Source organism: Trichosurus vulpecula, chromosome 4 (genome assembly GCF_011100635.1).
Source record: "Trichosurus vulpecula isolate mTriVul1 chromosome 4, mTriVul1.pri, whole genome shotgun sequence".
Lineage (NCBI taxonomy): Eukaryota > Metazoa > Chordata > Mammalia > Diprotodontia > Phalangeridae > Trichosurus > Trichosurus vulpecula.
In genome coordinates, this window is record NC_050576.1 from 59,791,048 (window position 1) to 59,863,136 (window position 72,089).

Consider the following 72,089-nt stretch of genomic DNA (forward strand, 5'->3'; position numbering starts at 1 on the left):
TAAGAGTTGCCCAGAGTTCAGCTTAAGCTTGACACCAGGAAAAGTTTCTAAATATTTAGAGTGGTCCTAAAGTATAATTGGTTGCCTTGGGAAGGAGTGGATTCCCTTTCCCTAAAACTTTCTAAGTGAAGACTAAATGGCTACTTGTCAGACAACATTATGGAGTGGATATTGTTCGGCTACAGATTGAAGGTCTTATGATAACTTATGTGTAGTAAGCAGTCTCATTGCTTTATAATCATACCTCTTAAGAGAGTTTTTATCGTTTCATTTAAAGGATGAAAAAGTATCTCAGTTTCTCACCTTTGCCCATGCTCTTTTCCTTTTCTTTCTCTTAGCAGGCATCTCGTCTTTAGGGTCCTAGAGTCCTTTTGGGCATTATTAGTGATGTGGATTAGTGCTGAGAGCAGGAGGAATTATACCCCAAGCCAATTTCCTCATCTCTAAAATGGGATTAATCATATTCATACTAGCTACTTCAAAGGGTTACGAAGAAAACCAAATGAGATAATATATGAAAACCACTTTGTAAACTTCAAAGTGCTATCTCAAATCAAGCTATAACTGTTCATATTCAGTTCAACAATAACACTTCTTTTTATCAAACATCTATAATGCCTAAAGTCACATGCCTAAGTCCATGGCAATTCATATACCTGGTGTTGACACAACCTCAGATTAAATTCTGCTTGACCATGTTTAGTAAAAAGCTGACATGCCAGTATCTACTCACCCATACCCCATTTCCTGAAGCAAAGGGAAGAGGAGAGAGGCACAGGGAGCAGTTTTTGCAGACTAACTACCATACAAAGGTAAACTTAGTTGGTTGACTCAGAAGGGAGAAAGCAAACAAGATAACAACACACCCACCCCTCACACAGTAGGAATTCAGAAGTTCAGAACTTTGTCTCATCACCTGGGCACAGTATGGTCAAATCTGAATTTTATTTTTGTCACAAGTTGTTTTTGGAAATGAAAGGTCATAAAACTATTTGGGGTATTAATGTTAAATATTGAGTATATTTGTATGTGTATGGATACACATACACATATATACATGTATATATACAGAGACATAAACCCATGAATATAAGTATATATGTGTAAATATATGCATGTATAAATAAGTGAGCATTTTATATTTGTATAATTAAACATTGAGAAAAATGCTTGCTTTTCTTATCTCTATCTCTAATTATCCATAACAAAGAGAAAAATGGTTTATCCACATTGTATGAAAATTCATAAATAAGAGATAATTCAGTATCTTTTTATAATTAGGATTTTTTTATTTTTAGTTTACAACACTCAGTTCCACATGATTTTGAGCTCCAGATTTTCTTTCCCCCCTCCCCTCTCCCTCCATAAGATGGAATGGAATCCGATATATCTTCTATATGTAACTTCGCATTGAACTTATTTACACAATAGTCAAGTTGTAAAGAATTATGACCAATGGAATGAATCAGGAAAAAGAAGAAACAAAAACAAAAACAAACAAAAGAGAAAAAAACAAAGGTAAAAATGGAGAGCGAACACTGTGCCTCAATCTACATTCATATTTCATAGTTTTTTCTCTGGATATAGATAGCTCTCTCCATCATGAGTCCTTTGGAGTTGTCTTTGCACCTTGTGTTGCTGAGAAGAGCCAAGTCTATCAAAGTTAGTCATCACAGAATCATACATCTATGGTTGTGTATAATGTTCTCCTGGTTCTGCTCTGCTCACTCAGCATTATATCGTGTAGGTTTTTCCATGCTATTATGAAGTCCGTATCATCCCCATTTCTTATCCCACAATAGTAATCCATTATCTTCATATACCACAACTTGTTCAGCCATTGCCCAATTGATGGGCATCCCCTTGATTTCCAATTCTTTGCTACTACAGAAAGAGCCGCTATAAATCAAGAGAAGCATGGAAAGTTAAACAAGAAAGAGAAATCATAAGGGACTTACTAAAGTTGAACTGTGTTGTTTACCTTACATTACATTTACATTACATGGAAAGATGATGTGTGTAATTCATGAGACCTCAGTATTAGGGTAGCTGAAGGGAATATATATATATATATACATATGTATATATATATATATATATATAGAGAGAGAGAGAGAGAGAGAGAGAGAGAGAGAGCGCACAGGGTGAGTTGAATATGAAGGGATGATATCTAAAAAAATAAAATCAGTTTAATGGATGAGAGAGGAACATATTGAGAGAGGGAGAAAGGGAGCGATAGAATGGGGTAAATTATCTCACATAAACGTGGCAAGAAAAAGCAGTATTGTGGAAGGGTTTTACACAATGATACACGTGTGACCTATGTTGAATTGCTTGCCTTCTTAGGGAAGATGGATGGGGAGGAAAGAGGGGAGAGAATTTGGAACTCAATGTTTTAAAAGCAAATGTTAAAAAAAAAAGTGGTTTATGCTTGCAACTGGGAAGTAAGATATACAGGCAATTGGGCATAGAAATCTATCTTGCCCTACAAGAAAGTAAGGGAAAAGGGGATGGGGGGAGTGGTGTGACAGAAGAGAGGGATGATTGGGGAATGGGGTAATCAGAATATCTGCCATCTTGGAGTGGGGGGGTGGGTAGAAATGGGGAGAAAATTTGTAATTCAAACTCCTGTGAAAATCAATGCTGAAAACTAAAAAATATTAAATGAATAAATAGAATAGAATAGTTTGTCATTTCATTCTCCAGCTCATTTCACAGATGAGGAAACTGAGGCAAACAGTCTAAAGTGACTTGCCAGGGTCACGCAGCTAATAAGTGTCTGAGGTCAGATTTTAGCTAAGGAAGATGCGTTTTCCTGACTTCAGGCCCAACACTCTATCCACTGTACTACTTAGCTGATCATACAACTACAGAGTACCTTCAGAAAAAAGCACACTAGAGGGCAGATGAAAGGAAAGACAGAAGGAGGTTGGAAAAGAGATAAGTGAGTACCTCATGCTCAACCCTGACTAGCACCCCAATCAAATATAGCATGCCAATTTCCCTTACTTACTATACTTATGATTAAACAGAATTGAAAAAGTGTCATTTTGACCATGATGATTTTTGCCCTTCATCCTGACTTCAGAACCTAACTTCTGTGTAATATGTCGTAACATCAAGAAATAACTGGTTAACTGTGTACAGTCTCACTGCCTGCTAACTGGAGGAAAGATTTTTTTAAAGAAACCACCGAATTAGAAGCATAAAGATAAGGAGATATTGCTTGCAATTATAACAGCTCTAATATGACTACTTGAATAAGTTATTAGGGAATAAGCATTTATTAAGCACCTACTATATGCCAGGCACTGTGCTAGTGCTTTATAAATATTGTCTAATTTTGTTATTAGTTTTGAAAATTTAAAAACAGAGAAAGGAAAATATATTGATTCAGATTGTCAATATTTCCCATAGACATTCCACAATATGAAGCAATAACCAATGAATAGGGCAAAAGAATTCAGACCATCTCAGCCAGTAAATATGATCTTGCCAAACAGAGAAACCTGTTAGGCAAGGGAAATAATAATTTACAAAATTACTTTATTTACAAACTATTAAGGAAAAGTATAGTGGAGGATGACAAGCCACATTGCGTTGTAAAATGATGGAAGAATGGGCTAGAGGAAAAGGAGTTTGAAGAAAGCTAGGCATGACATGCAATTAAGCCAGATCATCTCAAGAAAATGTGTAAATGAAAGCAGAAAGAGGAAAACAAATTAGTAAAATGGAACCAATCTGGTGGTGTTTCTACGGCCTAATCATCATTGATCATCAGTGACAGTAGATCCAATGCATTTGGATTCAGACAGGCTTTCTCAGTTTTCCATTGTAGATAATATCTTCTCAGTTTTGCAATTGCCTGAAATATATGAAGTAGTTATTTTGTTGATTATTTTAAAAGCACTAGACTGAGTAGAAAGAAAAAACAACCTTACAATTTTTCTTCCAACAAAGTATCTCCAAGGAATGTAATTTTATGTAAGATTCCTTGACAGATATAAACATACAATTTACCCTGTTTTATGATCTTCTAATTATCAATATTATGTAATGCCTTAAACAAGGAGAAATATATTTACCAAAGATTATTGTCAGTGTCCTAGGGATTGTTAATACAGTGTTCATATTGAAGCCAACTTCCCTGTAAATGATAAGGTGATCCATATGCTTCTTTTGGGGGGATAACATTGTATGGATTTTATCAAACTCAAATACTGCAGGGGCTTCTCTTTTTAAAATTTATTTTTATTTTTTTTATTTTTGGAGGGGGAGAAGGCAGGGCAATTGGGGTCATGTGACTTGCCCAAGGTCACACAGCTAGTGAATGTGTCAAGTGTTTAAGGCTGGATTTGAACTCAGGTCCTCCTGGCTTCAGGGCCAGTTATCTACTTACTGTGCCACCTAGCTGCCCCAATTTATTTTTATTCTTAATAAGCATCAAATAAAATGAGTATTTCCAAATAATCAATAGAAAAGAAAAAGAAGACTGTACATGAAACTGTAGACCTATATTATGTACAACTTGATTTTCTTTTTTTAGAGTATTTAAAATAACTTGTAGTTTTCAAAGTTGTCCTGCTTGTCTGTCCTTCTTTTTGGCCTTCCTTCTGCTTTCTTATATGCATTTTTAAAAGCTATTTCATTTACTTTTTTCTTTCTTAATAAAATTCATAGATACCTATCATAGAGTGGCTGGATAATACTTATAGGCGAAAAAAAACAAATGGACAAAGAATATCTGTTGTCCAGGCTTTATGTCTTTGGTTAGGCATCCCACTGAGTTAGTCCATCGGCACACGTGTCTTGGACAGGCGACAGCAAGGGACAATGAACTAGACCCAGAACTGAAAGTATGAGATTAGGTTGGATCTTTCTGAAGAATTATGAATGATCCCAAAGTACCTCTTTGAATCCCAAATCCATCCCTTTAAACACCAATCTTCTCCAAGTAATACTATATGGCTCTGAAGCATAAAACACTACTATGTTTGAACAGTCAAAGTTTCATGTGTCCCAAAAGGCAAAGGAGATAGATGCATGGTGGGCATAATGGACTGTCACATATCTGATAAATGTGTGCTACTATATATGTATGCATATGTGTATATATAAGCATATGTATATATACTTATACATATAGTATATATATATATCATATAATATCATATAATCACATAACATATAGATGTGTGTATATGATGTAACATCATATAATTATATAACAATATATAACATTATAAAATCATATAACCCATTATTCAGCAATGATGATTTATATGCTAGAAGTAACATAAAAAGATATAATTCATCAAATATATGTTCAAAAGGAGGAAGTAGTCTCCTTATTTAAAGAGAGCCAATGCTAATGGATGGACATGCCAAGGGATGCACTGGCTTGCATGGAATGTTAAGGACCTAGAGGAAGGCATCCTGTGCATTAGGTAGATCCTCAATGACGGATCCACTGAAGGTCAAGGACAGGGATTGCACAGGATGAGAAAAGGCAGATGGGTTGTAATTTGCCCCTCATTGAAGGGAAATCCCCACAACAATTAGATCAAGGATCCATTAAAGTACCTGCAAACCTTTCCACTAGAGGGGCTGGGAATTCAAAAAGAAATAAAAATCCTTCTTCTCAAGAAGTTTCCGACCTAACAGGGATACTCACTGAGTAGTGTCACACATTATGATGTCTCTTAGACTGTGGGAATAAAGTTTTCCAATCATCCTCTAACTCTTGTTGGAGTTACCCCTAATGGCAGTTAGGTAGCCCGATATTTAGAGAGTGCTGAATCTGGAGTCAGAAATTTTACTGATTTTCAATCATGTCCTACTCTTTTTGACCCTTTTTGGGGTTTTCTTGGCAAAGATATCGGAGTGATTTACCATTTCTTTCTTCAGCTCATTTTTACAGATGAGGAAACTGAGGCAAACAGGGTTAAGTGACTTTCCCAGGTTGACATAGCTAATAAAAGTCTGTGGCCAGATTTGAACCCAGGTCTTCCTGACCCCAGGCCCAGCCCTCAATCTACTGTGCCACCTAGTTGACCCTAGGAGTGAGGAATACCTAAGTTCAAATCCAGCCTTATATACTTACCAGCCATGTGAACCTAGGCAAGTTACTTAACCTCTACCTCAGTTTCTTCATCTCTAAAATGGGAATAAAAATAGCACCTCCCTACCAGAGTTGTTGTGAGGATAAAATGAGATAATATTTGTAAACGCTAGCTATCATCACTATTATTATTATTTTTATTGTTATTATTAAAATTGGGGAAAGGGACAAGCTAAGGAGATATATAGAGTTTAAATAAATTTTTCTGAAAGGAGCTGGTGGGAGACTTGAGAATGAAGAGGTGAGATAAGAATTATGGGTCTCCATCAGCTGAATAAAATGTCTGAAATGATGATATAACATTGAAACAAAAACATTTTCTGACCACATCTCTGTCTTCCAGGTTTTCCTCAGTACAAGGAAAGGTGTATGGATATGGAACCATGTTTGGGATAATGGAAATCCCATGGACACTGTACTCCTCACTCATTTTCACAGAATGCTAACAAGTTCCATGATCAACAAGTGGGCAGATTATGGTCTACAGCCTCAACATAGGTTATGATTGAAAAGCTGGTTTGGTTTGGTTTTTTAAAAGATTTCCCTTTCATTACTGGAGTCAGCAAGTCCATTAACAACCTTAGAGGTGGATTAAAGCTACACAATCTACCAGAGACCATGGAGTAAGAACATTTTGCTAATTTTACAAATAGTCTTTAACGACATAGGAAACCTATATTGTCTGGGGATGCACACCATATGTTCTCCCCTCATGAGTCCCTAGGCTGCCACGCTTAATTGCTGCCAAAGAAAAAGAAATTAATTTTCTGCCTATTGCCTAGGTGACATATGTTCTCTCCATGTTATCAAATAACTGAGAAGCATGTTTAGGAGAAGTAAAAATAACTGCTCTTTTACACTTAGGAAAGTTGATTCTCAGGAAAAAAAATGGCGTAGGCTAGAAATAGTCATTTAATTAATTGAAGAATCACAGAAGCTCAAAGTTAGAGGGAAGATACAGTAGATACATCTATTATCAATTGATACTAGAAACTATTGGTAGATATAATAAATTTAACCAGTATCCAGTAACCCAAACTTGTAACAGAATGCCCTGTAACATACAACAAAGTAGATAGTCTCTAAAGTGCTCTAGTGAGAAAGAAGCCAGTACTTCCTAAGTCAAACCATTCCATTTTTGGATATCTTTAAGTTTAAGAAGTTTTCCCTTCTACTTAGCCTAAATCTGTTTCTAACTTCCAACTACGGCTTTCAGTTTTTCCCTTTGGGGCCTACTTTTTGACTTTTTTAATTTAAAAAAAAAAAGCTTTTTCAAATCCATAAATATTATATTTATAATGGAAACTATAAAATAACTAGATCTCAATTAGTATAAAGAGGATACACAGGAGTGGGGAGAAACTTGAAACTGGAAGGCCAATCAGTAGACTATTGAAAATAGTCTAAACATGAAGTAAGGAGAACCTAAACTGATGTGATGGCAGTGTCAGAGGAGAGAAGGAGGCTTGGATGAGAGATGTTACAAAGGTAGAATCACTAGGATTTTGTAACAGATCAGGTCCTGGGGTTGTGTGAGGGAAGAATTGGGGATGGTGCCTATGTTGCCAACCCTGGGTGACTGAGAAAATGGTTGTGTCCTCAACAGTAATAGGAAAATTAGGGAAAGGGAAGTTTTGGGGAGGGCAATATATGTTTAGTTTGGACATAGTGAGTTTAAGATATCTGGGAAATGTCTGATTTGAGATATCTAAAAGGCAGGTGGAGATGTGATACTGGAGGCAAGGAGAGAGGTTAGGACTGGATTATTTTTCTTTTTTGCTACCATTTATATAGTATTTTAAGGTTCGCAAAGCACTTTACAAATATTACCTCGTTGAATCTCCACAATATCCCTGGGAGGTGTTCTTATCATCCTCCTTTTATAGATGAGAAAACTGAGGTTGAGGGAGGGTAAATACCCAGGGTGGCATAACCAGCAAATTTCTGAGGCTGGACTCGATCCGCTTTCTTGACTCCAAATCCAGCACCCTTATCTAGTGCCCCACCTAGCTTCCTCCAGCTAAGCAGATTTGGGAATCATTTGGGGAATCATCAGCATGAAGATGATGACTGAATACATAGAAGCTGATGAGATCACCAAGCAAAAACATGCAGAGTACAAAAAAGGTACAAAGTCTTGGGGGACACCCACAGTAAGGCGGTATAACCTGGATAAAGATTCAGCAAAATACTGAGGAGAAGTCAGGCAGGTTGGAGGAAAAGCACAGTTTCAAGATTAGAAAATTCTTCTGACTGAACAAATTGTCAAAATGAAACTGGAATGAGAGTATAGATGATTCTTCTTGATTCCCATTGGATACTATCACTACCAATCGTTTTCATGTATTGAAAGATATTATCATAGAGCTAGCAAATAACCATGTGCCACTGAGTACACCATTGTACTATGTAGTTCAAACCTATGGAATCTATTCTCTGTGTATGATATAAGGCGAGGAAATGAATTGACTGATCTTTACATAGTATTACGTAAAGTGTAGTTATTGCATGTAGTTATTCTAAGACAAGTCACCTCAACTCTCTGAACCTATTTCCTACCCTATTAAAACAGAGATAACACATTCATGACCTAATTCCACAGAGATATCTAGAGGGAAGTGCTTTTGCAAACCTTAAAGGACTGAAAATTGCTAAACAGAATGTGACAAACTATATTTTTTCCTTGAAATTTGTAATTAACTCACCCTCAAAAAAATGTTTATACTTACTCATTTGGATTTCCTTCTTTATCCCAAAGGTTTCTGAGCCATCGAGCTACCCTGAGTGATGAACTGCCCAATCGCATCATTACTGGAAGGCTACAAGTAAAACCGAATGTGAAGGAATTCACTGAAAATGCTGTCATCTTTGAAGATGGTTCTCAAGAACGTATTGATGTTATCTTTGCCACAGGATACAATTTCAATTTCTCTTTCTTAGAAGGCAGCTCAGAAGTTCTTGACAGCCAGTGTTCAATGTTTAAATTTGTATTTTCTCCTCAACTTGAGAAGCCAACTCTAGCTTTCATTGGCATTGTCCAACCAATCGGAGCCACCCTTCTTGTATCAGAACTCCAGAGCCAGTGGCCTACACATGTATTCAAGGGTATGTAAAGGGTTGGTTTTTACATATAGACAAAATGGTGAGCCAAATATGTGATGCGATATGAGGGGAGAATAGCCATGTCCAAAACATCTTTGATCTCAGTTTATCAAAGTGCCCCAAGTTATACCATTAGAAAAATTATTCTAAGGATTCTCACTCTCTAAGATCCCTAAATTAAAAGTGAATATCCCTTGGAGAGAAAACATTATCAGGTTACTCAATAGTGTCGCTGCATCTCTCTTGAAGAGATAAAGTGAGTATGGGAGTATTGCTTGAATTGTCCTAAGGACTGTGGAAAGTTGTTCATGTTTGGAGTTTATCTGGTTATTTGGGGGAAAGGCTGGTTTGGTTTTTTTTTCAAAGTGAAGCCAGTGGCGGGCCTCATGACATCACACGATCTATTAGATTCGATTAGAAGTAGATTGTACGGGAGGGTCGCAAGCTCCTGAGCGAGGGGCGGGCCTGGCGGGGGCGGGGCGGGTTTAGCGAGAAAGGAGGCGGTGAGGCCGGGGACATGTGGGCAGGGCGGGGTCTACGTGCTGGACTCTGAAGTTGACAGCGGTTCCCTCTCTCCACGTGACCGGCCGAGGGGCTGAGGGGGGCGCGGAGGGTGCCGCCGGGCGCATGGAGAAGGGCCGGAGGGGCCCGGCCCAGGCTCGGCGTCCTAACGCGGCCGCTTCCCGGCCGCTCGAGCGCTAAGCGCCTTTGTTCTGCGCCGGCCCGCGACTCCCCGCCGAGCCTCGCGCCCCGGCCTGCTCGCGGCTCCTCGCGCCCATGCGGCTGCAGGGGCCAGGGCCGCGTCCCGGGAGCGCGCGCGACAGGGGGCCACTCGGCCTTGAGGTCAGGGGCGCAACGAGCGAGCGGCACGCCATGGGGCCCTGCTGCTGGACCCAGTGCTTCGGACACCTCCGCAAGGAAGCGGGACGGCTCCAGCGGGGAGGCGGCGGCGGAGGGTCAAAGTATTTTAGGACATGCCCAACAGGAGAGCATTTCATTGTAGAGTTTGAAAATCTAGTAGAGAGTGATGAAGGGGAAAGCCCAAGAAGTAGTCATAGGCCCCTTACTGAGGAAGAAATAGCTGACTTAAGAGAGAGGCATTATGATTCTATTGCTGAAAAGCAGAAAACATTTGATATGAAAATTCAAAGAGAGTTAGCCTTACAAGAAGAGAAGTTAAGACTAGAAGAAGAAGCTTTATACGCTGCACAGCGTGAAGCGGCCAGGGCAGCAAAGCAGCGAAAGTTCTTGGAGCAAGAAAGGCAAAGGATTATGCAGCGATCTCACCATTCCAACACTGGAGAATATCAAAGTTCAGGGGCAGAAGAAGACTTTGAATCCTATTTGAGAAATATAAAGTCACAATATGAAGTTTTTCGAAGTAGTAGACTTTCCTCAGAGGCCGCAGTTTTGACACCAAACACAGAAAGTAGTTGCGACTTAATGACCATAATAACCAAATCAACGAGTGGAAATGATGACAGCACATCCTTAGATCTAGGGTGGGAAGATGAAGAAGGAATGAATAGAATGGTCCCATTGAGAGAACGTTCCAAAACCGAAGAGGATATTCTATGGGCTGCATTAAAATACAGCAGCAAGAAGACTGGAAGTAATCCTACCTCAGCTTCTGATGATTCTAATGGGCTGGAATGGGAGAATGATTTTGTTAGTGCCGAAAGGGATAACAACGGCAATTCAGAATATTCTGGGTTTGTGAATCCTGTTTTAGAACTGTCTGCCTCTGAGTTAAAAAAATCTGAAACAGATCAGCAAGACAGATAGGGTGAAATCATCTGGCCTTTTGTCATGACCAAATGTTGAAAATCAAATAGAATGTATAAATGTTTGTCCTGAACCTTTTTGTAAGGAAGAAAGAAATTATATGGTAAATGTTCAATAGCAAGGAATAGGAGTGATGGAATCAATCTCAATTCAGAATTAAGTGCAATTTCATCATGATTCTGTCATGCTTCTGAATATGTTGTAAAGAAGATTCTTGTTCAGGTACCATTTGGACTGGATGGCCTCTGAGGTCCCTTCCAATTATTAGATTTTATGATTATTGAAAACTCTCTGCTCTAGGTTATGTATTCCAATTTAGTATCTGTAGATTTAATTTGTTTCCTTTTAAATAACTTGCATTTTTTGTTTTCTTCTCATGGATCTAATATTGTTTTAAAAAATTAACTACTTATTTCAAGTATCTGAACATGAAAATAATAAAGTATTTTATTTGTTTTTCTCAGCAGCTATAAAGGGAAGTAATTAGCAGCTTCAGATAATGCACTATTTCCTGAAAGTTTTTTAAACTTTCTCTATTTTTATAACTTGTTTGAATTTAATCATTCTATACTAGCACAATTAGAGTTCAATAAGCCTAACAGAGCACTAATATTCATTTCTATCAGATTGGTGTAATAGCATGTTCGTGACATTATCGCTGAACAGGATTGTTGTGAGGCCTGAAAGAGTGGAATTGGAAATTTTTTTAATTGCAAATGATCAGATACAAAATTGAGGATAGAGCTTAAGTAAGTGTTACACTTAAAAGAGAGTTACATACTGCTACAAAGGGAGTATTTACTTTAGATTGTATTTTCAATTTCTAGGTAAGTTTTTTTTTAAGTCTACAGTGGATGAGTTTGGAATAATATTAAAATAAAAAAAAAACTTGCACAAAGGACTAAATTCTCTGTCAATGAATAATGTGGAAGTTCCTAAAAAGAAGGAATATGGGTATTTTGAAGAATTTTTTCCTGTATGAAATGACAGATTTTATTTAGTGTTGGGGGTTTTTTTGCCTTGTTTTATGTGTGATTAAGGAAGGTGCTCTGAGAAGTAAAGCTAGGTGAGTTGTGAGTTACAACTGCTGCTAGGATTCTGCAGGGTGTCCCAAAAGTCTTAGTGCTGCTTTAATAGCTTTAAAACACCACCAAGGACTTTGGGACACTCTTCATGTTAGCCTTTCTTTTCCCTACTTTGTTAAATATGAACTAAAGGCTAAGGGAGCAAAATGCCTCCAAACTCAGCTGCATTTCTTGGTTTTGCTAGGGAATCTAGTATAATTTCAGTAGCGAAATGGCTGTCTAGTTTCCTTAGTAGGTTTTTTTTCCTCGTAACAATGGTAATGCACTTCCTTAACACCAGAGGAAGGTTAAGATGCAAATAGGGATGTAAGTTCTTGCTGTATTTTTAAAAATCACATGGCCAGTCAAATATTTTAACTTGCATGATAAGCAAGGGTATCTTTAAATTCATCTGCTTTTTTAACTTGCAGAACTAAGACACTGACTATGTAAATATATTTCATTAAAGATGTGATTATTATTTTGCCATAATTTAAGTTTGTAGCTATGTCATTTAAAAATATTTTAAATGTAATTTACGTTCATACTGCCTGTAATATTGCTTTTTAAAGTCTGTATACATCAGATGTATATTTTTGTTTTGGCATAAGCTACTGTCTAATTTTTCTTGGCATTTTGTCCATATTATAGACTTTTTTGAAGGAATGGAATCAACTTCTCAAAAGTTGTGAATAAATATATTTTTACATTTAAAAATTAAAAAAAGAAGTAGATTGTACAATGTTATGTGAACCATTGCTCTTAAAGTTTCAGGGGAAAATGACCCTCAGGAGTAAAAGGAGATGCCAGGGTGAAGATTTTACATTCCAGAGATGTACTGTCAAAATAATGGAAAGATCTTTGGGAGCCGGAGAACTTACTGTGTACACTTGAGAAAGCCTCACTTTCATTTTCTGTAGAATAAGAAAATCAAACTAGCTCCAAAGTCACTTACAATTCAAAGACTGATTGAAGACACAATCCAAATGATCTGCCAGATATTACAAAGAGAGTAGCTTCTTTTCCTTCCTTGACAACTCGGTAAAATCAAGCCCACACTTCATCAAGATCTCTCGTATTAGGGCTTTTGCTTTGAGTGTTAGGGAGTCCACCTGTGGACCCAACATTTTCTTCCTAAAAACCATTCTTTCCATTCAATGTTCTCTTCAGACAGTCCTGCTCAAATTCTGAATTTTCTTTCCTAGGGCTGAACAAATTACCTTCAGCAAGTAACGTGATGGCTAAAATGAAACAGATACAAGACAAAATGGAAAATCAGTAAGAAACTTGTCTGTTCATGAAGGATAATTTAACTTGTTCAGGTTGAACTATTAACCTATTTATTAATCATTTATATTTTTTAAGCATGGAACCTGGTTCTAGATCAGCACTTCTTAAACTTTGGGTAATGATGCCATGTGGGGTCACAAAAAATCTGTCAACAGTAAAAGGTGTCTGAACTTGCAATGACCAAAAATTAATTAAAAATCAAATGCACAATGAATCTGAGGTGTTTCTGGCAGCACTTGCCCATGTTGCATTTAGAGTTAGGGATTGAGCAACTTCACTGCAGCCTTGGTTCTGAATACAAAGCACATGCACTTTGCACTACATATTCTCTCAGGCCACCACCTCCAAAGAGCACTGCTGAAAGGTGAAAAGGAATCACAAGTAAGCTTAAGAAGCCCTGGTCTAGATAATAGTGCCTTGCTCTTCATAGGTATTTAACATACATTTGATGAATTGAATTGAACTTCACTTTCAGCATTATCACCAATTATTTTCTATGGAACATTCAGTGGGTTTCTGGTTATCTGGATGTTGTTACCTGCCCTTTTAAAAAACAAGGCTGTGTGCCCATTCCCTGGGCATAATGTTTTCTTATGGATGGAACCTTTCATGGAGGCAATGAAATAATAGCAGGTCCACCCCATTCATTCATCCTATGAAGAGCAAAAGAACCAGAGAAATAAGTTGACAAAATTCTTGGAGTGAGGTCAAAAGGTTGTAATTGGGTTCAATCCCAATGGAGAACAATTCTCAAACATCAGAATAAGGAAAAGATTCAGAATTATACTGAATAAGACAGGTCATATTTATAGTATGTCATCTACTCTTAAATAATTTGGCCAACCAAGGACTTTGGCCTAAAGGGGAAAGATTAATAATGATGATGATGATGATGATGGTGATATTGAAGATAATAATAATAATATGATATCCTATAATTATAATTCCTATAGTGCTTTAAAGTTTACAAAACACTTTACAAATATCTCATGTTAATGCTAACAACTCTAGGAGATAAATTCTTTAATTATCCCCACTGTACAGATGAGGAAAATGAGGCAGAAGTTAAGTGATTTGCCCAGGGTCACATAGCTATTAAGTGTCTGAGGTCAGATTTGAGCTCAGGACTTCCTGCCTTCAGACTCAGCACTCTACCCACTACACCACTTAATTTTTTTTGCTATTTCAGTCGTTGTTATTTCAATATATTGATGGAAGTATGATCTCACCAAACTGTTCATTTCCTCCAATAACACAGATCACAAGTCATTTGTGCCTATTCATTCCATGTGATAATTATGTGACTCTTAGCAATATCCTCTTGTGAATCTGCCATGGGGTGGTCCACTCAGTGAACTGGGGGTGGGCCTTCCTCTAAATCTCTTAGCATTGTGTGAAACAAATGGAGTATCAAGCAAATTACATGCATTCACAGAGCTGGATACAATAAGGAAATCTGTTAATGTCATCTATGAAATTAATTTTTCTTGGTAATATTTTAATTATTAAGCTTGGCACCTAGATTTCAGAGCAACTTTATGTAATGACCACTAATCGTAAAACACAATAAAACTTTCTATAAAATAAGACAAAAAATATGTGTTAAAATTAATCTGCCTCAATCTGCCTGCAATTTTCACCTAGCTCTAGCAAAGATATAAGAGGAAAAATGGTCATTGTAAACAGACACAAAGGACTATACTCTCTAAATACAATGAAGTCACCTTAACATCATACAGTTTAGAGTCACCTATGATGACCTTCATTTGTATTAGTTCTTCTTTGAGGCCTTCCCAAATAACCAACATAATGAACTGGGAAATTGTCCTTGGAAGTGGGGCTTTGCATAGAGGATAGATTCTGACTTAGATTTTTTCCTGTCTCTGTTTTGGCTTCAGGTTTCTGAAAAGCCCACGTGATACATGGAGAGTTCATTTTTTTTTTGATTACATGGATCAAATTGTCTCTGAAATAAAAGTGAAACCCAACCTCCTATCACTCTTTCTCTGGGATCCCTAGCTGGCCTTTGAAGTTTATTTTTGGTCCTTGTACTCCATACCAATACTGACTACAGGGACCTGAGAAATGGAATGGGGCCAAGAGAGCCATCCTGATCCAAAGAGAATGAATGCATCATCAAACACTTGAAAACCCAAGTGCTCAGCAATAGCCAACCTCCATTTTATAGGTCTTTTTGGCATATAGGTATCTGTGTTAGTGTTCTCTTTTTTCTTATTTTTATAATAAAGGTATAATTATTTTATCATCTAGATCAAGGGTTTTTAACAATTTTCATGTCATTGCCCCCCTCCTTGACAATCTGGTGAAGCCTATACACTACTTCTCAGGAGAAGGTTATTAAATACAGAAAATAAAATAAACAGGATTATAAAGGAAAGGAATTATATTGAAATATTAGTTTAAAACATTTTAAATTCATGGACCTGAGGTTACAATCTCCCGATCTAGACCAATAATGCTCTCCCTCAAGCTTTTTTTTTCCAGGCTAAGCATCCCCTTTAACCAACCCTCATGTTGCATAAAATTAATCAGAAGGTATATCACCATCTGGCTCTGCTCTTTCTAAAATGTGCCACCCAGAACTGAACATAATATGTTATACATTATCTGACCAGATCAGAGTACGATGAGACTCTGAATTCCCTTGTTCTGGACACTGTCACTTTCTTAATGAAGCATAAGATCACATTTGATTTTTAGAGATAATCCGTTTGTCTCTCTATTTCCATATGTCCTTGAGAATATAACCACAAAGGACAAGAAATTCTGAAGAATATATATAGTTAATGGAAAAATAAATTAAGTAATTTTATGAGGTCCCGCCATTGGTCCTACCCTTGAAAGCAAAAGTGAGATTGAGTATGCTACAAACAAACAATTGGCGATTTGAGTTTTTAGTGAAAAATTTAGCCCAGTAAAACCACAATTTGACTGGGACTCTTTTCAGCCTATAGATTTTATTTGATGAATGTTGAGTAGGGTCTACTAAAACCTAAGGAAGTTTTTCAGATGAATTGATAATAATTCATGCCCCCATCTTTCACTTATGAACTTGATTTTTAACTCACATGTAAATTATAATATTTATCCCTATATTTATATATAATATATATCCCAATATTTATCCCTGTATTTACATATAATATATCCCAATATTTTAGCTTGTCAAGATCTTTTTGAATCTTTATTCTAACCATGAACATGTTGGCTTCCATACCTTGCTTTGTGTCATCTGCAAATTTGACAGGCATGCCATCTTTGACATTATCCAAGTCATTGGTTAAAAAAAACCTGGGCACTCCACTCCAGTTGTCTTTTAACACCAACATAGATCCATTATTCACTTCTCTTTAGCGCAACCAGTTCTGAGTCTGTGTATAATTTTGCCAACATCTTATCCACATTTATATACAACTCCAAAAAAAAATAAAATGAAATATTTTTGGCAAATGCCTTACAGAGAACTGATGTTGACTAGGAAAAATGTATTTGAATGAAATACCTCTGATAATAGTCGGCAATCCAAACTATACAAAGAATTTTCACAAGTATGTACAACTAAGGGCCATTCCCCATAGACTTGTATCCTTAGTATATGAATAACCATTTCCTGAACCATCTACAGCTATATGAAAATATGATTCAAATTACTAGCAATAAAAGAAATGGAAATTGAGACAACTCTGAGGTTTAGTTCATACTCATAAAACTGGCAAAGATGAAAATAGACATTGTGGCAAGAACCATGGGAAGACAAATAAACAGATGCAATTTGGTGTGGGAGATACTCTAGCTATTCTAAAAACAATTTGGAATTAAGTGAACAGGTTATTAAACTATTAATATACTTTGATTCAATGATACTTATACTGCATATAAACTCCAATGGAGATTAGAAACAGAAAAATCATGTGTGTGTATGTATACATATATATGTATATATATATATATATGCATGTACATGTATGTATATAGCCACACTTGTATCAAAAAAACTGGCATGAAATCAGACATCCATCAATTGGGGAATGGCTGAAAAAATTGTGTTATATAAATGTAATGAAATACTAATACACTATAAGAAACAGAAGATGTGAGGAATGGAGAAACAGGGGAAATTATATGAAGTGATGATGAATGAAAAAAGCCCAAAAAAGCATTAGAACAATATACATAACAACTATAATAATTTAATTGAAAACACCACTAAATGATAAATGAACCCAGATTAGATGCAATGACCAATATGGTTCCCAAGGATAGATGATGAAATACACATTCCTCCTCTTGGCTGAGAGAGAAGAAAGAAAAAGCCTACTAACACTGAATGTCACATACACAGACAAATGATGATCACTATGTTGGACAGTTTCACTCAGCTGTTTTTGTTGTTGTTCTGATAGAGAGTCCTATGGAGGTATATCATAAAATTATCCAAATGTAAACAATAAAAACGTATCAATAAAGTCAAAATACATTATTTCCAAGATCTACCCATCTAACAATCTTGCTAAAAAAGGTAAGTTTAGTCTGGCATGTTCTATTTTTATTTAGCCTATATTGACTCTCTGTGATCACTACTTCCTGTTTGAGATTGTAGGATCATTCATAGATTAGCCATGGAGAGGATTGGGACTAGGAGAGCCACCTAGTTGAGTCCATTTAGTACAATTTGCTTCTTTTCAATTAAATCCCAGAGAGATCCAGAAAGGCTAGAACTAATTGCAATGAAAGTTAGGCAGAAGGTAGCATAGCATTCTGTTACTAGCTGGTGAGTACTATTATATTTACAATTATAAAACTTGAAATATTTAATCACAAACATGACTTTCTTTCCCCCAAAAGACCTGAGAAGGTAAAAACACCTTTAATGAGCCAAGTTGTGTATTCAGTAAATCTATTTGAAGTTCAGGATGTTAACCACTCTCACCGTTTCCATTTCCTCAACATTCATCCACTCCTCAACTCTGTAATTTGGTTTCCATCCCCACCACTCTACTATCATCACAGAATCTGATGAAACAAGCTGCAGTACATTTTAATAGGAGTCTGATGCATGTGCAGATACCATCAGTTTGCTAAGTGGCTTCTTCCAAGTGGAATACCCTGGGGATCTCCTTCTAGGAGACTGGAGCATGCATGGATATTCTGCATTGGCCTACCATGTAGCTGGAAGCAAGCACATTTTCATTGGCTGCACAACTGGACCACTGTCCCTGTGATTCACCTCATGGTCTTCTAACAATCTTTGGAGTCTAATCACCACCCCCATAGCTTCTCAGTAGGTTAAGGGCTGAAATGTACTATTTCTTGTGCATCCACAGCTAGACTCACCTCTGCACTACTACTATCCTTCTTCCTGGACTGCTGGTGACTATTGTTTATCCACATTAAAAAAAGTCCAGTTATACCTATAGGACTTGGACATAGAGACCTGGCAGCATTTTGAATTTAAACACTACCAATCCCAATCCAAGCTGCATAATGACAGAAGGAAGAAATCAGAAGGGAGAAAATGTATCATAGTGTATAAAAAGTATTTTGGCAGCTAAGTGGCACAGTAGAAGACAGTGGGCCTGGAAGATTCATCTTAAGTTCAAGTCTGGCCTTGGACATTTACTAGTTGTGTGGTCCTGGTCAAGTCGCTTAACCCTGTTTGTCCTGTTTCCTTGTCTGTAAAGTGAGCTGGAGAAGGAAATAGCAAACCATTGCAGTATCTTTGCCAAGAAAATCCCAAATGAAATCATAAAGAGTCAGACATGACTGAAAATGACTGAACAACAAATAAAAAGTATTGAACCCTAGTGACTCAGTGGACTTTCTTGGAACATGCTCCAATGCATGCTACTGTGTTCTGGTGGTAACATTACTCAATCGCAGGAGTGGTTGTTAAAATGATGAAAAAACTGAAGTTATGGGATGACAGCTTTCATTATGTTAGATCGATTCAAGATTTTACTACAATTCTACAGCACTCCCCCCACCCCAAGTCTCCTCTAGGAACTAATTATCTAAAACAGACACTCAACCTTTTTATGTCAAGGATCTATTTGGCAGTCTGGTGAATCCCTGCTCAGAATAATCTTTATAAATAATTGAAGGAAATGCTCATTTTCAGGTAGAAGTTAGTGAAAATAAAGATGTCATTTTTCCATTCCCAGACCCCAGAAACATTTCCACAGATACCTTGGGAGTCAATGTATTTCAGGTTAAAAACCCTTAATCTTAAAAAAAAAAGAAGGAGGAGGAGGAGGAAAAGAAATTCAGGGGACAAGGGGAAAGTAATGGCTTAGACATCTGAGTTTAAAAAAGAGATAAAGATAGGGACAGAGATAAAGCTAGAGATAAAGATGATCAAGATAGAGAAAGAGTTAGAGATGATAAAGTTAGAGACAGAAATAAAGATGGAGATAAATGTAAAATAGACAGAGAATAGAGATAATAAAGATGGACAGAAATAGACAGTTAAGGATGGTAGACATGACAGAGAAAAAAGATAGAGCTTGATATAAAATGGAAAGAAATATATCAGATCCAGATCTTTCTGGAGATATTTTAAGTGTCTAAACTACAGACTTCTGTTGACTAGGACTTGTATCATCTCTAGGTTGTATGCCCTCCATGATATGTAGTACAATGCTTTGTAGCTGTAGATTCCATAACTTCCCCATCTATAAAATATGCACACTCATTTCATGAGATTCTCATAAGTTGTTGGAGCATTTTGTAGGTCTCAAAACATCAAAGAAAAAAACTTTTCACATCTAGGCAAACTGAGGCAAAGCAAAGCAAGGGGTCCTAGTAAGATGCACAATCAAGACTGCATCCAGGTCATTGGTCTCCTTTTCCACTGATGATGATTACATTTCTCAAGCACTTCGTGTGCTCTTCAAGTATACTTCCTACATAATGATTAACATTTCTATAATAACTACAACTTTGAAAAGTGCCGTATATACAGGGTGTCCCAAAAGTCTTAGTGAACTTTTAAACTTTAAAAATTCATTCTCTTACTTGAACCTTGTGACAACTTTGTAAGTTAGATACTGTTAATCCTCATTTTTTAAATGAGGCAACTGAGTCTCATAGATGTTTAGCAACTTACCCTCAGCCATACTGCCAGTAAGTGTCAGAGAGGTAGGACTCAAATTCAGGTGCCTCCTGACTTCAGGTCCATCCCTCCATCTTGGACATCACACTTTGACCTCTGTCCTTAAATTTCCATTACGGTATCTTTGTTATCTAAGGTATGTTCATGAGCTAAAGACAAGGTTATAAATAAGTACCTAGGAAAGTCGGAGGAACCTGTGTAGAGTCTTGTACTGTCCTTTGACCTTGAGTGAAATACGGATTTTGGTTTCACTCTCTTGGATATTCTAGCTGATTTGCTGTGTAATATGGACAACTAAAGCTGCCAGGTCAGCACCACTTAATTATGTGACCTTGAACACTGTGAAATTGTTCAAATACATTTAATCTTTTTGGAAAACCATGATCTCATGCTAATGCTTCATTTTCAGAGGATTATAACCATTATTTACCAAGTATTTTCCTCAGGCACCTTGAGGACTAAGAGGTTCCATGGCAGGAAGCAGGGCATGCCAAGGACTGAAGGCTCTTTCTCTTTATCTCTTTTTCCAAGGAACTCAATGAAATTGGGAGCATCTGAAAGAATATTATCATTACTTTCATTAAATGCTGAAGAAAAAAGGGGATAATATCAGTAGGACATAAATAACAGGAAAGAGAAAGGAAGAAAGGTTCATTGATCAACAAAGCTGTGGTAAGCTTTGTAGCCCACTGTGCAGCATCAATTGAAATTCAAAGAGTAGAAAAACAAAATAAACAAACACTACATGGTACAGTTCTCTAGAGCTATCCTGAGCTGGGATGTCTCTCAGAAATTGTCACAGGATTTTTTAATACCAAAATACAGCTTTTTTTCAAAATTTAAAAAATAAAAAAGCCAAAAAGAAAGCATAGTCCAGATGTACTTGTCAGAAGTCTTCATCTGGAGAGCTCCCTTATGACATAGTAGACTACATGGAAAATAGTATAAGTCATCCACATTCTTCAGGCTTCTGGCTTTTAGAATTTATTTTTATGTGATTATGGCCTGAGATCTCTTTGCTTGAATCCTTTCAGGTAGGGGAAGTTAAATCCCAACTTTGGATTTAGCCCAGAGCCAGACCCTGGGTCAAATCTGACCTTTAGGGAAAAGAAATTCATAAAACTCATCAATCTATTACCCAAGTGGCTCAATGTTAAATCAGCCTTTTGACTAATATCTCTCTCAATATCTGCCCTGCTTCTAGCATCAACATAACTCTCCTCACATCTCATATCTCAGACCCAGTAAGGTCTCTTTCTTGTTCTGTCCTCTCTCCTGCTGTAGCATACATACTTAATACCCAATTTCTGCACTACTTAACTGTTAAAGGAGTTGTACCTTGTTTTTATCAGGAATGGAGTCTCATCTTGCACCCCAGATCCTATGAATGGGGCCTTATTTTGTACTATGAAATCTCTCTGATTCCAATCACCAGATTGCTACACCTCTGCCCTTAATTTCCTGGCTTCCTTCAATCTTTTCTTCTGCAGGAAAACCTTTCTTATCCAATTTATAATGTTTTATATTTACCATTACCTTCATATACTGTAGATAGATGATAGATAGATAGATAGATAGATAGATAGAAAGATATACAGAAAGATAGATAATCTATGTGCTTGTGTGTGTATTACAAACCTAGATCATCCATTCTTGCCTTTCATTCTTGAGGAGGTCCAAAGTGACATCACAATGTATGGGTCAATACACAGTGTGTTTGATTGTAGATGATCAGACCAACATGAGCCCAGAAGCCTCTACCACAGGTTGGGCACAAAACACACCTAGATATTTACATGTTGTCTTTCCCATTAGAATACACTTCTTGAGAACAGGAACTGTATTTTGCCTTTCTTGTATCTCCAACACTTAATACAGTGCTTTGCACATAGTAAGCACACAATAAATTCTTTATTCATTCATTCGTTCACTGACTAAAATTCCTTACCTAAATCCAGACTACTATGTCTATGGCATTCCTCTGATCTACCAATCCAGTAACACTATAGGAAAAGAAAATAATGTCAGGCTATCATGGTTTGCTTTTAATAAGCCAAATCTGATACCTAGTAACCACCACTTCCTTTTATAGGTGCTCATATGGCATCCATTAAGTAATCTTTTCCAGAATTCTCTTAGGGCTGGACATCAAGTTCAGGGGTCTATGTTTTCTGGAAGTGTGAAACTGGTAGGACTCACCAAAGGATTAGCAATAGCCTCTGACAATTCTTCTGGTTTTTCTGTAATTTAAAGAGGGAAAACAAAAATTAGAAACAAAAGTAATATTCGAAGTGCTCTTTTCCTAAACATAGAAATTGTACAGTCTTTTCTCTAGCCCTGATTATACATAGAACACCTCGTCTGAGAAGAAGACTGAAGTATCTTATGCAAAATCTTTATCTCCTTTGCATCTTGGGAAAATATGAGAATAAAGAAATTTATCATTGTTGGAATCTAGTAATAAACAAATAAACTGAAGGTGCTTTTAGATGATTAAAAAATGCTGTAGTACATTTAAAGTATGTGTGAGAACTTTAACATTTTGAGGATGGGGAGGATGGAAACTTGGAGTATGGATTTTAAGTTAGAAGGGTTTTCGGAGGTCATTTAGTCCAAAACCATTAATATTACAGATGAAGAAACTCAGACCCAAAAAGTTTAAGTGATTTGCTCAAAGATCACACAAGTAATAAGTTCTGGTCAGAATTTAAATCCAAATCCATTTGTTCCTTATTTATGTTCCATGCCTAAGAACCTCTAAGAAGAAGGGGTAGAGGGTTCAGGGAGGTCATGGCTAGAGCACAGGTTCTAGGATAACAACAACAATGACAACACATCATCATCATCATCATCATCGTTGTCATTTTCATATTACTATTATTATTATTATTACATTTCTACAGAATCAAAGAAGACCTAGATTCATGTTTTGTCTCCCTTACTAACTGTGTGACCCTGAGCAACCTCTCAATACTCTAGGTAATAAGTATTGGAGTTAGAATTCCAATCTATTTATTTCCAGACTAAAAGCCCAATATTTCTACTTCATCTTGATTCTAGTTTTCAAAGTTGGAAGAAATGTGATTAAGCAAATGGGGGTTTGGAAATTATTCCAAATATGAGGTATGTTCTGATTAAGACTGATAAATTTTAAGCTACGTGTGACATTTATGAATATTGGGTACACTTCTCATTTGGCATGTGTGAAGAAAACATGCAACTTTTCACATCCATCTGAGCATTTTTGAATTTCCACAATGTTTCTTTTCTCCACAGTCAGCTGCTGTATTGGTTCATTGTTGGCTCATCCTATTCATGTCCTATAGTAGAACGATGCTACTAAATGTAAGTAAGTTTTCTCTTTGATTAAAGGTTAATCTCCTGGACTATTAATGCATATAATCATAATCCTTTGAAATCTTCTAGAAGAGTTTGCCAATTTCAACAGGACGAGGCATCATATAATGACCCATGATACAACTAATATGAAAATTGGATCACTACTACAGTGATTTAAAAAAAAAGATTCAGGGAAGATTTAGTCAACTTCAGAGGTAAACTTTGCATCTAGAGATTAAGGTTAGAAATAATTATTATGGAATAATTAAAATTATGAGTGATAGTTAATAATAGAGTTGAATGTGAATGTGTTTAAAACTTGCTTGAAGTAATTAACTACAATTACATCTCAATGGACTTCAAGTATTAAGTATTATTGCTTAGTCCAACTAGATAATGGTGCTTCAACCACTAAGCTTTCAGAGTTGTTGTAAGGCAAACACTTTGTAAGCTATACCATGTCTTACTGTTATTATCCACTAAAGTCCTACTCTGATGCCTCAGCATGGCTTGGAGGTGATCCTGAGTTCTCAAAGTCAATGCTAACAGAGTTTAAGCTCTGGCAGGTTATACCATGTTGGAAAGTCTTAGTAAAGTGCCAGCAAAATATGTCAACTGCTTTCCCAAGACAAGTCTTGCTATGTATAGGCCCAAATCCATTAGACCAGCTGCTTAGGGAGGATTTCTTTGACTATGGTAACTTATTGAGCCACAAAAAATATAAAATGGCTTTTAATATTGCATAGGCACTACCACTTTTGTATTGACAGGGGAATACAAAAGGAGACCAGGGGCAGCTAGATAGCGCAGTGAGTAGAGCACTGGCCCTGGAGTCAGGAGGACCTGAGTTCAAATCTGGCCTCAGATACTTGACACACTTACTAGCTGTGTGACCTTGGGCAAGTCACTTAACCCCAATTGCCCTGCCTTCCCCCCTCCAAAAAAAAATAAGAAAAGGAGACCAACTGTGCTGAGAATCCCATCATTTTAGATTGTAAACAATAACTTAACAATTGGAAACCAGAATGTGAGATAGTTACTACTAAAAAAGATAGCATTTATGTAGTGCTTTGAGGTTTGAAAAGAGCTTTACAAATATTGTCTCACTTTATCTTATCAATCCTGGGAGATAAGTGCTTTCCAAAAGAGGAAACTGATTGTGACCAGAATGGCCTTTGTTTTCTTTGAGTGACTCAGCTTACCTCATTGAGTCTCGCTGGGTGCTGGGGCTTCTCTTCTGGGGCAGGAAGCCCAGAGAGCATGCCAGGAAGCAGAGACCTTCCTGTGTGATGAGTCATGGGTCTGGCTGAGGGGAGGTGTTAACTCCAGAGCCATGCCCTATTGGGTGCTAACCTATTCTACGCTAGGGGGAGGGGCCAACTCAAGAACCAATCGGCCCTGGTCATTCAGGCAGCGCTTGATGGTGTCAGGACCTCTACAAGAGGGGAGAGGACAGCTTGAAGAGCCCTCTTTCCATTTCCAGTTGGTGTGGGAGCAGCGGGGAGCATGACTCTGGGCCAACCCTTGCTCTCCGGACTAGCCCAGATGTTGGTAACCATGAATTGTATTGGGTCTGTCTGATGATATTTGTAATTTGTTTGTATTTTGGTTTTGAGGTTCAGGATGCTGGTTTGTTTTCCCCCGAACTAAATGAATGTTTTGAACCTCAGGGTGCTGGTTTTTTCCCCTGAAGTACGTGAATGAATTTGTATTTGGTATATCTCTTGATGCTCGTCTCTCTACTCACCTGAACTAACTGAATGCTAACTGAATGCTGGCGTTTTCCCCTGAACTAAATGAATGTTGTCTGTATGCTAACTGAATGCTGGATTAAAGTAAGCTGGTCAACCCCTTCACCGTGCTTTCCTTGTTTAAGCAGATAAAAAGAACCTGTGCTTTCCTGGCATCCCGGCAGCCTCCTGGGTCCCGGCAGCCTTCTGGGTCCCGGCAGCCTCCTGGCTCCCGGCAGCCTCCTGGGTCCCGGCTGTAGGTGCATCTTACGACCTCACGGAAGCTGCTAGCTGGGTTGTTAATACATCAGCTCAAATTTTTCCTAGCATTTTGTCTAGATCTGTTCTTGTCACTTATCCCACTGTCTTTGAATCCTAATGACAGGCTTGCCGGTCTTTTGCCTGTAAGACTGAAAGCTCTTTGAAAATAGGGTATACAATTTTATCTCCAGTGTTTAGTATGGTGCTTTATGCCTAGTAAGCATTTAGTAAATGTTTGTTGAATTAAATTGACCTGGAATGAACTGAACTGAAATTCCAAACTGAAACATTTGAACAATTCTTTTTATTTTTTCTTATCTGTGAATCATAGAATCTGTCAAGATATGAGACACCGTGTTTTCCAGAGCTAAGGCCCAGCAAACAAGCTGTTCCCCACAATCCTTTTCACTTACCCTCTGAATGATCTCACCCTCTGGCAAAATCACGTAATTATTATATTTCTTTGACTAGCACCAGATGTTCTCTGAGATCAGACAAACACCAGACAAATGCCCATGTTCCAGTCATGAGGCTCTGCTATGAATCAAAGTTGGCACATTGTTGCGGTTACCCCTCATTGTCAGGGCTACAACTCACTTGGTGTTAAGTATTGAGTACACAGCCATTGGCATAAGTATTGAAATTTGGCCGCACAAAAGTGGGTCCCCGCTACTGGGATGGCCCTGGCATATGTGTTATTGCTTGCAAGCTGTTTTTGTCACTGTGAAATTAAACTTCTGTTTGATTCCTAACTTTCCTGTCTAGCCTGCCTGCTCTGTTCAGCTCTGACCATCCGCAGGTTAGAGGCTGGTTTGGTGCAGTTGACAAATCTTAAAGCTAGAAGGTACTTTTGAGACTCTTTTGTTCCTTTCTTGCCTCCCCAATTACAATTAGATACTTCTTTTTTAATATTCAAATTCAAGCCTCTTCAGAAGTCGGCCCCCTAGTGCCTTTCCAGGCTTCTTACACGTTACTCCCACTCTATAATCCAGTCTTGCTTGCCAGCTCACTCTTCTACTTCTTGAGGGCAGGGACTGGCCAGAATTTAGCATGGTGCCTGGTACACAGTAGGTGCTTAATAAAAGTTTATTGACTGATAAATATTTCCTGTCTTTACATGGACTGTCCCCATGCCTGGAATGTACTCCCTCCTCAATGCTGCCTTGTGAAATCCCTGATTTCCTTCAAGACTCAGCCCCAATGCCACCTTCTACATGAAAACATTCCTAATCCCTCCAGCTGCTAGTGCATGCCCTCCAAAATTACCTTACAACCACTTTGAACATATCATATATTTGCTTGTGTGTGTACATGTTTGTCTTCTCCATTAGAATGTAAGTTCCTTGAAGGCAGGCACTGTTTGACTTTTGTCTTTATATCCCCAGCACTTAACTCAGGTGTCTGGCACATAGTAAGTGCTTAAGAAATGCTTATTAGTTGATTGCCAAGGAACATTAAACTCAGAGAATTGATTTGCTGAAGGTCACCACTAATTAATATCAAAAATTTTGGTCTAGGTTAGCTGAGTTCCATTCCCATGCTCCTTCCATGATGTCTTTGTTTTCTTTTTCTGTCTTCAGCTCCACATCACTGGAGAAGGAAATGGCAAACCACTCTAATATTTCTGCCAAGAAAATGAGGTCACGAAGAGTCAGACATAACTGAAAAACTACTGAACTGAAACAGTCCCATACCACCAATGTTATATCACCAATTCCCGGACATATTTAACTGAATATCACAGAGGCATCTCAAACTCAACGCATTCAAAAGAGAGTTCATTTTCTTTCTCCCTCTTTCAAACTTCCTTGTTTCTATCAGAGGCAAAGCCATCCTTCCAGGCTCAATGCCATTTGTGAAATCTCACTTGTCCTTACCCCACCTACCTAATCAGTTCCTAGAGTTTGTCATTTCTGTCTCCATCACATCTCTCCTATACGCTCCCTTCTCTCTACTCCCACAGTCTCCACCCTAGCTCAAGCTGTCATCACCTTCTCCTGAACTACAGCAATGGCCTCCTCATTAGTCCCAAGTATCTCTCTACTCCAGTCTTTTCTTCATAGAGCCACCAAAGGACCATGTCACCACCCTCCTCTATAAACCCCTGTGGTCTCCCTTTGCCTCTAGGATCAAATATAAACATTTCTGTTTGAAATATAGACCTCTTTTCAACCTGAATCCTGCCTACCTCTCCAGTATTATTACACATTACTCTTTTCCACACAATCTAGCCAAAATGGCCTTTCTGATGTTTCACAAAATGTCGCCATCTCCCTTCTCTGTGTTTTTACACTGGCTAACCCCTATTTCTGAAATGTACTCTTCTCACCTCTCATCTATCTCTAGAAATCCCTTGTTTTCTTCAAAATCTAACTCAAGTATGACCTTTAGCCTGAGGCTCTCCCAGCCCCCCCCCCCAATTTCTAGTGCTTTCTATCTCAGATAACCTTATATCTGAGTTGTATCCTCTATTAAAGATTCTTGAGGTCAGGGGCTGTTTTGCTTCTGCCTTTATATCCCCAACGTCAATTAAGAATATGGTAGGTGAGTAATAAATGCTTATTCATTCATTGATTTGTTGTGGCTGCCAAGTTACAACAACCAGATCATAAATATTCCAAATAAAGGTAAACTATCGTTCTGCACCAAGGTAAAATAGTACTTCTTGTTTTGTTCCTAACAGCCTGGCAGCCGTCTGTCTATTTTTGGTGAAGTCAGTGTTGACACCAAATGCAAATTGAATGATTTACTTATACTAGCCCCTCTGCAGAGGAAAGTTGGGGCATCTTAGGGTCTAGACCAAGGGCCCTGGTGTAGATATTTTACTTGGTGAGGAATCAGGAAATTGAAGTTCCAAGGATTAGCAGCAGTGACAAATGTGCTTGGCCAAGCATCTGATAGATATACAGAGAGTATATCTGAGAGTAAAGACTGAGCAGCAGCAATAGTACCACCACTGCTACCAGCAGCAGGAGTAGTAGTAGTAGCAGTAGTAGCAGTAGCAACAGCAGCAATGTAGTAGCAGCAGCAGTAGTTGTTCTATAACAGACAAAGTAATCAAAGGTATCTATCGTCATATGAAAAAAGCTCTGAATCTAAATGTTGATTAGAGAAATGTAAATGAAAATAATTCTGAGCTCCCACCCCATACCTATCAAATTGGCTAATATGACAGAAAAGGAAAATGACAAATGTTGGAGGGAGTGTGGGAAAACTGAGACCCTAATGCCCTGTTAGTCAAAAGTTATACTGATCCAACCATCCTAGAGAGCAAGTTGGAACTATGCCTAAAGGGCTATAAAACCCTGTATATCCTTTAATCCAGAATACTAGGTCTATATCCCAAAGAGATAAAAAAAAGGAAAGGAGATATATATATCTCCTTTCCTTTTTTTATCTCACATATACACATATATATAAAGGACATATATATACATGTATATATATGCACATATATATATAAAGGACATATATATGTCATATATATGTATATAAAAGGAAAAGCACCTATATATACAAAAATATTTATAGCAGTTCTTTTAGTGGTGGCAAAGAACTGGAAATTGAAAGGATATCCGTCAATTGGGGAATAGCTGAACAAGTTGTGGTATACGATTATGATGGAATAATATTCTGTAGTTACTTCTGTTGCATAAGCCATAAATTCTGCCTTTTATTTCCTTTTAACTTCTTAAAAATTCTAATTTCTCTCAAACTGTTCAGGAACATTCTACTGCAATATTCATGCTCTCTTGGGAATCCACAGAGTTCTCTGCTTTATCAGGTATTGTTTCAATTTCTTTGTCTTGCCATTTTATTTAGAAACATTTGTAGTCATTTAGGTGTTTTAGTGGCCATCTTCCCTTCTGTTTTAATATTCTTCCCTATTCACTTCTCTGCTTGCATTGTAAATATTTTAACTGATCCTGAAGTTCTAGTCCTTTTTTCCCCTTTTCTTTCCTATTGCTCACTTCTGACTCCTTTTACTTGGAAGATAAGTTTACCTCTCAGAAGTGGACCTAAACTGTGACAGCTTCCTCCCACCTTGAAGAATTCTTTTTTTTTCTGCTGGCCTTGGTTCTTGCTCCAGATGATTCCTGGGAAGGGGGAAAAGGACGAAACTGGATCCAGTTGTGAATCCAGTGTTCAGGTTTGATATACTCCCACATTTTAGCACCTTTCCTAAGTTCTCTTAGCTCTATAGTTCTCTTGCTGAGTGAGGCTGCCTCAGGCAAAGTCTGCTGCTGCCCTTCTATGCTGTCCCTCCATTGTAAGTGGCTAGGCAGAGTTGAGTTCTGCTGCACATTGCCATAGAATGATGGAATAGGGCAGGGGCCAGGTGTATTGACAGAAATTGCAGCAATAGTAGGAAAACTGGGTTGAAGTTGATACCTTGCCAGAGCACAGAGGCTAGTGAGGAGAAGGGATACTGGTTAAGCAGTTAGAGATTATTATTATATGCAACTAATTCATAAGACTGTTATCTTGTTAGAACTCCTAGTGTCTTGATCTATGAAGACAATTATAATTGTTCTAACTTTGGTACATAATTCTTCTTTCAAGGGAGTTTTGAAAATTAGTTGGGATTGGAAAAAATGTCTAGTCCTCTAGATTTTTGGTCATATAACCCAGAAGTTGATGAATATATTTAAAATAATGACCGCTGATGATAGAAAAACATTTATTGTGATGACTCAGCTATAACTCACAATGGAGACTTCATAGATTCTTAAGAGGGCTTCCATCAAACTTCAGGATTATGTGTTTTTTGTAGCTATATCATTAGATTTCCAAAGTTTTGTGTTTCACTTACAGAAGTTTGATAAATTAAGACTCTTTTCAGTATCCTACATGATCAATATCTCTTGTAAAAATTATTTAGCAATCCATCATTGTATAAATCTCAGATTTCCATTAAAGGGGAAGAGAGGCAAAATATTTGCATAGAAAGTTTTTATTCTTAAATTTTCTTTCCTTCTATAATCTAAGTTTCCACCTGCTGCCTTTTGTATTTAGTATTTGTATTTACAATTCCATACTCTGTCATTTGAATTTATCATTTTTAAAAGGAGGCCTTAAACATTAAGAAGATCTTTTCATATACTTTATGTCCTCTGGATTTGTTTTGTTGCCTGCTTATTATAAGATTTATTTCTAAACATAACTTTAGAGTCCCATCACCAAAAAATTATCTTTCCTAGAATAAGAACACATGTGCTAGTTACACAATGTAGAAAAAGTACATGAAGAAAATATCTGACTTGATCATTTAAAAACATTCTACTTTCCAGACAGCAAATATATTCCAGCACCTTTCTCCTCCATTTCTATTTTATCCTGCTTTCCTAAGCCAACTAAAAGGATTTGACTTTCATGAATCTAACAGTGTGCCAGCTGATTATTATCTTTATTAAAAAATGATCACATACCCATAACAATGGAATGATGTAGAACATCCCATTAGACACAGTCTCTGATTAAAGGGCGTATGGCCATTTATTGAAAACAGGTTGAAAGAGTCATGGGGAGGGGTTGCTTATTAACTCTCTCTCCACATTACCAGTGTCCAGAAGTTGTGGTGAAGAAGCTAAGTTTAGAAGCTGACTGAGACAGTGATAATCCACTTTCCTTTCCAAGCTATCCTTAAAAACAACATCTCTTCTTCAAGCAGCAGGTTGGTTTTGTGACTTTACTTTTTCAATTCTGATTGATTTGGGGTGTGGGAATACTCTCTGATATATTTTTATGAGAATAGAATATAATAACCCAAATAGTGTTCTCATGATCCAAATTCATTAATCAAGGTGATAGGTTAAATGATTGGCTTACTAAATGTTTGATGAGATGCTAAACTCTGCAAGGAAACTTGAAACACAAAGGGGAAAAAATGGAGAAAGACAGCAGGGATAAATAAAAAAGGGACTAAAAGCATGGAATTTCCATTTATGGGAGAAATGAAATTGTAGTTAGTTTTCTTGATCTCTGTAGTTGAATACAATGTTTCTAACAGAAGGTGATAATGATTCTTGGGAAGAGGACTACCTGTGGGTTTGAATGAACATATGATGTCAAGCTTAAAAAGGAAGAGCTTTTTAACCTCTCCCAAAGGTTGTCTACACATCTTAAACTACTGAAGGTATAGTCGCTCAGGCTGATAAATGCAGTTGCCTTTTTTTGAGATAACAATAGGAAACTGTTGAGCAAAGAAGTAGAGGTTGCCCAGAGCCATGGATTGAAGGAAGGGGGAAAGAGTTAAAAAGATATTTTAAAGTGGAAAAGAATTTTAATTTGAAAATAAAACTAGGATAAGAGAAAGAAATATACTTCTCAAGGAGTCCAGCTAGAGTTCCCAGCTGAGATAGAACTGTACTGAAGCCACTGGCTGGAGAAATTGGGGTTGTGTGAGGAAAGAAGCGTGAGCTGTCACCACAAGCGAAGTCAAAATGGAACCGTTATAGACATTATGCCATGCTTTATAAATAATCTTGACCGATATCATTTCAACTGGCTATGGTAAAGTCATTACTGCTTTGCTACACTTAAAAAAAACTAGTATAAATATATCCTGGCATTCAAACAAATTTTGGACAAGAGTATAAAAAGTTAGAGATTAATCAATAAAAACATTATACTATTCCATATATTTTTTAACTAGATTATGCCTTCCAAAATAGTTAAGGACTCTTTAACAGTCTCGTTTCTGTCAGCAGATAATGAATGCATCATCATAACCTGAAACCTTTTCACCTCTGAAATTATATTTAGAAGCTTTCTTGGGAATATCTTTTTTTCACGAATCTCATGCCTTTTGTTATCCACAGTTTTAAATATTCAAATTTAAAGAGATCATACTGTGGGGGAGGGGTGGTTCTTTATTTCAACTATATAATTACGATAGAGTTAAGTTTACTTATAATCATTTTTATGCAAGAAAGATACTTGTGGAAAGTTAGACGTAAAGTCAATCATGTTAAATGTAGAAAGGGCTTTTCTTTTAAAGGAATGTTCGAATGAAACTTCTTATGCTGTGAATCACCATGTAAAGTTCACCTAACTTATATTAAATCTTTTCCCTTTTACAATCAAATGCCTAGCAAAACTGTCTACACTCATCACTTCTCACTCACTTTTCTCCTCTTATTCAGTTCTCCATCCCTTTGTATTCTGGCTTCTGTCTCTACCACTTTCTCTGAGGTCATTAGTGATCTCTTCCCCTTCTCCCCAAATCCAATGACCTTTGAAGCGTTCAAACTCCTCAACTTCTCTTCAAGGTTTAACACTCTCTGGTTACTCTCTCCTGGGTTTTTATAACACTGATCTTCTATGGTTTTCCTACCTGTGTTTCTGATCCTTGTCAGACTGCGTTGTTAGAGAAAGTTTTCCACTATGAGCTAGATCCAAAATTAATTAATTAATTAACCTACTGAACATTTTTAGTAGTTAACAATTTATATGGTATACAAAGTGTTTTCCTCACAATGATACCATGAGGCAGATAATGTACCCCAGGGTCCTATGGAATCCTCTTGTCTTCTCTCTCTACACAATCTCCCTCAATGATCTCATCAGCTCCCAGGGGTTCTACTACCATATCTCTGCTGATGACTATCAGATCTATATGTTCTAATATCTCCTTTGAATCCCATTCCTGTATTGCCCACTGCCTACTGGACAATTGCCTGTTTGTAACATAGGCAACTCAAACTCTTTCAATGTCCAAAATGTGACTCAATACATTTTATGTATTTACTGTATGTATTACTGTATGTATTTACAATACATTTATGTATTTACTATTACTGTCAAGGACAACGCCATTTTTCTAGTCATCCAGGTTTACAAAACAGGTGTCATCTTCAACTCCTCACTCTCACTCACCCTATATATCCAACCCATTGCCAAATCTTCTCTACATCTTTTGTATTAATCTCCTGTTTACTTAAACAGCTGAGACCCTCATCACCTCTTGCCTGGACTATTACTGTAACCTTCTAACTGGAATTCCTTCTTCAAATCCATCTTCCACTCCAGTCCATCCTCCACTCAGCCGAAAAGAGGATTTTTCTAAAGTGGAGGTCTGACCATGAACTTCAATGAACTTCAGTGGCTCCCTACCATTTCCAGGATCAAATAAATAAAGTTCTTTGTCACTTGAATCTCTCATGACTTGATCCCTTCTACCTTTCCAGTCTTATGATCCAGCTACATGGGCCTCCTTACAGCCCCTCAACACCATATTCCATCTTCCATTTCTGTTCCCATTCATGAACTATCCCTATGTCTGGAATATTCTCCCTCTTACCTCTGCCTTTTAGTTTCCCCAGCTTCCTTCAAGACTCAGCTCAAACTCTCCCTTTAAACAGGAGTTTCCCTGTCCCCCTCAGCCGCTAGTGCCTTCCTCTCTCAGATTACCTTCATTTATTATGTATATATAGTTATTTAAACTTAGTCTCCCCCTTTAGAAAGCAGTCTCCTTGAGAACAGAGGCTTTCGGGGTCTCTCTTTGTATCCTCAGTGCTTAGCATAGTGCCTGACGTATAGTTAGCACTTAATAAATGTTTGTTGACTCATGTGGAGGCAACATTTTATAGTGGAAAGGTCTCAGTCTGGAGGCAGATTATCTGTGTTTGATCCTACATCTACTACTTACAATGTGTGTGAACTGGAGCAAGCCACTCTTCAAAGCCTCGATTACTTATCTGTAAAAATAAGGGAAGGAGGAGTGGACTAGATGACCCCTAAGGTCCCTTCTTAATCTGTGATCCTGCTTACTTCTTAAATTTTGACAGTTAAATGCTCTGTAAGCATTATACAAAGTTGATATTGCAGCAAAACTTACTAATATTTATATCTGAGTTAGCCGTAATAGTTAGGCTTTTACTTCCACTGCACACCTGCATCACCCTCACTAGTCTAGGCAGATTCAAACCAGCTGTAGGCAACTCTATTCAAGCAGCCAGTTCTAAGAATGTACTATCTCAGCCAACCTTGCCCAGCCCAAGGCAAAACTGTGAAAGAAGCAGAACAATGAACTAAGTAAAATTATTCTTCCATACCTGTTTCCCCATCCCACCCATTCTCACCCTCCAAACTGACCCCATATCCATTCTTCTTAGAATACCCTGTAACCTCATTGACACTCTCTTTGCCCCCTTATAAAATCTACTCTGAGATTCTTCATTTATACTAGGATGCATTTTAACAGGGAGTTATGTTTAAAGTAAGTGAAAGAGAAGTTCTGAAGTGGCATTTCAGGCTGCATGTAGGGAGGATAGATTTCCCCCACCCCATTCAATATCAGAATAGAGATTTGGGATAAGAAACCTGGGACTTTATGGCCTACTTAAAATCATAGGATCCTAGACTTTGAGTTCAAAGAATCCTCAGAGGTCACTACTCCAACAGTCTCATTTTACAAATGAAGAAACAGAGACCAAAGGAAATTAAATGGCTTGCCAAGGATCATACAAGTAAGCATCAAAGGCTTACACCCAAGCTTATATGACTTTAGAAACTGTATGGGTATAGGGTGGGAGTAGATGACTATTCAATTACCTCTTAGAAAACACATTAACTCAAATGGTATAGCAAGAAGAGTAGATATTAAACATATTGGGGGCTATCCACTAGGATAGACTTCCTAATAATATCACGTAGATATCTGTATACTCACTACCTAGCACTAGAGGTTAAACTAAAAAGACATTTACAATAGATGGATAGATGGATAATGGAGACAGACAGACAGATAGATAGATAGATAGATAGATAGATAGATAGATAGATAGATGAATGGATGGATAGATAGATAGATAGATAGATAGATAGATAGATAGATAGATACCTAGTATATAATGCTAGGAATATTAAGTTTTAAATTTTTTCCATTTGCAACCCTTTTCACCTGAGAAATTTTTATGCAACCCCAAGTATATAGGTACATAATATATATATATATATATATATATATATATATATATATATATATATATATATATACACACACACACAAATGAAATATTTACTGACAATAATCATAAAGAAATTTATTTTAAAAACAATTCTTTGGTATACATATAATTTTACCATTTATTAAAGACCAAAGCAAATCTGCATACTAATGAGATGGATGTGCTTGTTTATAAAGAATTAAATCTTGGATTATTTGACACTGCAAGACGTAGAGCATCTTCAACATTTTTCAGAGTTGACTGGTATTTTGATTTTATAATTGTCAGTGCTGAGAATGCTGCTTCACATAAATGCATAGTACAAAATGACAGAAGTATCTTTAGGGTCATTTCAAAAATTGTTGGAAATTCTGTCCTAATCCCAAGCTCAAACTCATTTAACAATTTTTTTAGGAAACTCGAGTTTTAAACCTGTTTTGCTTGATAACTTGGCAAATTCTTCTTGAACTTTTAACGGCAGATGACTCACTTTTTAAATTTCAATTGAGTATGGTTTATGAACCCAACTTAGTTTTTTAGAATAAAAACTTGAAGGGAAGTATTTCTGAAGCTATATCTCCAAGCACTTCAGATGATCAATTATAACTTTTACAATTAAAACTTTGGAAAGGTTATTTTCAATTGTAAAATCATCTGTATCTGCAAACGTTTCTAAAGAACCATTTTCCATCCTATCATTCCACATGCTAACTTCTTTAGTAAAACTTTCAATTTTTGAAAAGTTTTTGTACAAAGCCAATGCAACAAAGATTAGGGAAATTGGGAAAGAATTTTTACAACCAATGTCTCTGATAAAGACCTCATCTCTAAAATATAGAGGCAACTGAGCCAAATTTACAGGAATACAAGTCATTCCTCAATTGATAAATGGTTAAAGGATATGAATAGGGAGTTTTCAGAGGAAGAAATTAAAGATATCTATAAACATATGAAAAAATGCTCTAAATTTCTATTGATTAGAGAAATGCAAATCAAAACAACTCTTAGGTACCACATCTCTTCTGTCAGATTGGCTAACATGACAAAACATGAAAATGATAAATGCTGAAGATGTGGGGAAAATAGGAACACTTGTTTACTTACATTGTTAGTGGAGTTGTGAACTGATCCAGTCATTCTGGAGAGCAATTTGGAACTCTGCCCAAAGGGCTATAAAAATGTGAATACCCTTTGACCCAGTAATACCACTTCTAAGGCTGTATCCCAAAGGGATCATACAAGTGGGAAAAGGACCCATATGCATGAAAATATTTATAGCAGCTCTTTTTGTGGTGGCAAAGAATTGGAAATCAAGGGGATGCCCATCAATTGGGGAATGACTAAAGTATATGAATGTAATGGAATACTATTGTGCTATAAGAAATGAGGAGCAGATGGACTTCATAATAACCTGGAAAGATTTATGTGATCCGATGCTGCATGAGGGAAGCAGAACCAGGAGAACACTATACACGATTACAGACACACGGTATCTGTGATAACTAACTTTGATAGACTTGGCTCTTCTCAGCAATACAAGACTCAAAGACAGCTCCAAAAGACTCATGATGGAAAAAGCTATCCACATCCAGAAGAAGAATTATGGAGTTTGAATGCAGATTGTGGCAAACTCTTTGCTCTTTCTTTTTCCTTCTTTTTTGGTTTTGTTTCTTCTTTCTCATGATTCATACCATTGGTTATAATTCTTCTTTACAACTTGACTATTGCGTAAATTAGTTTAATGTGAAGGTCTATGTAGAACCTATATCAGATTACATGCCATCTTGGGGAAGAAAGGGGAGGAGATGGAGAGGGAGAAAATTTGGAACTCAAAAACTTGTGGAAGTGAGTGTTATAAACTAAAAATTAAAAATAAATTTTAAAAACTTTCAACTTTATCTTTTAATATAAATATATTACAATTTTTCCTTGAAGTGACATGTTTAAATAATTGAGTTTTTCAACAATATCTGACAAATGACAGTTTTGAAAGCTGTAAGTCATTACGAAAAAATTTAACAAAATTCAATTTCTGCTCAGTCAAAAATATAACAACTTCATCTTTCAATTTCAATAATCTGATTAAACTTCACCCTCTTAAGAGCCACATGATTTGACATATTTTCTTTTTCTTGTCAATTTAGGTGTACTACAACCTAGGTAGCAAAGACTCTGCCACATTCTTATAAGTATTTTTACCTCTTCCGTCTAAATCTAGCAACTTATCCATAACCAAAAAATATTTTTGTCCTAAAATATGAATAAATATTGCTAATAATTTCTCAAATAAATACTACCTTTAGTTTATGAAATTACATTTGTTTGTGCTTAATTTAAAAAATTGATGTTCACACATACATATATAGTGGTGCTGCTGGAGAAATATTATTAGAGGGCTTTTGTCTTTACTTGCTGCAATTAATGTTTCTGTAAAAGAAGGAGATAACAGCAATTGTTAAAATCACACATCCTAGCACCCTATAATCCAAAGGTATACCAATTTGATACTCACATGCTGAGGAATGATGGTAGGAAAATATTAAAAGTCTTTATTTTCCACAATTATTTCTGTAAGAGCAGAAAACTTTGCATGTGCAGTAAAAACACTGCAATACATAACATAGAATAGTCTCGAATAAGTGTGTTTCTGGCAGCATTCGTTGCCACTGAGTAATGATATGTGCACAGCAAAGTGCGCATGTTGTGTGTTCAGAATCAAGGCTGCAGGGAAACATGCAGATGCTACATGGGCAAGAGCTGCCAGAAACACCTCAGATTCATTATGTGTTTGATTTTGAATTAGTTTTTGGTCATTGCTCATTCAGAAACCTTTTACTGTTGCCAATTTTTTTCGACCCCCACGTTCAGTTAACGTATGGGGTCACAACCCACAGTTTAAGAAGCATTGAGGAAAACTCAGGTGATCTACTTTCTTAGGCAGTATCCTCCCTAGCAAATTAATTGATTAGCATTCCAACTTACAAATCAAATCTTGTTTGAGTTTGATCATACTATCAGGGCCTAATGTCCCCAATGTCCCAGTTCTTCAGAACTAGAATCTAAGATGAGAGAGAAACAATTGTCAGTCTTCAAAAGAATGACTAATTACAGGTATGATTGCTTTTGTGACCAATAAATATTAATATTACTAGGAATGTAATATTAATAATATTATTAGGGATAATATTGATTGCTAATAGTATTAATAGGGATTTGATCACTTTAGGTTGCAGTGTTCCACGAATATCTAGTTCCTGTTTTTAAAAGTCAGTTCTGCTCGCAACTCTCCTTCAATTAGCAAGGTGAGGGACCATGGCCAAGAAGAGAATTGCTGTGATTGGAGCTGGAGTTTGTGGCCTAGGTGCTATCAAGTGCTGCTTGGAAGAAGACCTGGAGCCCACCTGTTTTGAAAAGAATGATGACATTGGAGGCCTTTGGAAATTCCAAGTGAGCTTGATTTCTCAAGATTTTTAAAGTGCTACTTCTGTTCTGTACAAGGGAGAAAATTTCTATTATTTCCTGTTATTTTTAGGTTTTGATTTGCCAGGCTAGTGTGGTGTTATAGAAAGAATATTTGATTTGGAGTGAAAGAACCTGTGTTCAAATCTCACCTCTCTAGCTTTCTATCTAAGCAACCTTAGACAAGCCTCTTCATCTCTATGGGTGTGAGTTTCCTAATCTCTAAAACAAAGAAATTAAGTTAGATGACCTCTAAGATTCATTCAAGACTGAAATCTATGACTCTAAGATCTTTAGAAAGCTGTTCATGTTTCCTTTAAGTCATTTGATCACTGTAGGGTCAGCTACCATAGGCAGTGATTGGAACAGTCAGATTTTCCCTAGGCATGTGTCAGAGTCCATAATGTCAGATCTATACCTCAAAGTCCATACAGGAGGAAATATAATCAAAGTGGAAGAGATCTGAGGTCATTAATGAGGAGGTTAAAAAATAGACAAAGCAGCATATCACAGCGAGAAGAATGCTGGATTTGGAATCAGAGGACCTTAGGTCCAAATTCCTGGCTCTGCTACTATCTATGGGAATCTGGACAGGTCAGTCACTCTGGGCTTTAGTTTCTTAATCTCTACAAGAAGGGGGTCAAACTAGATGACCACTGAGATCCCTTTCAGCTCTAAATCTATAGCGCTATGGAAGTATAAATAAAATCCAAGTATAAACAAAATCCAAAGTATAAATAAAATCCAGAACCAGAGTGACCCTAAAGTCTGGGGTTCTTAACCTGTTTTGTGTCATGGACCCCTTTGATGGTCTGGGGAAGCTTATGGATCCCTTCTCAGAATAATGTCTTTAATTGCATAAAATGAACCAAATGGATTTACAAAGGAAACAAAATATATTGAGAAATAGTTATCAAAAAAATTTAAGTAAGTTCAAAGACTCCCAAGTTAATATTGAATATGAATAAAATTGAGACACAAATTCAAGATCTGCAAAAAAGAGCCAAGATACATATCTGGAGAATCTTACTGAAATCAGAAAAAAAGAGCAAATTTTGGCTTTCAGTCTTGAAAAGAGTTGTTCATTCTGGACCTTGAAGGCTCACTCTGGGTTTTATTTATTCATTCCTTGCAATGCAGTACTCACAGAGTAGTACTGAAGAGGCTGGATGTGTGCAAATAAAGACTATCATGAGAAGGACATGGGCATACTTCATCCAACTATGCTTTGTAAGAATTTTAAAAATACAATTTCTGATTAAACCAAGATAATCATCAACTAGTATAACTACAAAAATGTTTATAATGATGATGGAAAATTAGGGAAAGAATTTAATAATTCCATAATCAATTCCCTGATCTACGTGTAAATAACATTTTAAAGCAACCCTACTTCCTCTTCTATATTTGGCAGAATGTTTCTTTCTAATTGACTCTGATTCTTAATCCTGGAGTCAAAAGTCTTTTTCTGGCATGTATCTCCAGCTTGGGAACTTAAGGCTAGTTCAGCATCAGAAGCCCTTACAATTCCAAGAAGCTACTGCCATTCATTCTTCAGTTTAGGCAATCATGCCCCTCTGACTACCCTCTTCCTCAGCCCATCACTTAACTACAGTAGTGTGCAAATTATCTGGGGCAAAGTAAAATAATTAAATTTATTGAAATGCAATAAACCTTGCAAATGTTTATGTCTTTAAGAATCTTTTAATATGCAATATATCCTGTTTTTGTTTCACCTACTAAATTTACCTAATTAAGTATTTAGTTCATAAGATTTTGATAGATATTCTTTAATTTTTCATTATGCAAACACACGAAACATCGGATATTAAGTGTACCTTTGACAGACAGTAGATTTTTCCAAGACTAACCTTGAAAACCTATAGGTGGGGTTTATATCAGGTGAGTTTCTAGGCCACCAAAGCATGTTTTTCTCCATCTCTTGGATAAATTTGTTAACCTTTCAAGATTTGTAGTATTGTACAAAGTCTTATTACAACATTATATCCCCATTTGAGAATTTCTGTAATTTCAGAATAATTCTGCTTCTCAGTATATTTAACAGAGTTCATCATATCCTTAATGAGGACAAGGCTTCCAGGCCCAGTGTAAATAAAAAATTCCCAAAACTATTTTTGGAATGAATGTTTGAGAGACAGAAAGAGAGATGATAGAAAAACATAGAGAAATAGAGATAAGTAGGTAGATAGATAGATACATAGATAGATACTTAGGTAGATAGATAGATAAATAGATAGACAGATGGATGTGGATGGATGAACGGGTGGGTGGGTAGATGGATGGATGGACAGACAGGTAAACTTTTATTAAATACTGATCATATACCAGGAATTGTGCTAAGCACTGGTAATACAAGCAAATAAGGCAGTTCTTACTCCCAAGGAGCTAAATTTAAGGAAAAAGGGCTATCTAAAGAGGGGCAGAGAAGGGGCTGGTGAGGAGGTAAAGTCTAGAGAGAAAGTCAAGTTCAGAGTAGAGTGAGCATGGCTGGCACCCTTCATGACATGGTGGTCTGGGTTAGGGAGTCATCAATCAGGAGAGCATATCCTCAGGGCTCTAGAAGGAACTAAGGAACTCTCTCCCTACCTGCCTGATTGTCCTAAGTAAAAAGAAGAGGGGGCAGTGCTCTGGAAAGGCTACTGGCCCCATGCCCCCAAGAAGGGCTAAATTTTAACAACCTGCATGAAGTATAGGAATGGGAGTCAGGGACATAGCATACTAATCCCTGCTCTAATATTATATTTGGGTCTCTGTTTCCTCCTCTGTAAAATAAGAGGACTAGACAAAGTGAACTCTGTGTAAAGCTCTGTAAATCTTTGAGATTTGAACTCCATTTGTCCCCCACATCGCTGTTGCTCAATTTCAGTAAAGAGTTAGAGGAGTCTGGGGCAGCTAGGTGACACAGTGAGTAGAGCACTGGCCCTGGAGTCAGGAGGACCTGAGTTCAAATCTGGCCTCAGACACTTGACACACATATTAGCTGTGTGACCTTGGGCAAGTCAGTTAACCCCAATTTCCCTGCCTTCCCCCCTCCAAAAAAAAGAAAGAGTTAGAGGAGTCTTCCTTCGTGACCTTGGGCAAGTCATTATTTTTCTGTGGAGTTTCAATGTCCTCATATGTAAATTCAAAGACATGTGCTGATACCCAGGTGTAGATAATCCCTATGATACTCTGAAGGTTGTTTTTTTTTATTTGTTTGATTAATTTGTTTGACATCTTTCCATATGAATTAGCTCATATAAAAGTTATTATCATCATTATTTCAGCACTTTTCCCAAAGTATCTATCAGTTTTACCACTCCACCCACTATCCCACACCCAGTAATTAGGCTTCTTGAATGTTAAATTGGGGAAAAGGAGAGCACAGTGGGTAAGCTTACCTAAGGTTATACTTACAACTAAATCTTCAAGAACAGTTTCTTTAGAGAGCTATGAAACACTCATTTCCTGTGGGAGTAGGTAGACAGGCAGCTTCATGATATCTTGAGACTTCTCTCTCCCCTCAGGGTTATAAACACCCTCCCCACCTCCTCCCACTTCATGTGCCTTGTGCAGGGGTGGGGAACCTGCAGCTTCAAGGATACATGTGGCCTTCTAGGTTCTCCAGTGTGGTCTTTTGACTGAGTCCAAGTTTTGGCAATTGGGGTTAAGTGACTTGCCCAAGGTCACACAGCTAGTACATGTGTCTGAGGCCGGATTTGAACCCAGGTCCTCCTGACTCCAGGGCCGGTGCTCTACTGACTGCGCCACCTAGCTGCCCCGTGAGTCCAAGTTTTACAGAACAAATCCTTTTATAAAGGGGATTTGTTCAGTGAAGTTTGGATTCAGTCGAAGGGCTGTACTTGAAGACCTAGAGGGCCATATGTGGCCTTGAGATCACAGGTTCCCCACCCCTGGTAGTGTCCCCTTTGCATGGTTTTCCTGCTGCAAAAATTCCTAGTTCTAACTGCACTACCCGATGGTGGTCTCCAGTCTCGTGAAGTCCCTTGCTCTCCTCCCATGGGCCTCTGTTTCCCTACCTATAAAATGAGAAGGTTGTGCTATGTGAATCCCAAGGTCCCTTTCATGTCTAGCATTTGGTGATTCAAGCAAAGTATTGAGTGAGCAAATGTACTTGAGCAATTTAAGTAGCATAAGATGAAAAAAATGATAATGAAACGTAAGAGAATTTCTGAGCATTCGTTCAGTAAACTGTCACCAAATGCCTTTATTATTGACAAAACTATGCTAGAAGTTAAGGAACATAAAGGAATTCTGAGAGACCTTGCTTCCCTTGAGAAATTTACAATCCAGTTAGGGAGATAGAATACAGCCAGAGAATAATTCCAAGACAGCACATCATGTTTGTCACAGAATGGTACAGAATACTGTCTCCTGGGATGGAGTATACTTTCTTGGGATGGAATATATTTGAGGAAGTTTTCATGCAAGAGAAAGTCCAAGAGTGCAAAAAATGGACCTTTTTTCTTACGATTAGTCAAGTAATTTTAAAGAATAAAGGCTTTGAAATTGTTGGGGTTTTTAAAATTTAAAATTTGCTGAAATACTTAGAATTCTTAGACAAATTTGAACACATTCTCATTGGATAGTAAGACTGATCCATGTAAGAGCTCAGCTGTCATTGAGCCATATGACTTCTGAGGTCCCTTCCAATGCTGAAATGCTAATTGGCCAACAACTTTAAGCTACATTTGCTACAATTCTGGGAAGTAGTAACATTTACAGTGTTACATTACAGCATACAACAACATTACAATGTACAAGTAGTACATTCTAGTATTAACCTGGAACCTCCTGGTTAACCTTTGTAGCAACAATGCTACTTGCTGCTACTGTGGCTGTGTTAAGACCAATAACACCAGCACACAGGAGGGCTGCTAGCACAAGTTCTTTGATCTGCTTTTCTAAGGAAAGCAACTTAAGGGGTTTACAATCTCACTTTAATTCAATGTACATATCTGATTCACTTAGTTCAGGGGGAAAAGTCAGCACCCTGAACTTCATAGAAAACACAAACAGAAATTACAAGCAGAAATTATATAAACAGAGCAAATTAACATAAATCAGCAGACAGACTTCTAACTGCCTGTCCAAGACATTATATACATAGTTACTAGAGAAGTACCAACATCTGGGTTTTTCAAAGCTGGGGGGCTCTTTAACAGCTACCCAGAGTCTCATCTGGTAAAATCACACGACACTCTTTCAGTGAGGGAGTCCCAAGCAAAATGATAACCTCAGAGTATATATATACTTCTTCAGGGTCACAGGGTGTTACAACCATATCACTCAAACCCATGTGACCTAAGCTTTCCCATGACTTAAGCAGGTCATCAAAGACTCCTGATTCAATCAAAGACTCTTGATTGAAATAAAGGCAAGACTCAAAAGCACGTGATGGCCTTAGTACTGAAAAGCACTCCAGAACAAAAGACAACAAAAAGTCCCACTTTACTTGCCATTATAACCTTCAATTTTAGCTCTTTTCTTTTGGGAAACAATTGGACAGGCCTCTCATGGGAAACACTGAATCTGTATAAAACAAAGTCTTCAACTCAGTAAAAAGAGGGGTCAAATTAGAGGGTGACAGATATTAATCAGGATTTGTTCATAGTCTAGTGATTCTTGGAAAATACCAACACTATCTCAGCATCCTCCAGGAGAGTGGAAGGGTAAAGATGTATGCACTTTGAACCCACAATTTTTCTTCCTTGTGTTGCTGGAGGGAAAATACAAGCAGGAGAGTTATAGAGAGAAGATCGAAGGGAAACAGATGACAGGAAAGGCCAGTCACTTAATTTTTTTGAACCTCAGTTTCCTCATCTGCAAAATGGAGATAATAATAGCACTTATCTCACAGAGTTATTGTGAGGTTCAAATGCAATAACATATGGAAAATACTTGGCAACTCCTGTGATATATAAATGCTAGGTAGCAGTAGTAGTAGTGGCAACAGTAGCAGTAGTAGTAGTAGCAGTGATAGTAGTAGCAGCAGTAGTAGCAGTAATACAGCCAAGTGGCACATGGGATAGAGCACTGGGTTTGAAGTCAAGAAATTTTTGTTGTTCAGTCATTTTCAGTCACGTCCGATTCTCTGGCAATGATACCAGAATGATTTGCCATTTCCTTCTCCAGCTCATTTTATAGACGAGGAAACTCTGACAAACAGGATTAAGTAACTCACTCAGGGTCTCACAGCTAGAAAACATCTGAGGTCAGATTTGAACTCAGGAAGAGGAGTCTTCCTGACTCCAGGTCTAGCATTCTATCCACTGTGTCACCTAGCTACCCAGTCAAGTTAAGGATACCTGAGTTCAAATCCAGACTCAGACACTTACTAGCTATGTAACCCTAAACAAATCACTTAACCTCTGTTTCCCTCAATTTTCTCATCTGTAAAATGGGGGTCATAACAGCATCTACCTGCCAGAATTGTAGTGAAGATGCATTGAGATAATTGCTAAGCACTTAGCAAAGGCCCTGACACATAGTAATCACTATATAAGTATTAGCTATTATCATTAAAATAAGAAGGGGACGCTACTCAATCATTACTGAAGTTCCTTATATTTTCCACATATCTGGTGTTCAGTTTTGCTTCTATATTAAGCATAAGATATATTAAGAGAGAATTTCTTTCACAGAAAAATACTGCAGAGAAACTGCCCAGTATCTACAGATCTTTGACAATCAATACATCCAAGGAAATGATGGCTTACAGTGACTATCCCGTCCCAGACCATTTTCCCAACTACATGCACAACTCCAAAGTGATGGAATACTTCAGGATGTATGCCAAACATTTTGACCTCCTGAAATATATTCGCTTTAAGGTAAAACAGAAATGGAAAAAAACAAAATTGTATGATATATAGTTGTTGGATAGCCTTGGGGAGGATGAGGAGTTAAGAAACTTTGTTTCCCAGACCCTCCCTTCTATCATAGCCAACTACGGTTGTGAAGCAATGCAGGAAAAACCTGTATTTCACTACTAGAAAAGCTTACTGTAGAGATTTTTTCCCAGTTAGCTATTTATTTTCTAATTTAAGTAGTTAATTTTGTTTGTTAAAAATCGTTAAATTTTATATAATCAAAATTTTTCATTTTATCTTGTGTGATCACATGTACAAGTATATCTTCTCAACATATTAGTGTCACAATTCTACACCTATTCTTCTTTTACCTATCCCAGGTCCATTGAATAAGGTATTCCAGTACAGTATTTCATTCATGGGACCCATTCCACCAAGCATTAACGCTACCTGTGAGATTACATTTCCTTAAGTAATGACCTCATTTCCTACTTTGTGCATTTGTGTATAAATATTTGAGGTCAATGGTTTTATTACTAGCTTCTGTCTTGGATTTTTTTCTCCAGTGAGTTATGGGTCATCTCTATGACTTATTCCTACAGTATAAGTAATCTCAATATTCTCCCTCCATCTTCCTTTTCAGATGTAATTAGATCTACAACACTTCAGGCACTTAAACTCTTGCTAGCTCTTGTAAGGAGCGCTCCATTTCTGCCAATCCTTTTAAGTCATAGGCCAGAAATTCCTTAAACTCTCTCACTCTCAGTTTCTTCAACTATAAAAGCAGAACTGGAAATGCTTGCCCTGATAATGCCTCAAATTGCTTGATGAACACTAAAATCCTAGAAATGACAATTGTTTTTGTCATTAACAACTATTCCTATAGCATAACTGATTCATCAAGGATTTCACACTAATCTCTGCTAATAAACTCTGTTTTTGAGTTAATTAGAATTTTGTAGGGTTTTTTTTTCCTATTGGAACTGCAGAATGCCTTGAAAATGAACCCACTGAAAGTCTATATTGGGAACATGAACTAAAGTGTATCTCAGATGTGAACTGTGAGTTATTGAAGGCATCCTGCAATCCAAATTTAAGATTCTGGGGAAGGAGTGAATATAATGATTGTACTTGGCTTATATTTATTAGACCTCCAGCTCCAGCATATAACTTAGCAGTCAGTAATAACTTGTATGTAGTAAAACAAAGTTAAATGATTTGTGCTTCATCTCTGTTTACTTCCTCAGTTTACCTTTTTCTTTTTAATTCAATTTTACTTTATTTTCAGTTCTGAGTTCTTTTTCCCATCTCCCTCCATTGAGAAAACAAGAAAAACAAAACCCATTCCAAAAATATATAGTCAAGCAAAACAAATTCTCACATTATCAGGTATGCATGCATGTGTGTGTGTGTGTGTGTGTGTGTGTGTGTGTGTGTTCTTCAGTCTACACTCTGAATCTAAAACCTCTCTACCTGGAGATAGATACAATAAAAATGTTCAAGAGGAAGAGTAAAATGGACAAATGACAAACAGGAGAATAAACTGAGTACATATCAATTCTGACAACAGGAAGCCACATTCTAAGCAAGCAAGAGGTATCTAGGAAGATAAACATTAAAAGACATATGTCAACACAGGGTTTTTTTCTCAATTCAATTGTAAATACATTTAGTAAGCAGTATGGAATGGGCAGGTAGGTGGCTCAGGGGATAGAGTATGGGGCCTGGAGTCAGGAGGACTTGAGTTCAAATCTACCCTGCGATACTTTGTAGCTATGTGACCCTGGGCAAGTCACTTCATCCTGTTTGCCTCAGGAAAAGGCATCTTCACCTAGAAAACCCCAAATAGGGTCATGAAGAGTTTGAAATGACTGAACAACAACAACAATGGTACAGAAGAAAGTGCTAATTTTGAAATCAGAAGACAAAATGATTGTTAAAGTCTGATCTCTGATATAAATCTTACACTCTGATCTTAAGCAAGTCACAGCCCTCTGGGATGAAACCAAGCTGGCCACTAAGGTTCTTTCAACTCTATGCTTCATTCCTTTATTCTCAGGTCAAGGTGCAAAGTGTAAAGAAGCGCCCAGATTTTTCTTCTTCTGGACAATGGGATGTAGTAGTGGAGGCTGATGAGAAACAAGAGTCCTTAGTCTTTGATGGGATCTTGGTTTGCAGTGGCCATCACACTGACCCCAACTTACCTCTTCAATCCTTCCCAGGTATGTCACTAAGAAAATGAGGGGTGAGAAGAGAACTTTCCAAACAAGTACAGCATCTAGGTGGTGCAGTGGATAGAATGTTGGATTTGAAGTCAGGAAGACTTCTTGTGTTATTTGTGTACATTCTCCTGAGGGTTAAGAGGATATGGCCTGTACACAAATAATAAAAGAGAGAGTGGAAAGGGGGAAAGGAAGAGATCAAAGTGGTATAGAAACACTTGAGAAGGGAGCAAACTCATGCCTAAATTAATATTTGCTCTAAGGAAGTTTCAACCTTCCCGGGATCTCTTCCTTCTCTATCCCTTGCCAAGCACAGACACCAACTCTGTCAGCTTCCACAATGTCTCATCCCTCTCCCTCTTACCACATATGCTGGTTCTCTCAAAGCATAATCCCAGTCCTGATTTCTTCACTCTCAGTCATTCCATAATAAGCACCCAGATTCCAGTTTTAGAGTTCTTCTTACCTACTCCAGTTTATCAGAGGCAGGAGCAATCCTGACCTTGCTTTCAGAGGACTCTGTTCTCTGGTGTGGTATAAAAAAAATTGAAAAGGACTGGGAGTTAGGAGACCCAGATTCTAGTCTTAGCTCTATCATAATCTGGCTGTGTGGGCTTTAATCAATCACTCAATCTCTCTGATTTTCCTCTTCATAGTGTTAGAGGGTTGAACTACAGAATTTCCAAAGTGCCCTTCAGATTCCATATTCTATGATCATACGAAGGGTTAAATGGAGATAATCTTGAGAATAAATGAATGAAAGAGACTTTTAAGTACTTACTATGTGCCACCCATGGTGTTAAGTATGAGAGAGAGAGAGAGAGAGAGAGAGAGAGAGAGAGAGAGAGACCTGGAAGGGTTTTTTGTTCTGGGAAGATGTAAGTTTAGGGATTGGAAGAGAAGTGATGAGAAGTGGATTCTGGAAGTCCTGGATGGGTAGGTCCAGTTCTCAAGTTCCAATATTGAGGGTACTGGTCCAGGTGTGTAGGAGCAGGTCAGTGGTATCAGGTAGGGAGATGGTAAGATTGCTGGGGTAAATACCTGAATGGATGGATGGTATGTGAAGCTAACTCCTGTTCTGGTGTCCAGAACCAGTCAGTAGATATTAGTGTGCTAAGTGGGGTAGTTTTCACTCCTTCCATCATCTATCAACTTTGTTAGGTCTAGAACCCATGAGTGGATTAACTTCCCCCAGGGAATGGGGTGGGAAGCAGCAGGAAGCAGATGATGAAATGGCCTTGACTAGAGGGCTAAAAAAGGTATTAAGCTAAAGCATGGACAAATGACAGAGTAGGATATGGCATTCTTTGGGGGGATAAGGGAGGTATCCATTGATAACATCAGGACCTGTGATTTCAATATTCCTGTTGTGGAAATTTCATTCCCCTGGTACCTCAGGACCTCTGAAGTAATTGTCTTGGAGAATTGCCTGGGACACTGAGAAATTATTACTTACCCATGGTCACAAAGCCCAGTATGTGTCAGATGTATTACTTTGAGTCCAGATCTTCATGATTACAAGGCCATTCTTCTACCTAACCATACCACGGTGACTTTCTAGTTACCTGAGTATAAGTTAGATTCTCCTATCTTTTTCAACCTTTCAACTGCCTAAGAATAGCTTCTTGAAGAAAGATACCCAATAGGGAATATGTGAGAAATTAAAACAAGGAGGGAGAGGCCTGGAGTGGGCCCTGTTTGGGTAGGGAAAGCTTGGGTGGGCATTGTGGGAAATTCTGGACTGCTACAAACAGGGTACTTGTTATACAGGAAGAGGGGGAGGTACCATGGCAAAGGAAGAAGGTTCTTTAAAGGGAGATAGGAAGACATGAAGACAAACTTCTGGTGCTTTGTGATTTTGTCCAGCCATGGCCCTTTGCAAGACTGTGTGTAATGACTGAAGTGGCTCTGAAATGAGACAATTCTCCTATTTCCATAATTAATATTCTTGTAGGGCATTCAAGGGAGATCTGGATTTGACTGAATCCCCCCCCCCAAACAGGCTGTTACAGGGAGTACCATTTAGATGAATTAGATATTGATCCTCAGCTCATCCAGTCTCTACCCCTTGCCCAGGTAAGGTGTGAAGTCACTGTATGTACTCTGACATTTTTCACTACCTAGGACAAATAGTGCTAGTGAATGTCCTCACCCGCCTCATGTCTTTTTCCTGCCTCAAATCACTATGCACAAGGCAGTCTTTCCTACATTGAATCAACAGTGTGAAAATTATCTCACAACTCTGTTCTCTCCTCATAGGCATTGAAAAGTTCAAAGGTGACTATTTTCACAGCCGGGAGTACAAAAGTCCAGAACAATTTTTAGGAAAGAGAATCATTGTGATTGGTATTGGGAATTCTGGAGCAGATATCGCGGTAGAACTCAGTCGTGGAGCAGAACAGGTTTGTAAATTAGAAAACTAAATTCAAAAAATGCTTGACTAAATAGAGTTGGGATCTTTTTTATCTTGACAGACAGAATTGGGCTGAATCTAACAAAATGAAACTCAATAAGGATAAATGTAAAGTTTGCCCTTCGGCACAAAAAATCAACATCATCAGTACAAGATGATGGCAGCAGTCAGATAGCAGCTGTTTTGAAAAAGATTTGAAGAATTTATTGGACTGCAAACTCATAATAGGTCAGCAATGTGCTATGGTAGCCAGAGAAGCTAATTTAACCTTAGGGTATATTGAAAGGCATAGCTTCTTAAAGAGAGGTAAAAGTTCCATTCTACTCTGCCCTTACCAGTCTTCATCTGGATTATTGTGCCCGGTTCCAGGCAATGTAATTTAAGAAGGACATTGATAAGCTGGAAAGTGTACTTAGGAGGGCACACTGGATCATGAAGGGTCTTGAGTTCATGTCATATAAGGATTAGTTAAAGGACTTGGGTACTTTTAGCTTGGAAGAGAAGAATTAATTGGAGGTTAGAGGGAGGAGAAAGAGGAAAACCATGACTGCATTCAAGTATTTGATGTGTAGAGGAAGGATTAGTCTTGCCCTGTTTCGTCCCAGAAGGCAAAATCAGGAAAAATGTACGGAACATGCAAGAGGAAAATTTAGGCAAGATGCCAGAAAAGTCTTCCTAAGAATTAGTAATATCCCAAAGTAGAATGAACCACCTTGAGAGGTGGTGGGTTCTTCTTCCTTGGAGGTCTTTAATGAGAAGTCCTTATTCAAGCTCTCGTCAAGTATGTCATAGTTGGGATTCTTTCTGTGTGAATGGGTTAGACTAAGTATCCACTGAGGTTCCTTCCAACTCTCAGATTCTGTGATTTTTGTGATTCTTCCAATGAATTCTCCACATGGGGTTGTGGGGGTGGGGGCGGGGTAGGGTCTTGCCAACCCACCACTTTTCCACAATTTCTCTGATTCACTCATCTTTTTTGCTCATGCATTTCTTTGATGACTTCTTCTACCCCATTTCTTTATAATTTCCTATATTACAGGCTACTCAAACTCACCTTGTACCTTCCCATTATCCTCTGGGTAATTTCTATTTTTCTTTGGAGTCTAAAATTTTCCATGTGTTTGAGCCATTCAACAACCCTAGAAGAATACTAGCTTTAGAAATACCAGCCTTTGCTTCAGGGAGAAGCTTGGGAGTCACTAAAATAAATTTCCAATTTCCCAGAGGTGATCTAACCCACTCTTTCTCTTCTGCTCATCTCTGGGCCCAACTCATTGCCATTTGCAATGATTGTCTAAGGTATATATGCATGTGCATGTGTGTATATGTATATTATATATGTGTGTACCTACACACATGATTTATAGACAGAAAAGCTCTAAAGGTTGTCTATACACTTGCTGAATATTATAATCTGGGCAATATTCTTCTTCTTCCCCATGGTTTTTCCTAGGTGAATAGTTAGGCCAAACTTTTTTTGAATGGTTATGGAACTTATGGATCTCATCCAGAATGATGATGGATCATATGTGGGATTCTGGGTCATGGGTCAATTAACATGGTGTCATTCACAAATGAAAGTAAGATATGAATGAAAAACCCCTTAATTCTCTCATCCACCCATTGCTCTGTCTTAGGTCTTCCTTAGCACTAGACATGGATCATGGATATTACACCGAGTTTGGGACAACGGGTACCCCTTGGACAGTTCATTCTTCACTCGGTTCAACAATTTGCTCTGGAAAATAGCAAGTGTCAGAAGAGTTAATGATAAGCTGGAGAAGATATTGAATTCAAGGTTTAACCATGCCCACTATGGCCTGCAACCTCAGCACAGGTATACAGGGTTTATGTGTATATGCATATGCGTACATGTGATTATGTTTATACCCATGTGTTCCCTCACTTCTTGTTTCCTTTCCTCCTTTCTTTTTCAGTTGATGTCTGTGCCTTTCCTTCCTTCTCTTCCAACTGAGCCAGAAGTTTTTAGCCAGGGAGATAAGATACTCAGGAAACCTAGGACATCTCCTTCAGGAATGCTCGCATTTAAGGGTCAGGAGTCAGATTAGTCAGTAAAAGGGAAAGGGAAAAAACAACCAACTTGCCATCTAATGCCTAGGGGTAACCTGTGATAATAGGGGTGGGGAGGCAGATTTATAAAACAAACATTTCCAGAGCAATTCCTCAAAAAGCCAAAGTTTCTTCAAAGATATTTCTAAATTATAAATTTCTTCACCTTTTGATTGATTGCAACAAAAATGAGGCAGATTTAGGAAGGCAACAAGAACTTTAGACAGTACAGCATGATCTTATATCATATTAAATTAATTTTATGTGACTGGACATGGCTTATTTAATTTGTACACACATAGGAAAGCTGTACAGAGACACATAAATTCTAGCTGACTAAATGTGGTGGTAGATCATTTTTGCAAAAAGTCAGATATCCAGCATTTGGTCAGATACATAACAACCTGTGATAGAACAAAATACATCACAACATTGTTTCTATGGGAAAATCCAATTTAATGACATCCTTGCAATTCAGAGAATCACAGAATGTCAGAAATGGAGAGAATTCAGTTGCCATCTAGTACAACCATACCCAAAACAAAATCACCACTGACAACACATTCAACAAATGATCATCCAGCCGTTTCTTTTTGTTGTTGTTGTTTATTTATTTATTTAATATATTTCATTTTCTGCATTGATTTTCACAGGAGTTTGAATTACAAATTTTCTCCCCATTTCTACCCTCCCCCCACTCCAAGATGGCGTATATTCTGGTCACCCTGTTCCCCAGTCAGCCCTCCCTTCTGTCACCCCACTCCCCTCCCATCCCCTTTTCCCTTCTTTTCTTGCAGGGCAAGATAAATTTCTGTGCCCCATTGACTGTGTATCTTATTTTCTAGTTGCATGCAAAAACTTTTTTTTTGTTTTTGAACATCTGTTTTTAAGATTTTGAGTTCCAAATTCTCTCCCCTCTTCCCTTCCCACCCACCCTCCCTAAGAAGTCAAGCAATTCAACATAAGCCACATGTGTATCATTATGTATAACCCTTCCACAATATTCATGTTGTGAAAGACTAGCTATATTTTGCTCCTTCCTAGCCTATCCCCCTTTATTGAATTTTCTCCCTTGACCCTGTCCCCTTTTGAAAGTGTTTGTTTTTGATTACCTCCACCCCCATCTGCCCTCCCTTCTATCATTCTCCCCCTTTTTTATCTTCTTCCTTCTTCTTTCCTGTGGAGTAAGATACCTAATTGAGTATGTTTGGTATTCCCTCCTCAGGTCAAATCTGATGAGAGCAAGATTCACTCATTCCCCCTCACCTGCCTTCTCTTCTCTTCCTACAGAACTGCTTTTTCTTGCCACTTTTATGTGAGATAATTTACCCCATTCTATCTCTCCCTATCTCCCTCTCTCAATATATTCCTTTCTCAGCCCTTAATTTGATTTTATTTCTTTTAGATATCATCCCTTCATATTCAACTCACCCTGTGTGCTCTCTCTCTCTCTCTCTCTCTCTCTCTCTCTCTCTCCATATATATATATATATATATATATATATATATATATACATATATATATATGTATACAGATACACATACATATTTACATACATACACATTCACTTATACATATATATAAATATATATATATGCATATTCCCTTCAGCTACCCTAATACTGTGGTCTCATGAATCATACACATCATCTTTCCATGTAGGAATGTAAACAAAACAGTTCAACTTTAGTAAGTCCCTTGCAATTTCCGTTTCTTGATTACCTTTTCATGCTTCTCTTGATTCTTGTGTTTGAAAGTCAAATTTTCTATTCAGCTCTCGTCTTTTCACTGAGAAAGCTTGAAAGTCCTCTATTTTATTGAAAATCCATATTTTGCCTTGGAGCATTATACTCAGTTTGGCTGGGTAGGTGATTCTTGGTTTTAATCCTAGCTCCATTGACCTCCGGAATATCGCATTCCAAGCCCTTCAATCTCTTAATGTAGAGGCTGCCAGATCTTGGATTATTCTGATTGGGTTTCCACAATACTCAAATTGTTTCTTTCTGGCTGCTTGCAGTATTTTCTCCTTGATCTGGGAGCTCTGGAATTTGGCGACAATATTCCTAGGAGATTTCAGCCATTTCTTAAAGAGCTGCAATGAAAGGGAACCTACAGCCTGTCTCATTTTTTATATCTCTAATTGTTAGGGAAGCTTCCTTTAGATTAAGCCTAAATCTGCCTCTTTGCAGCTCTCACCTAGCTCCATTCTCTTGGGCCACTTTTACATGAAAGTCTTGCAGTTTCTTAAAGACAGCTTTCATGTTGCTCTTGAACCTTTTCTTCTACTCACTTCCTTCAAACATTCATCGTCAGACTTGAACTCAAGATTCTGCACCATTCTCGTTGTCTATCTCTAGAAGTTCACCAGGTAACTTACTAAATCGTGGTGCCCAGAATTAAACACAACATTATGGATGCAGACTGACCAGGCCAGAATATAATAAGAATAACTTGTTCCTGGGAGCTACGCCTCTCCGTGTGGTCCAAGATAACATAAATTTTTCGACTGCCATGTAAAATGCTGGCTCATTGTTGGGAGTCCATTAAAAGTCCTTTTCCAATAAAATTACATGTAAACCTGCCTTTCCATCTCGTATTTGTAAATTTGGTTTCTTGAACTCAAGAGTAAGACTTTATTTGAATCCCTATTAAAAATTATTTATTTGATACAGCCCATTATTGGCACCTGTCAAGATCTCTTTGTATCTTGACCTTATCATCCCAATGTGCTAGCGATCTTTCATAGTTTTGTGTTATCTGCAAATTTTGTAAGAATTCTATCTGACTAATATGATGGCACATGTATAACCTATATCGGATTGCTTACCATCTCAAGGAGAGGGGAGGGAAGGGAAGAAGAGAGGGATAGAGTTTGAAATGCAAATTTTTTAATGTCAAAAATTGTTTTGACATATAATTGGGGAGAAATATTGTTTTTAAAAAATTATGCTTATTCATTGCTCACATAAGTTTAGAGGTGGGAAGTCAATTTTTTTATAGCTCTTTGAGTCTGATCCCCTCATTTTACAGTTAAAGAAACTGAGACTCAGCGATGTTAAGTGACTTGCCTAGGATCTCACAGCTAGCAAGTATTTAAGGCAGAATATGAACCCAGGTCATCCTGACTCTAAGTCCACTGCTCTATCCTAAGTATATCCCACTGTCTCTTGATTCCCTTAACTGTGTCTTGATTACGAAGTTAAATAGTAAAGGGTGAATAGGCCCAATTCCCTGCAGCACATTACTAAAGCAATCTTTCTAAGTTAATGTAGATTCATTAATGACTATGCTTTGAATCTGACCATTCAACCAATTCAGAATCCATTGGATTGCACTATTGTCTGTCCCACAAGAATAACATGAGATAATTAACAAAACTTTTTCTAGAAACATAAACCTCTGTAGGTGTTCTGTCTAGATATTTATTGCACATATACCTATATATAAGCAAGATATCACACAAATGTGTACGTGTACATATGTGTGCACATATATGTGGCAACTAGATGACACAATAGATAACATGTTGGACCTGCACGCAGGGAAAACTGAGTTCAAATCTGACCTCAGACACTCACTAGCTGTGTGATCTTGGCCAAGTTACCTAACCTAAATCTGCCTCAGTTTCCTCATCTGTAAAGGGGGAATAAAATAGCACCTACCTCCTAGGATTGTTATGAAGATAAAATGAGAAAATGTTTGTAAAGCATTTTGCAAACTTTAAAGCACTGTATAAATGCCAGGTACTATATTATTATTATTATTATATTGTTTTTCCTTTTGGTTTAGAAGAAAAATACTCATAAATACTTGATATCAAAGGAAAAAATGAGTTTCTTGACATATTCAGGGGAAGACTTGAGTGGCAGTAGAAGGTAGTTGCAGCCAATACATTCTTTCAAGATTTATATTTAAAAAGAAGAAACATACCAAAATGTATGTGACCTGCTTTCATATCTGATTTTGTTAAAGCTGTGCTTGTATAATTTGGAAATTGTTGGCACATGGCCAATGATATACAGTAATAATATGGTAGGAGGGGATGGGAAGGGATACAAATTATAGCTTAGGAAAAAGTAAACCCAACTTGTTGATTTCCTGTGTTTTCCACATAGCTTAAACATTCCTTTATATTTTTGATATCTATGTACACTTTTTTTGAATTTTTATTTTATCTGCAGACTTTTAAGCCAGCATCCAACCGTCAGTGATGACCTGCCAAATCACATAATTTCTGGTAAAGTCTTGGTGAAACCAAACATAAAGGAATTCACTGAGAAAGCTGCCATTTTTGAGGATGGCACCATAGAAGAGGACATTGATGTGGTCATCTTTGCTACAGGATACAATATCAGTTTTCCTTTTCTTGAAGATCTCATCAAAGTCACCAATAATGAGGTGTCTCTCTACAAGTTTATGTTCCCTCCTGACCTGGAACAGCCAACACTGGCTGTCATTGGCCTCATCCAGCCCCTGGGCATTGTCCTACCCATTGCAGAGCTCCAGAGTCGCTGGGCTGTACGAGTGTTCCAGGGTATGTGGATGAATCTTGCAGAAGGTTCTGCTATGTATACCATATTAAATCCCCAGGCTCTCCTGGGAGCACTCTGTCTTCTTCAACAAGATATATTCCATCACTTCTTTGGCCACCTGCTAAAATCTGAGTTTTATTTCCTAGGCCTGAACAAATTACCTTCAGTAAAGAATATGATGGCTGACATCACACAGAGAAAAACGGCTATGGCAAAACGGTAGGAAATTTCATCCTAAGGAATGAAAACAAACAGCTAGATGTGGTAATGGGTTCCCCTGCATGGACTCTTAAACTGCATACTTACTTCTACCCGTTCCTTATAATAATAACAGCTAGCATTCACACAGCACTTTAAAGTTTAAAAACGCTTTACAAATGTTCATTTTAACTTCACAGAAACCCTGGGAGGTACAAGCTATTGCCACCCCCATTTTATAGATGAAGAAACTGAGGCAAACAGAAGCTAAGTGATTTGTGCAGGGTCACATAGCTAGTGTCTGTGGCAAACTCCGGGCCTTCTTTCTTACTGAGTTCTCCGACTCAGTCCATTGTGCTACCTAGCTCTCATATTGCTTTTTCACGTTTCCTTTTGCCTAAACTTTAGACTCTGAAAGGAATTATGTAGGTTTTTTTCCCAAAGCTACTGTTGGATTCCTAATTTCTAAGAGTATATTATTGCAATGGTTTATGATCATCATTGTCTGTTGTTCAATCGTTTTCAGTCACGTCCAAGTTTTGGTGATTCCATCTGGGGTTTTCTCGGCAAAGATGCTGTAGTGGTTTACCATTTCCTTCTCCAGCTCATTTTACAGATGAAAAAACTAAGCAAACAGGGTTTTCCATAAAATAATCATTTAGTTAAACATCCATTTTGCATTTGAATTATGTGTCAGTCCATTGGAGTTGTGCTTTCTACAATAGAGTTTGAATACTTGGCAGTTCAGCTCTAGAGAGTACCTTGGTGTCTGGTACCTCATCTTGCCAGGTAAGCTTCAGAATGTGGGAAATACAATACCCTCTAAGATATATTACCTGTCCTCAAGGACCTTACAATTGAGTTACATATGTTTATATATGAAGTATTTTATCTGCTTGTGTGTCACTGTTTAGTTCTGTAACCTTGGGCAAGGTACTTCTTGCCTCTGGGCCACCGTGTCTTTATGTTTAAAACAAAGGTGTTAGATTAGATATTCTCCAAGATCCTTTCCAATTATAACATTCTATTATTCTATTATACATAAGCACCTACAGGATCTGTGATTTCATTAACCTGGGTAATTCTTCGTGTGTAAACTTCTTCTGTTCATGCAGCATGCAGATTACAACCCATCTGTGACTTGGTTTATAGTCCTAGGGAGCTGGTTTCCATACACAGATGTTGAGGGACTTGCTCAGGCTCACACAATGTTTTTATGCTCTAATGTGACATTCCACTTCCATACCTCTGCCATTCCTAAGTCTCCTCATCTCCATCTCTTACTCTCTCTCTGGCTTCTTTCAGGGATTGAGTTCAAATTCCACATTATTTAGGAACCTTTTACTGCTCTGCCCAATTGCTGATTCCTTCCACCTTCAGATTACCCTCTATCAATTCTACACAGATATTGTATATACTTAGTTTTTTACAGATTGCCTCACCCATTAGAACTTGAGATTCCTAATGGCAGGGGCCATGTTTGTCTGTCTTTGTATCCCCAACACTTAGCATGGTAAGTGTATGGTAAGTTATATCTCATACTCTTAGTATATCCAAATTATCATGACACAGTCAATGAGTAACTGAATTTATTCCAAAGACAAAAAGATTCTAGGGTATTTCTTGCTCCAACCAAACCCTGTCCCCCAGAAGAGCACACTTTTCTTTCTCATTTCAGGTATGTGAAGAGCCCCCGCCACACCATCCAAGTAGATCATATAGAGTACATGGATGAAATTGCCACTCAAATTGGTGTGAAGCCCAACCTTCTCCAGCTCTTCCTCTGGGATCCCAAACTGGCCTGGAAGGTTTTGTTTGGCCCCTGCACCCCATACCAGTACCGTCTGCATGGACCCAGGAAATGGGATGGGGCCAGGAGAGCTATCCTGACTCAGACAGAGAGGATACTCAAACCCATGAGAACCCGCACTGTCAATAATGAGAAGAATCCATCTTCAGAAATTTCTTGGGTTAAGATGGCACCCGTGGGCTTTGCAGCTTTGACCTGTATCTTATCTTACTATTATTATGTCTATCATCCTAAAAGGAAGTAAATTAGTGCATTAATGGGTAGTAAAAATGTAAAACGGCTTCTACACTAACTAAAATTTAAAAAAATTTTTTTGCAATCATCCTGTCTCAGTTTCATTTGCTAGTATCACAACTGTCATGACATGTTAGATAGTGTTGCTTTATTTTCTGTGGTGGATTTTTCCAGAAAAGGTGTGTGAAAATATAATTTGAGTATGTCAAAGCATAAAATCAAATTGCAAGGTAATTTTTTTTCTATTTAAAAATATCCTATGATGAATCTCTTTATAAAATGAATAACCACACCCTAACCACTTCTGGCAAGGCATGTTTTAATAATTCTTTTAACTTTTCTATAACCCTTTCTCCCATTCTAATCATCTTGTGTTATCCCTATTTAGAAAGTTTCCATTTACCAGGTGAGAAATGGGAGATATGAAAGAAAAATCTTTTAGCAACTTACATTTATCAGAAAATAGGAAATTGCTTATTTGTTAAATACATTTTAAAGTAGTAAGACTTTTAAACAGGCAACTAATTTTTTAAAATTTAAGAATATTTATTTATAAATCTCAAATTCTCTTTAATTTTTAAATTTATTTTTAAAATACTCAAGCACATAGCTTTCAGATGAAATTTTGTGTATATCCTAACTGTGGAGGGAAGAATTTGACTTTAGGTATGGCCAAGAAAATCTAATGTCTTCTTAAAAAACTCACTCCACCTTATAATTTCACCTGATGCCTCAAATTCTACCATGAGAACCTCAAATGAGATAATATTTGTAAAGTGATTAGTACAGTGCCTGGCATACAGTAAATGCTTAGTAAACATTGGTTCCCTTCCTCCTTTCACTTCTTTACGTATTTGTTCTTCATTCCAAGGCAAATACTCCTGAAACACTGAATACATTAAAAGTGTTATCAGTTATTTGCATCTTAGTGTGAAGAGTTTCCAATCTCCTGAGAGCAAACTTGAATAGCAGAGAGTTTTAGCAAGAAGAAGAATAGTGTATCTTATAAAGGCATACTAAGTTCTCCAGAAACGTGTTTTCAAAAGGAAAGAGAGCACAGAATGGTAGGGCTAGGACAGAGACATATTTTCCTCCTACTTGGTAATTTTTCCTAGGCCAGCCTTGAAAGCTGTCTGTAAAAACAAAATGATTTCCTAGCCAAACACCTATCTGCTGTTCAAGACCTCTTTCACATGTGGAAACACTCCATCCCTTTAACCTTTGAATCTGGACCCCCTAACTGTAAGATCAGACCTGATCCCAACTTTGGAACCAATTAGGCTTATGCTGGAGTCAGCATACTGGCTAAGAACCAATTATTAAATATTCAGTGTCAACATTTACACTTCAAAATTGGCAAATGTTACAAATCAAGGCTTGCTTTATTGCTTCATTGATTGTCTTGTCTTAAGAAAGTGATATTTTATTATGTTAATATTGCAGTTTGACTTGAAAATGTGTCTGCCTACATTTTTCCCCAGAGAACCTATTAACTGTTGTTAAACATTTACCAGCATACTCTTGGAAAAAAAAATACTCTTTTTTAAGTACTATTTTATTTTTTTCCAATTACATGTAAAAACTATTTTAACATCAATTTTTTAAAAATTTTGAGTTCTGAATTCTCTTCCTCCCTTCCCTGCAACAAACCATACTCCTGGGCAAGATTTATGGGTTCATAGGATCATAAAATTTGGAGCTAGAAGGAAGCTTGGATATCACATAGTCCAAGGGTGGGGAACCTGTGGCCCAAGGCCACATGTGGCCCTCTAGGTCCTCAAGTGTGGCCTTTTGACTGAATCCAAACTTCACAGAACAAATCCCCTTAATAAATTGATTTGTTCTGTAAAACATGGATTCAGTCAAAAGGCCACACCCAAGGACCTAGAAGGTCACATGTACCTCAAGGCCAAAGGTTCCCTGTAAGGGGTTGGTGCCGACCCCAAGGCTCTCAGAACCCTAGCACTTGGCCTGTTTCCTGGGTAAAACCAGACAGGCTTAGTAGGAGCTGGAACGGCAGGCACCCGGAGGGAGGGCCTCCGCCCTTAAAAGCCCCCTGTAGTCATCCTACACATGCAGGCGGAGTCCGTCCACAAGGGACTCACAAGCCCAGAAGGAGGAACCCAGCTGGCCATTACCTAATGCTCTTGAACCAGTGCCTAACACAACAATGCTTTGATACTTTACTTACTGGAACATCTTTGATACTTTACAAGGGCATCCTGCCCCATGCCTCACATAGCTCATACAGCTCTGATACCAGCTTGCAACATGCCCGAGCCTTCCCATGCCTCCATAGATACTGTAGGACAGCATCCCCTTTTGTTCCCATACTCCTATAGAAACTATCTTGCAACAGCCCTAATTTTTCCCATACGCTTGTAGGAACCACAGTTTGCAACAATCCAGATTCTTCCCACCCGATATCGATACCCATATCTAACCTAAGTGCAACAATACACTCATGTAGCAACATTTCTGTTTCTTCCCATGCTGTCATCCCCTTACCCCTTGAAAACCTACTTCTGCTTATGTAGTGCAAAACCCTATAAAACTGGATAATGTCTCCCAATAAATCGGAGTTGTATCTACTCTTGACTCCCGCCTCATCATTGCATCATGAGATTGGGGTCCTTGCTGGTCGGGGACCCCCAACAGTTCCCCACCCCTGAAATAGTCCAACCTCTTCATTTTACAGATGAGGAAAGTGATACTTATAGAGATTGAGTGATTTGCCCAAGGTCACCCATGTTATAAAGAATATGACCAGGCTTCAAAACCTAGCACCTACAACTATAACTTTAGCATTCTGTCAATTGTTATCATGGTTCCTTGAACAATTAAAATAATTGGTCATCTTCAGCAACTTCAATATTCACATTGATGGTTTTCCTAATACCCTGGTGTCATTGTTCCTTGAGTTCCTCAAGTCCTATGGCTTCCCTCCACAACACTCCCATCACCCACAGGCAGGGTCACACATTAGTTATTACTTGAAACTGTTGCAGCCTTGAGGCAATAGGGGATGTTTACATAGAGGCTTTAATGTTGGCTAAGTATATCAAAGGTGTCAACCATACTTCCACGGGTCCCTGTCAAGCAACACTCCTGAGTGCTGCAGAGACAGATCAAAATGTAATTGGCAAATATTTAACAAAAGAAATTTTAAAAAATAAAGTTGAACTTAAATAATCTTAATATGCAGTTTTCTAAGTCAGCCCACAGAGGCCTCAGTGTGGTTTAGCAGGTCCCCTGTTTCTTTTTTAAGTTTAAAACCACTGCTTTCGGTCTTTACAACAACCCTTGGATGTGACTGGCCCAGTGTCACATAGCTAGTGCTGGAGGAAGAGTTCTGAGGGAGATATTCCTGACTCCAAATCCAGTATTCTATCAACAATGGCACCTAGTAATAACTCTGGAACTGTGCTCTCTGACCACAATCTCCTGTTGTTCCACCTATGCAACACCTAACCCATCCTGAACCTGTTCATCACAGTATCTGGAACAAAGTAGGTTCTTACAGATTCCTTGATTGGTTGATTCACCCTCACTAGGAGCTCCAGGATTTGTATTCCTCCCAATTCTCTCACTCCCTTCTTTTGGCTTCACTTCCCACTTTACCCAGTCCTGACCCTAAAGCAAGATTTGCAATCTACTCCAACTTTGAAAGACCTCATTCCCTTGCATTATTCTAATCCCCAACCCTCTGTAACCCCTCACGATTTACCTTCTCTATTCTGTTCTCAAGCCAATGAATATTGCTGGAGTGTTGCAGCAATCTTTTTATTCTTCTCTTATTGACCCCTTCCTCTTCCCCTGCCCACTTTATGTCTTCAACACTCACATTTACCTAAAAGAATAAGGAAGTACTCCAAAGGTATTACAAAAAATAAATCTGTCACTGATCTCAGGGTTCAAAGTTATCAGTAATTTCCCTTTGCTGTGGCTAAGACCATAAGCAGTATAATGGATAGCCCAATACACAAAACATTTCTCAAGGACACTGGAGACCCAGAGCATATTCAGTACAATTATAATAGAAGGTATATCTATTATCCAGCTGACGAGTCAATGGTTGCATCTCTCTTGTCTGTCCCATCCCCCACCCCTACCTTCCCACCAATAAATTAGAGACAATAAAATGAGACAATAATTTGTTTTAACATTCATAAACAACAATTTGAGACAATAAAAAATGAGCCCAATTAGAAGGCTGTTGTAATGGTCCAGACAAGAGGTGATGAGGGTAATGGTGGTTATATGAATGAAGAGTAGGGGATATATAGGAGAAGCTAGAAACGATAAGATTTTGCAAATAACTCGATACGTGGGGTGAGTTAAAGTGAGGGATCAAGGATGACATCAAGGTTACAATTCTAGGTGATGGGAAGATAGTAGTGCTCTTTACTATAAAATGAAAGTTCAGAAAAGGGGAAAGTTTGGGAGTTCTGTTATAGACATGTGGATTTTGAGGTCCATATGGGGCATCCAGTTCCAACTATCCAAAAGGCAGTTCATGGTATAGGACTTTAATTCAGGAGAAAAGCTAGGGCTAGATGTGTAAATCTGGGAATCATCTATGTAGAGATGATAATTTAATGCAGTGATCCGCGGAGTGGGGTCAAACTCAAACAAAAATGGGAATCACTAAACCGTATATAAAAATACCTGCAATTGCATATTGACTTAGGAAACCACATGTAAACATCAGCTATGTCCATTGTATTTTTATTTCTCTTGTTAAATAATTTCCGGTTACAATTTAACACACTTTGTGTTTGACCACTCTGACCTGGAAAGACTGAAGAGAGGGAAAAGAGAATAGGGCCCAGGACAGAGCCCTAGGTTACACCCACAGTTAGTGGACATGACATGGATCAAGGTCCAGCAAAGAGACTGAGAAATCAGGCAAGTAGAATAGGAACCAGGAGAAAGAAGTGCCATGAAAACCAAAAGGGGAGAGATTATCGAGGAGGAAAAGGCGATCACCAATGTCAAATACTGCAAAGACATCAAGAAGGATGAGGACTGAGAAAAGGCCATCAGATGTGGCAATTAAGAGATCATCAGTAACTGGAGAGAGCTGTTTCAGTTGAATAATAAGATTAGAAGTCAGATTACAGAGAGTTGTACTCTCTCAGGTCTATACCTCATGCACATTCTAGATAATGAATAAGCTTTTCTTGGGATGTCCTGGGAATCTAGCCAGCCTGTCTGGTGTTATTTATATTGGAATACTTATTTTGTGTGACAAACATCCAGCTTAACAAACAGGCTTTTAGAAGACAGCCAGATCATAAAGGGGAGCCTCCTAGAGTTGTAGTTTGCTGTTTGCTGTAGTTTGCTGTAGTTGCTTTTTGTCCTTCATTCTCTGAGAGGACCATGATATCAGGAAGGTGATGCCATGACATGCAAGTGAATTGGATTTAAGTGAGGAAGGGTTGTGCAAAGTCACCAGCCTCATTTTCTCCTCTGGAACCATCTGGGTCCAGTGGAGAGATATATACCAAGACAACTCAAGATGGCCCAGAAATAGAGCTTATTATTCAAATAGTCAAATGGATCCATGAAAGTTCTTTCCACTGAAGCTGGTTGCAACTCCTTGCCTACCATCTGGTGCTCTTGTGCACCCATGATTTTGCCATGAGAGGTCCACCCAACATCCTATAGGCCTTTCTCAATTTCTTCTGACATCACAAAAGTACTGAGAAAGCTCTCTGGCTATCTACCTTTCTGCTGTCCCTGTAACATTGTTCAGTTTTAAATCTACCAGGATAAAAAAGCCTTAATGTTTACTTTGTGCCATATAACTTGAAACGTATCAACATCCTAGCAACATTATTAAACCTACCTTGACATAGTCAATTATTATAGATTGTATCTTTAAAACTTTGGGAGCACATACTGTCTATATGCCCAAAGTCTAAAAAATATTACTCTTGGGCTACAATAAGCTAAGCAGAAAATGTAATGAGCATACTATGCTTCATTTTTTCTGATTTTTCAATGTTGAAATTTATACAGCAGAGAATTCACTTCACAATGAATACAGGTGCTCATGACAACTCTCAAAACTATGAACAAATGATTAAAAAAATAAGATTGACCATAAGGCAATCCAAATCATGTGCTGAAATTATTAAATGTATCTAACCATTGTTACTACATTCTAGCTAATTTATTTCAATGAAATTCAACAAAAATTTAAATTTGACACAACCCATATAAGTTCACTGATATAAAATGTATGCTCCTTTGGCCCAGTAATCATCAGTCTTCCCCTTCTCCTTCTTCTCCCTCCCACTCTCTCCATCTCTCCCTCTCCCCATTTGTCTCTGACCTCTCTGCTCCCTCTCTGCTTCTGTCTTCCCTTTCCTTTCCCCTTCCTCTGCCTTTCCTTCTCCTTTCTCTATCTCCCTCCCTCCCTTCTCTCTCTTTGTCTCTGTCTCTGTCTCTTTGTCTCCCTCTCCCTCCCTCTCTCTCTCTCTCTCTCTCTCTCTCTCTCTCTCTCTCTGTTTCTCTCTTCTTCTTCTTCTTCTTCTTCTTCTTCTTCTTCTTCTTCTTCTTCTTCTTCTTCTTCTTCTTCTTCTTCTTCTTCTTCTTCTTCTTCTTCTTCTTCTTCTTCTTCTTCTTCTTCTTCTCTCCAACCCCCATCACCAAAAGGAAGGTTACCCATGGAAATAAATCATAGAACTAGCAGAGACATTGGGGATCATTTAGTCTAGCACTCTCTGCTTACAGATGAGGAATCCCAAGTATGGAAATGACTTACCCAAGGTTGGGGCCACTCCAGTGATAAGCAGGGAGAGTCTGAATTCAAAGTCTGACTCCAGGTCCAGTCCTCTTTGCCCTTGACTATCCTACCTACCAGCAGAATCTGAGCTTGGAGGGTTAATAGGAAGAGGATGAGTTGACATCTTTAGCACCAGAGATAGAAACCTTTTGCCTGATGTGGGACCTGGCTTACTAAGAAGGAGGAGGAGCACATTCTCTAAAAAGGAAAAATGTATGCATAGGCCACCCTTACCCACTGTGCTTAAGAAGTTCTACTTTTAATCAAATCACCCAACAAGCATTTGTTAAACATTTACTATGTACCTACAATTATGCTAAGCACAAGGGATAAAGGCAAAAATCACAAACAAAAAGTCCCTGTTCTTATATAACTTATATACTGTATATTAATGAAGGAGCTTGTACACTAATAATGGGGATAATATGTTTATATATACATATATATTATATACACATATATACAAGAAGATATTTACGTAATAGGCATATGGTAACCCTAGAGGGGAAGGGTTAGTGAGTGATAATATGCTACAATATGACTGTTCATATGTCCTCCCACACTCCTATCCACTACTTACCACCACCACCACCACTATCTGAATCTTCCCAGCAACAAGCCCAGAGTATGGGAAATTAAGGAAGACTGGGGCTTTTGAGCAGCCAAGGAGAGGACCTGGGATCAGTTTTAAAAAGGAATCACAGGAGGAATTACAAGAAATGGGGATGGGAGGACTCTTGAAACCAGTGGAATCCACAGATGGATGAACTAACTTTGTTCCAAAGGTATCTAAAGAATGTTCAAATCAATACTTAGGTTGGTCAGAGATCTAAACCTTGGGAAATGGATTCAGCTGTTCTCACTCCTACTCTGGATCCATCCCACCTCTCTCCATCTTTCCTACAAGAATACATGAGATATTTTTATCAAATGCTTTGCTATAATTTAGTCAAGCTACAGATAGCATTCACATGTCTCACCAGTTCAGTAAACTCAACAGCAAAGGAAGTGAGGTTAGTCCAGCATGGCCTGCTTTTAGCTCTTTGGGAGAACCATTTCCTTTCTACATGCTCACTAACCACCTGTTTAATAAGTCCTTTTCAAGGCTTTCTAAGAATAATGGTGAAATTCACTCTTCTATTGTTTCTGGATTGTATTCTCTTCTCCTTTTTTGGAGATCAGGACAATGTTTGCCATACTCCAAAACCTAAGGTATCTCTCCTGTTTTCCAGAATCTTTCAAAGAGGTGGAACTGAGAATAGAGTGTTGGACTTGGAGTCAGGAAAACCTGAGATCAAATCCTGTCTTAAGCACTTGCTAGCTAGTGTGACCCTGGAAAAGCCACTTCATCTCTCTCAGCCTCAGTTTCCTCATCTGCAAAAATGGGAATCATAATAGCACCCACTTCACAGGGTTGTTGTAAAGGTTAAATGAGCAAGCATATGTAAAGTGCTTTGCAAACCTTAAAGGACTACATAAAAGCTAGTTATTATTAGTATTATACCTCATTGCCAGTGGATGACCAATCAAATCTGTCAGTGCTTTCAATAGAATGTATAGTTCATCTTTGTCAAGTGACTTGAATTTATCAACAGCAGTTAGATTCAAACACACATGAGCACACATGCATGTGCGCATGCGCGCGCACACACACACGCACACACGCACACACACACACACACACACCTCTGGAAAGACTAATGCAGTAGCTGCACCTGAATTGAGCCTTGAAGGCAACGAGATTCTCCAAGAGGTGAAGGTGAAGAGGAAGAGCATTCTAGACATGAGGCAGACACGGGGGAAGTTGGAATAGCATATCTAAGGAAGGGCAAAGAGACTAATTTGGAGGAAATCTAGACTACTTAAGGATAAATAACGTGAATAAATGTGGAAAGATGTTTGCAGGCAGATGGTATAGAATTTTAAATACCAAGCAGGGCTAAATATCTGTATTAGGTTTTAGAGGCAATAGTGAGCCATAGTTACTACTTGGTCAAGGGAATGCCATAGCCAGACCCATGCCTTAAGAATATCAATATAACCTGGAAAGACTTATACGAACTGATGTGAGTGAAGTGAGCAGAACCAGAAGAACTTTGTACACAGTAACAGCCACAGTGTGAGATGACCAACCTTGATAGTCTTAGCTGTTCTTAGCAATGCAAGGACATAAAACAACTCCAAAAGATTCATGATGGAAAATGCCATCCACATCCAGACAAAGAAATATGAAGTCTGAATACAGATTGAAGCATACTTTTGCCTCTCTTATTTTGTTTTGGTTTGGTTTTTCTTTCTCATGGTTCCTCCCACATGTTCTAATTCTTCTGTACAATGTGACTAATGTGAAAATATGCTTAATAAGAATGTATATGTTGGGGCAGCTAGGTGGCGCAGTCAGTAGAGCACCGGCCCTGGAGTCAGGAGGACCTGAGTTCAAATCCGGTCTCAGACACTTGACACATATACTAGCTGTGTGACCTTGGGCAAGTCACTTAACCCCAACTGCCCTGCCAAAAAGCAAAAAAAAAAAAAAAAAAAAAGAAAGAAAGAAAAAGAATGTATGTGTAGAGGCTATATCAGATTGCATGCTGTCTTGGGGAGGGGTAGAGGAGGGAGGCGGAGAAAATTTGAAACTTATAGAAGTGAATGTTGCAAACTAAAAATAAGTAAATAAATTTGTTAAATAAAAAAAGAACATCAATATGGCAGTTGTACGTAGGAAGGACTGGAGTGAAGAGAGGCTGCCCATAGAAGAGAACAAACTGGAAGCTCTTGCAATAGTCTAGAAGAGAAGTGGCAAAGACCTGAATAAATCTGAGAGCTAGGTGTGTAGACAGTAGACAATAGTAGCATGAGGTATTATGAAGATATAATCAACAATACTTGCAAAATGATTGGAAATAGGAATGGGGGGTTGTGTTGGAGAAAGTTTAATATGACTCTGACCTTAGGAATAGTCTGGCATGTAAATCCTGCTGTCTAAGTATAGCCTAGAAAGATGAGAGAGAGAGAGAGAGAGAGAGAGATTGGAAGAGAAATGACGAGAATGACGAGAAGAAGTGTATTGGATTCTGGAAGTCCTAGATGGGTAGGTCCAGTTCTCAGGTTCCAATATTGAGGAATCAAAATCTGAATTCACATTCTGCCTTGACTACTCACTAGTTATGTGACTAGTATGTTGACCAGTAAATTGGACTCAATTGCTTCTGCCAACATTAAATGCATGATCTGATGATCCCAGGGCAGTCATGCAAATGAGGAAGAAATTATGTGTTGACACCTCACCAGAGGTCCAGGGAATGCCATGGCATGAGAGGGACCTTGGCCTAGATGTGGGAAAGCAGACTTTAGAGGCCATCCATTTCCTGTCTAACACTCCAAATACAGAGGGTCCTAGGGAAGAAAGGCCATCTATAGTGACTAGGCACAACAGTAGTCAGCCTGGGCTATTCACAGTAATGTATGATGCTTGGGATATAAAAGAAGAAATGGCAACCTCTGTCATTAAACCATGTTCATCAGCAGAGTGCATATAATGTGTGTTTTCTATGAAACAATAATAGGTGATGTTGTTTAATGTTCTTGCTGTATTATACTTCTTTATATGTGCCTGTTATACTTTTGCATGTAACCTACATAGTGACTACCTACAGCCCTGATATGTTGTACGCATTATGTGAGATGTGCTCCTGGGCCATGGTATACAATGTGTCATCTAGTGTTTAAGGGACTAGACATTATTTTTCTTTAAATGATTATTTGCTATTTCCAATTTTTACCGTATAATAACTTGAATAATAATTACCGAATAATAGCCTGAGACTATGTTACGGGCTGATTTATGGTGCTTATGATGTATTTCACAGAGGTCCAGCATATCTCATGTCACTTGAAAGGATTTCTCCTTCTGAAACCCTTAAACTGTTCCAAAAAGCTTTGCTTTCCAAATAGATTACACCACAAGAACTAGGAGCATAGTGAGTCAGAATATCCTAAGAACAGTTGGGGGTAACAAACATTGTCCATGAACTACCCTGTCATGATATAGGCAAGCACATACTACTGTCATGTGCTTCTGTATTCTATGGGAGGGAGGAACAGAAAAATCACTCCTCCCAACTGTTGTTCAGTTATGTGCAACTCTTCATGACCTCATTTGGGATTTTCTTGGCAAAGATACTGGAGTGGTTTGCTACTTCCTTCTCCAGCTCATTTTACAGATGAGGAAATGGAGGCAAACAGGGTTAAGTGACTTGCCCAGGGTCACACAGCTAGTAAATGTCTGGGGTCAGATTTGAACTCGCTCTTCCTAACTCCAGGCCTGGTGTTCTATCCACTGTGCCACCTAACTGCCTTGCAACCGATGCATTGGGTAAAGACAAAGGCAGAGTCCTGAAGAACAAGAGAGAGAAAAAAAAGACCAAGCCTTGTTTCACAATTCACTTTTGTAGACTACAGGAACAGTGAACTGATTCTGTCAGGCAATTCACAGTCGACAGATTCAGACTCTGAAACCCAATCAGTACAGCGTAAGTGAAGAGAGGCCATTCCATTGCTACCAAACACTGTGTAATCTCATCAGGGTAACTTCTCAAATTGATTGTAGGCGATCAAATTGATCACCTCTACTTCCCTTAATGAAAGAATCTCAGAGACAAAGGGATCTCAGCACTCATTTGTTCCAGCCCATATCTGAACAAGGATGCTCCCTTTGACATCCCTGACCATTGTTCATTTAGCTTCTGCTTAACTGCCTCCAGTGAAGAGGAGACTACTACCAACTGAAGTCCATTCTGCTTTTCAATTCAATCAATTTTAATTAACTAATGTTAATTAGTATATACTTAAATCATTTTTTAAAAAAATTTCAATTAACAAGCATTTATTTTCTCTCTCACACACCTGTCCCCACACTGAATAGAAAAGAAAAATAAAGCCCTTTTAACAAATACACATAGTCAATCACAACAAAGTCCCTCAATGTCCTGTTCTGCATATTCATTCCATTACTTCCATCAGGAAGTGGGGAAGAACTCCTCATCTTTGGTCCTATAGAATCTTGCTTTGATCATAATTTTTGTCTTTCAAAGCCATTTGATTTTACAACATCATTGCAGTATAAATTTTTATCCTGGTTCTACTCACTTTATTCTGCATCAGTTTCAACCTTTTCATTGTTTCTTAAGATAGGAGTTCTAATCTCATAGGATCAGATACTTAAAACTGTTTATAACTTTAAAAGCCATCTGATAATCAACTCAATAATTTTTTAAATTGGATTTTTATTTTTTCCATTCCGTCTCAGTCTCCATACATGAACAAAGGATCCCATCCAATAGTGAAAACATATCAAAGGAGAACTGTCTGACATCACTTGGAGAAATGTAATTTGAGCAAAGCCTCTAAGTCCCTGAAATGATGATCACTAGCATCCTAGACATGCTCTTCCTCAACTTAGATTAAGAACTGCCTCTTCATTTATTGAATCATGCTCTATAAGAATTGCCAAGTCATCTAGTCTAATCTCTCACCTTCTACAGCATCCCTGACAGGTGCTCATTAAACTTATGTCCCAGCAGTTCTGTTCCAGGGGAGCTACTGACCTTCTGAAGCTATTCATTCCATTTGGGAATAGCATGCTGACTAAAGAGCCTGCCTCAAAGCTTGGAAGATCTGGGTCTCAGCTGCATCTCTGATACTTAATACCTGTGTGGGCTTGGGCAAATCACTTAACCTCCCTAGATTTC

The 72,089-nt window shown here is 38.0% G+C and overlaps 2 protein-coding genes and 1 pseudogene across 3 annotated transcripts; all 3 read left to right on the top strand.

The window, feature by feature from the left end:
* The first annotated feature begins 4,760 nt into the window (after positions 1-4,760).
* LOC118846733 lies at positions 4,761-33,905 on the top strand (annotated as a pseudogene).
* LOC118848189 (AP-1 complex-associated regulatory protein-like) lies at positions 10,097-11,008 on the top strand. 2 transcript variants are annotated; one of them, XM_036757000.1, is made up of 2 exons: positions 10,097-10,381; positions 10,478-11,008. In XM_036757000.1, the coding sequence occupies exons 1-2, from the start codon at positions 10,097-10,099 to the stop codon at positions 11,006-11,008; spliced, it is 816 nt and encodes a 271-aa protein (XP_036612895.1). The 2 variants fall into 2 exon arrangements, with proteins under 2 accessions (XP_036612895.1, XP_036612894.1); XM_036756999.1 differs by having other exon boundaries at positions 10,097-11,008.
* A 5,181-nt stretch (positions 33,906-39,086) lies between the features above and the next one.
* LOC118848045 (flavin-containing monooxygenase 5-like) lies at positions 39,087-59,556 on the top strand. Its single transcript, XM_036756780.1, has 8 exons — positions 39,087-39,221; positions 45,899-46,087; positions 48,126-48,288; positions 50,548-50,690; positions 52,339-52,538; positions 56,954-57,306; positions 57,451-57,523; positions 59,181-59,556. Exons 1-8 carry the CDS (start codon positions 39,087-39,089, stop codon positions 59,554-59,556), a joined length of 1,632 nt encoding a protein of 543 aa, XP_036612675.1.
* Positions 59,557-72,089: the final 12,533 nt, after the last annotated feature.

Bases quoted from the DNA above. Each gene is read 5' to 3' on its own strand.
- LOC118848189 (XM_036756999.1), top strand. From the start codon at position 10,097: ATGGGGCCCTGCTGCTGGACCCAGTGCTTCGGACACCTCCGCAAGGAA.
- LOC118848045 (XM_036756780.1), top strand. From the start codon at position 39,087: ATGGCCAAGAAGAGAATTGCTGTGATTGGAGCTGGAGTTTGTGGCCTA. The intron at 48,289-50,547 runs GTATGTCACTAA...CTCTCCTCATAG, and splicing joins ACCTCTTCAATCCTTCCCAG to GCATTGAAAAGTTCAAAGGT. The intron at 57,524-59,180 runs GTAGGAAATTTC...TTCTCATTTCAG, and splicing joins AAAACGGCTATGGCAAAACG to GTATGTGAAGAGCCCCCGCC.